The 66,535-nt window shown below is 38.5% G+C and overlaps 5 protein-coding genes across 6 annotated transcripts in view; 4 read left to right on the plus strand and 1 right to left on the minus strand.

Moving 5' to 3' along the window:
• The first annotated feature begins 4,584 nt into the window (after positions 1-4,584).
• aimp2 (aminoacyl tRNA synthetase complex interacting multifunctional protein 2) lies at positions 4,585-10,406 on the plus strand. Of its 2 annotated transcripts, none has more exons than XM_015019342.1 (4): positions 4,585-4,846; positions 6,563-6,781; positions 7,015-7,249; positions 9,607-10,406. In XM_015019342.1, the coding sequence occupies exons 1-4, from the start codon at positions 4,721-4,723 to the stop codon at positions 9,993-9,995; spliced, it is 969 nt and encodes a 322-aa protein (XP_014874828.1). In that variant the 5' UTR covers positions 4,585-4,720; the 3' UTR covers positions 9,996-10,406. The 2 variants fall into 2 exon arrangements, with proteins under 2 accessions (XP_014874828.1, XP_014874829.1); XM_015019343.1 differs by having other exon boundaries at positions 4,585-4,735.
• A 1,869-nt stretch (positions 10,407-12,275) lies between these two features.
• LOC106937704 (uncharacterized) lies at positions 12,276-15,104 on the minus strand. The gene is made up of 2 exons (XM_015019341.1): positions 14,691-15,104; positions 12,276-14,407 (listed from the first exon to the last, which is right to left on the minus strand). The coding sequence occupies exons 1-2, from the start codon at positions 14,880-14,882 to the stop codon at positions 12,695-12,697; spliced, it is 1,905 nt and encodes a 634-aa protein (XP_014874827.1). The 5' UTR covers positions 14,883-15,104; the 3' UTR covers positions 12,276-12,694.
• A 1,950-nt stretch (positions 15,105-17,054) lies between these two features.
• LOC106937703 (voltage-dependent calcium channel gamma-4 subunit-like) lies at positions 17,055-36,418 on the plus strand. The gene is made up of 4 exons (XM_015019340.1): positions 17,055-17,862; positions 30,758-30,841; positions 33,484-33,624; positions 33,927-36,418. Exons 1-4 carry the CDS (start codon positions 17,652-17,654, stop codon positions 34,451-34,453), a joined length of 963 nt encoding a protein of 320 aa, XP_014874826.1. The 5' UTR covers positions 17,055-17,651; the 3' UTR covers positions 34,454-36,418.
• A 4,397-nt stretch (positions 36,419-40,815) lies between these two features.
• LOC106937701 (voltage-dependent calcium channel gamma-1 subunit-like) lies at positions 40,816-52,430 on the plus strand. Its single transcript, XM_015019338.1, has 4 exons — positions 40,816-41,577; positions 49,354-49,428; positions 51,074-51,211; positions 51,379-52,430. The coding sequence occupies exons 1-4, from the start codon at positions 41,337-41,339 to the stop codon at positions 51,609-51,611; spliced, it is 687 nt and encodes a 228-aa protein (XP_014874824.1). The 5' UTR covers positions 40,816-41,336; the 3' UTR covers positions 51,612-52,430.
• Positions 52,431-60,304: 7,874 nt separating this feature from the next.
• The window catches only part of LOC106937702 (phosphoglycerate kinase 1-like), a 20,653-nt gene continuing 14,422 nt past the window's right edge, over positions 60,305-66,535 (plus strand). Inside the window, exon 1 of the mRNA XM_015019339.1 lies at positions 60,305-60,332. Coding sequence (XP_014874825.1) covers positions 60,305-60,332 — 28 coding nt within the window. The remainder of the gene's footprint in view (positions 60,333-66,535) is intronic.

Below are 66,535 nucleotides of genomic sequence, written 5' to 3' on the forward strand. Positions count from 1 at the left end.
TTCTAGCCACATAAAAATGCAGACAAAAAAAGAAAAGTTTTAGAATAAAAAAAAAAAAAAAAAAAAAAAAAAAATCCACAGAACCATTCAATGAATTAGAATAATATTAAAAAGTGATTATATAGATTAACTGCACAGATGGATGTTGGAAAGCTCTTATTTCTGTTAGTTATGACGACTTTACTGTGTACAGGTAATAAAAACATAACATTTAAAATTAGAGTTTTTACATCAAACCAATAAATAATAAAAAAAACCCAGAAATGTGGCTCAATAAAACATATGTTTAATACCTGCTTTTAAACATTATTTTCAAAAGACACTTTTAGTCTGAGAAGAGGGCCTCATCCAAACACATATCCTATTTTATTGAACATATATGTATGTATAATTGCAAAGAAGAGGCCTTTTGCAATTCTTTTCATAAAAATAACTTCATATCAAATGGGAAAATAAATACATATTAAATTAAAACTATAAATATTTATAAAACCAGCCCACAAGAATCTCAAGACACATTAGAAAATCAACTCATTTTTTTTCCCTGTAAATAAAAAAACTAAACAAAATTTCCAAGCCAAGCAAATATTCTTAGACTGCATTGCATTTGTTACACACAGAAAACAGCAACAATGTAAAACTTCTGTTTATCGACAGTTACAGATTATTCAGATTATGAGCAAGACTAAACTTGTGTGTGAATGCTTGCGAAATTGTTATCATTTTGCCAATGTAATTTTAAACAACTGATCTGTATGGGGAACATGTAATGTGAAATATCTGTTCTTTGACAACTGTATATTTTCTTTCAAGATGTAAAACATATTTTAATCCTCACTAAAAATATTTTCATTTGTTTGGGAATTTACTTTGAAATGTGCAAAATAAAACGTTTTGTAGTCAACCTTGTAAGGCAGTATAGTACCAATTCAGTTAATGTAATGTAATGTAATAATAATAATAATAATAATAATAATAATAATAATAATAATAATAATAATAATAATAATAATAATAATAATAATAAAAAAGATTTCTCTCCTTTTGCAAAGTGTTCTTGTGTTTTCATTCATGTAAATTTGCAAAATGCTGTTAATAGTTGCATTTTAATTATACTTTACACAAATCTTAACATTTAAGCTATGTTTAATTGAGCTAAATAAAGATGTCATGTGATTGTTAATAATGTAAAGTGCATTTAGCTGGAATTAGGCCTTTGGGACTGACACAAATGCCTACCCTGCTGGTTTGTGTGGTGCCTTAATAATTGATTACCTTGTTTCATTGTCACTAAAAACTCATATCAAGAAAGGAGTGTCCAGCTCATCTTACTGATTGAGTCTGCCTGAAACTTTAATCCACATCCCATCTTCAGCAGATAACAAGCGGGTGTGCTCATGCAAAACTTGGGAGGCCAAAACATGTGGAGGCTCACACACATTTTCTCTCATTCCCACTCTTTTGGAGCACCCAACTATCGGAGACATTGCTACTTGACATTGTGTACGCAAAGGATCGTTGTGAAAGATTTAACTGCCATCATAGGACATTTGAATGGGCTTTGCAAGCTTACCGTAAGAACTCTATCTATAATGCAGAGGGTGACAGCTCTGCTACCGTTCGTACACAAGCTGAGCCTCTATGATGTATGTGTGTAGATTTCCTTCATTATTTATGGATGACAACCTACAAACATATTAGTGGCCATTCTTGACACACACAGGACATTCGTGGAAGGTGATTTCTTGAAAGGCGTTATTGTTCTTCGTAGAAGCAAGTGATCGGTTGTCTGATGTAATTCAAGGAGTCTCTGTTTCTCAGACTGCTGCACGTTTGCAACATGAACTTTTAAGACACACCCTGCTTTAAGCCCTGTGCAGTTGTTACATGTGCTGACGCATCCTCAGACTCGGTAATGGTTGTCATGAAGCAGGAGACCGGTATTTTGCAAAACTTTTCCAAATGAGAAGGCGCAAATAGGACAAGGTGGCAATCGTCTTCCAGGATAACGTTGCTGTGCCTTATTTACTGTATGAAGGCAATTTGTCTGGTTGGAGAGGTTTGCTCATGGTTTACTTGTGGATGCTGTAGTCATAAATATTATTTTGCCCAAATCTTCCTATCATTAAAAAGTGTCAGTATGTAAATATGGAGCTTAGCTTAAAACAATTTGACATCATCTTCAAGAAGTGCAGACTGCAATGAGATTTTGTCATTTTATATACACTCAACACTTAATAAAGGATTTTTATAGATTTGTCAGCTGCACATCAATGATATAAATCTTCAAAACTCCCACATCACAAAGATGCTTTGTTGCACTGAAATGTGCACTGTGAAATCTATGCTAATACACCGCCATGTGCAGGAATGGATGTTCCTGCTGAAATCTAGACTCACAAGACTAAGTAAGAGTTTAAAATTGGTGATCCTGTACACATTTTAGCATTAGAGATGACATTCTGGATGCTTTGGTTGTAACAAGTTGTTATCTGCTGCTTTTCTGTAACATTAAACGTATTCTACTCTGACAATAAAAAGGATTTTTCATCTCTAACTGCCTCTTTCTCTTTCTGGGGCCATTTTCTGTAAAATCAAAGACATGGAGGTGCATAAAAATGCCAGTAGATTAGGAGTTCCTAAAATATTGAAATCATTATATCTTGCCCAAGCAACTTGTCAAAGTCACAAAGTCAAAATTCACTTCAGCAAATTATCTCCATTACATCTATACATCTAAATGCATTGACCGGCTGCCATGTTATGAGCTAGTTAGTTACCCACTGAACAGGTATTTGTGATACAGTGTCTATTGAGTGTAAGGTAAGGTAATTTTATTTATATAGCACATTTTCAGCAACTAGGCAATTCAAAGTGCTTTACATGAATTAAAAGGAAATACAAACAAATAACAAACCAAAGGAAAGCGCAAAAGAAGAAAGAGAATCTAATGTTGTTCTAGAGTATTGAAACTAAGTGCTCCTGTTCAGGGTCGTATTCATTTAGTTTAAAACTGAAGAGTTTGCATGGAGCTTAATATTTAACTTAGACTGATTACATAATTTTTAAATTTCACGTTGGTTGTTACAGTAACTCAATCTGGAAGCAGCTTTTTCATCACATACATTTTACTCTGTAAAGTTATTACTTTGATAGCTAATTTTCACTTTCACTTGAATAAGATATGTTACGTTGAAGTAGCTCTACTCTCACTTGAGTAAAATTTTGGGAATTTTGACTTTTATCCTTTTTTTGTATGAAATCCTAATTTAGGAGATTAGTGTTTTGATCTAAATGCTCACTCTGTCTCATTATGTTTTTAGGACAGAAAAATCACCCACTGTTTTAAATATAATGTCAACTAATGCAAAATATAGAAATGACGATATAAAATCTGCATTTGGCAGGATTCAGCTCACATTGTGAATAATGCACATATCATCAAAATCATTGTATTTTGAAAAAAAAGAGCAGTATCAATCATGGAATAACATAAAGAAAACTATGAATCACACAGAAATATTAAACTATTTTTTGTTATTTGTTTCATGTTTGAAAGTAGCTGTATTTAGGAATTATTTTGTAATCTCATGTACTGCTGCTGGCGTGCGGAAATAATCTGAACGATTAAATGGCGCCCTCTTGTGTTTGGACAACCTAAGTCATGATTCAGTTAAACAGATTTTGAATTTTTTGACTCCTCTACCTATGGACTGAAGAAAGAACAATCAGAATGTAACCAAATGATATACGTGGTTTATAGTAAAGTAAGGTTTTTGTATACAGCCTTGTCATTATGCTGAGTCCTGCTGTTGCATTAGGACTGCAAGTAAATATGCAGTATACCATAAATTTTGCTAGTGGAACTGATGTGCACTGTTCAAGAATATAATTTGTATCTCCTTTATGTATTGGTTTCAAATGCTTTAAGTTGTAAAAAGAATAAAAATAAATTTGGAAATATTTCTTGATTTGTTATCGTGTTAATATGTTATTGATTTGTATGTTGTTATTTAATTCTTTCAAAAAAAAAATACCAGAATTTACATAGTATTATAATTTGTCTGATTGCATCAGGTATTACAATCAGTTGCTCCTCAAGCAGCCCTTTTACCAGAAACTAACTTCAGTTTTTTTTTAAGATTATTTTTTTACTTGAAAATCTTTTGTAAAGGTTCTCTTTCTTGAGGACGAGCATTTCCTATCTCTTATTGGTTCATCTCATTCATCTCAATGTTTTTTTTTTCTTCTGAAAATAACATGTAGACTCCTGAATGACTGAGTAAAGATGCATCTAATCAAATTCTGACTTCATCAAACTACCAACATATAAAAAATAAAAAGACAAATAGATTGGGAAATATCCACATGAAAACACGAATTCTATTTTTTTTTTTTTTTGCATGTTTAGAGATTGCAAGAAGTACTTTAGAAGTAAAACCAATGAAAAATAAATTGTATTACTTTTAAATTAAAATTGTATACTGTTACATGAAAATTCAAATTAAACTTACAAAATAATTTATATTTAATAAAGAATAAAACAATTTTTAATTTGTTTTAATTTTTTCCTGCCGGATGTGACGACACCGTGGCCTCTCTTTCCGGTGCAGGCGTGTTAGCAGCACTCGCTGCCTGTCAACATCACACCTCTTCCGAGGGTTTTTTGTGTTTTGTGTTTTAAGTGTTTGTCCCTGGCACTGGTCCGAGGTGCTCCGCCATGTCCATGTACCAGGTAAAGCCCGTCTCTCCGGACATAAAGATTGATTTGCCCACCTGCATGTACAAGTTACCAAATATCCACACGAGGCAAGAGAACAGCTGCAGCTCGGACCATGCGCTTCAGGTAACCGCTTACTGGTTTGATTTCAGTCAGGATTTTTAGAGCTATCAAGCCTCAATTATAACATTGTGCCTTTTTCCCCCCTTGTTATGTTTTGGTATACGTTCCTCCCAGCTTGTTTATTTTTTAGCCAAGTTAGCTTCCTGTGCTTCCATGACTGTGAAAATGTCAAATGTGGCTGATGCAACCAGTGCTCTATGTAGTCATGAGATTATGGAAGTATTATATTATCAAAAGCTAAATGAATGACTTTAGTGACTAAAGATTATACAAAAATCTATCTTTTAGGTCAACTTCATGTGTGGTTTTTAGAAAATGAATGAAAATGAAAAAAAGTCACCAACTAGATTTAACTTGGCCCACTAAGAAATAATCACTTTCTTCAAAAGGGATACGAGCTGCTGATGAAAAATGTATTACTGTGTCAAAAAGATGAGATTTTTCACAGATTTTCTTTGTTGCATGACTAAGATAACTGCTGGTTGAAATTTTTTCTGCTCAATAATACATCTCTCAATAGATGTTTGCTGTGATCATGGTTATGATCAGCGTTTACTTAAATAATTGTTGAAATAGGATCAGAAAAAGAAAAAAAAATCAACACTGCAATGTTTTATGGTGAACGTAAGAATGCCAAAATTATACAGCTCTTTAGCTTCTGAGACATCGCTTGCAACTTTAACATTTGTTCACATAATTTAGCAATGTGAACTACATAATATCTTTAATAAAAATATATAAAAACATATCTAAATGAATGCCTTTAGTGACTAAAACCAACAATCCATTATTAAAGACAAACAGCAGATATCATTTCTGATCTTTGGCACACTGTATTTAATTTACTGTTGGTTCAGTTGAACAGGTTTAGTCACAAGATGCATTTCTTAAGGTAGAACAGCTGATTTGCAGAATACTCTGACAGAACAAGGTTCTCTGTTTACTGTTTTTTTTTTTCCTGACTTGATGGCGAAAGAATTTTCCAAGACTACACTGTTGAACTTTTACTACTCAGATCTTTTGACATTGTTTTTCAGATTGTTTTCGAAACATTACCTCCCTGCTATGCTTGTTCTAATCACAGCTTTATGTAAATGTCAATTTTTTTTTTTTTTTCCTTAAGGAGAACACATTTTTTGATGCAACAGTGTGTTAAATAAAACACTTTTCATTGATTAATTTTATTTTCACCGAAATGGCGGACAAGCATCTCTTTTTCGTGAAGCTGTTGCCGCTCCTCTGATGGAAGAGATCAAGATGGAGGCAAAGCTTCCTGTAAATACTGCTGTGTAGTCCCTGTTTATCAGCGTTGCTCTGCGGAGCAGTTTACCCAACTTACCGTCGTCAGCAAAACCTTCTCGGTGCTCCTTTGCAGTAATATCCAAGTGTTTCTTTTCCTTTCTGTCCAGCAAGTGTGTAGCATCTAAAGCTTCCCCTTAATTGCTATTTAATGATATTTCCTATAATGGGAACTCTAATATGGAAATGTGTTATTTATTTATATACATATTCCAAAAAATTAGGCCCTTATGAAATCATAAAGTATCTAGACCAGGTAATTAGCAAGGCATGCAAAACTTCAGCAAAGTTTTTTTCTTATTTTTTTAATGGTTATGTATTTAGGGATTTGTTGTTCTTGTTGGTCGTCATGTTAACGTATTGGTTAAATGCAGTCACTTCAGCTTTGCAAAGCTAAACTACGTCTTTCTGTCTTTCCAGAATGGCGACGTGGACCCGGCAGTCAGGGCTCTGGAGGTGCGTCAGGATGAGATCATGAGGAAGCTGTACGAGCTGAAAGCGGCGGTCGAAGGCCTCGCCAAGACTGTGACGACCCCAGATGCAGATCTGGACGTGACGGTCAGCAGCAGCCTCTCCTCACAGAGCTCCAGCTGCGACATCTTCAAAGCAACTAAAAACCTGGATGCACTGCTGGGGAAGGTAGAGAAGTGATGCGTGTTGTAGCATGTACGGCTAACTGGGCCATTAGGGCTTTTAGATTTTGGAGAAATCGTAAGACTCTACTAACCAGCTGCCCCTATCTGTATCGATAGCAGTCTTGGTAGATTAGAGGATTTGGACAGACGCTTTCCCATTTGTGGCTGCTGTAATGGTTTAACTGTAATAGAGAAATCGACTTAATACTCACGACACATTTTCCTTCGCCCGTTTAGGACCTGGGCGCTCTCCGGGACATCGTCATAAATGCAAACCCTGCGCAGCCTCCCCTCACCCTGCTGGTTCTCCACAACCTGCTGTGTCAGCACTATCGGGTTCTCTCCACTGTCCACGTCCACTCTTCGGTCAGCAGCGTGCCGCCACAGCTCCTGTCCTGCCTGGGTCCCAAACACGCAGACAGTTACGCTCGCCATATGTTCCAGCTGGGCTTCACCCTCATATGGAAGAACGGTAAGGGGGCACTGACACAGGTGCGTTGTAGTTATGTTCTGCCAGGTTCAGACTACTAGATTATGGTTTTATTTGGGTAGAGAGCAAGACTGCACAAGATGAATTGGAATACGATTTCTCAATGCTATGACAGGAATATCTGTCAAAATTAGCTTCCGTTTTTTTCTGACCTTCCTCTAAAAGTAAACAACAGGTGCAGGAAGGGAACGCTGTGAAAGTCTACCCAACCTGCAAAATACATTTTTGGCATGTCGAATTTGCATGCACAACATTTGCATGGTATTGCAATTTTACACTTATTGATATTACAGTAATGACTGCAGCGTATTGTGCAGGTCTTGTAGAGGTACACTGTTTAGAGATTTTGTGAAGCCCAGACCTGTAAATATCTTTTTTATTTTTATTTTTTTTCCATTTTCTTCTTTGATGATCCTGGCCTATTATCACTCAAAATCTGTTTGTGCTAGTGTTAACGGACTGGAAAAAGCTTCTCACAGACCAGCCAGCAATACAATTTAGTTCCTTATCGTCCTTGTTGAAGACACTCACAAGCCCCTGACTTATTATTTTTTGTCATCTACAGTTCTCTTGCACAAAAGTGTGTTTTTTTTTTATTTATTTTTTTTTTTTTATGTGGTTACACCATCATCCGCGTAGCTCTTTGAGATTTAATCTGTTTTGTTTACATGTGTTTACACTCCTGAGGCTGTAATATTGTTGCACATAGGAAACGGCTTTCTGGATCCACGGCTTTATTCACTCTCCTCTATTCTTGCTGTATGTTTGTTGGCTGTAGTATTCTTTTCATTTCTTGTTTCTTATTAGCCGCTACTGCTCCTGACATCTCAAGTCAACGACCGGCTCCTTCATTAGAGTTAGCATGCCAGATATTTGGTCAGAGACTGGAACTTGTCATATCCAAGTTTGATTGTCCAAATTTGATGAATGGTGAATTCTAATTTATCATGCAACTACAAGTTTTTTTTTTGTTTTTTTGCAATGTGAAGAGTGTTTACAGTCCCCTGCAAAACATTCAGGGGGTATTAACCCTTTGAACTTCACGTTTTGTCACAACCACAAATTTCAGTGTATTTTACTGTTTTGTGATGTCATTGGGTAATAACATCATAAAGACCAAGAAAACATCAGAAAAACAAAGCAAAGTGGAAGCAGGGATAAAGTTGTGAATATTTTTCCCTGTTGCCAGTTTACCCTTTGTGATGGAAAATGGATTTTGGACCTCACATCTCATGAAACTAAGTTGGCAGTAAAATATGTAGTTCAAATATCAGGGCAGAAAATGTCCTAAGTAAAAGTAAACAAAAAAAGAAACCCCAAAAAAACAGTGTATATGATTTTAAATTCTGCATTAATGCATCATACTGTTCCGAAATCTGTCTATTAAGCCTGTGTGGTTCATCTCTGCTGAACCACACAGGCTTAATACACATCTGTGCTGTTTAATTTGGATGTGATTTCATGTGAACGCATGCGGGCAGATTGCTGCTCAGCTTGTCTGATGTTATAAAACTTAATTACCGTACTATTTACCAGGTCAAAGTAATTACAAGAAACAATAAGACGTGAGCTTTCAAGTAGGTGTTCAGCTGCTTTGTGGAGTGATTAGGAGGTGGAACTTTATTTGGTCGATGGCTGTAATTATCAGGAACAAAACTATGTGGAAAGCAGTAGAATGAGGAAAACATCAGAATATTTTATGTTGTTTCTTAGCTGTAAGTGTTGACATGATGCTGTCATCAAAAGTTAAAAAGGGGAATAGATTTGTTACTTACAGATACATTTTAAATGTGGCATTCTGGTGACTGGATTGATTGTGGTTAAGTCAAATTTGATTTTTTTCAGTTGAACTATGAAATAAAACTAGGAGGCGTGTTGTCTTCAGTTGTCCAGCAGACTCTCGTTCTCCATTTGAAGGGTTAAGAAGCCGTGAATCCTTACTAAAGAAGCTGGATATTCATAAGGCTTTGTTGAGGGATATTACCAAAAAGTTGAATGGAAGGAAAAAGTGTGGTCATGAAAAGGCATCTTGAGCAACCTGAGATTGCCTTCATGCCTCCCGGCACTGAAGCTGTTGTTCATGCGACATGTGAACGTACATTTCCACCAGAAAACACTTTATTTGATTTTCAAATTTTCTTTGAAACTGAATTTTAGTTAGTTAGTTAGCTCTCATCAAAATTAATAGACACTTGTAATTTATCGTTCTGTTTTGAATGTACATGAACATCTCTTTTTTTCCAGTTAAATTAGTGAAATTAATGACCTTCTTGGTGATGATTGGATTCATTGAAAAGTGCCTGTGTGCTTCTTTCTTTTTCCTCCTTGCTTGTTCGCAGTTCCCAAACTGGAAATGAAGTTCAGCGTCCGCAACATGTGTCCCATTGAGGGCGAGGCCAACGTAGCGCGCTTCCTCTTCAAGCTACTCGCTCCCTACCCCAGCGACCCCGCTGTGGCCACGCTGGTGGACAGCTGGGTGGACACGGCCTTCTACCAGCTGGCAGACGGCAGCGCCAAGGAGCGGGCCGCTGTCCTGAGGGCCCTCGGCTCCGCTCTGGGTCGTGGCCCCTGGCTCTGCGGGACGGAGTTCTCCCTGGCCGACATCGCCTGCTACTGCTGTTTGTCGCAGAACGGCTCAACGTCCGCCACCGCCGCTAACGTTCAACGCTGGATCAAGTCCTGCGAGAACCTGGGCCACTTTGGTCCTGCCAAGCTCCTCCTGAAGTGACCAGGGCTTTTCTAGGACCACATGCAACATGACAGAGGGGCATTAGAATAAAAAAATGATCTCAGCTATGTCTTGAACTCCTTCTAATTCTTCCCCACCCTATTCTAGTGTACTGACAAACTCGGTGAGTATGGTCATGTTAAAGTATTTATTTCTGCCATGCTGCTTTTATTAAACGGGGGGGGAGCATGAGAGGATTACATAGACAAGCACTTGGTAAATTAAGTTTAAGTACTGAGGGAGGTAATAAACACACTGACTACACACCCTCCTCCAACTTTGTGCCTAACATGATCCTGTTCTAAACATGTGTTAATGTGTGGGGTGTGACTACGTCTTTTCACAAGTAATACTTTATACTATTTGTTTTCTTAAAACATTAAAAGACTTAAATTTGGATCAAACTTGAAACTTGGCTTTGCTTTGTCTTTTTGTTCCCTTTATTTAACTTCTTTAGAAAACAACATGATCTTTTCTGTAGTTCACATCTTTGCCCAAAAGGAGCAGAAATATAGGTTGACTTAAGTATGCTTCCAAATATACTTTATCACTTAATACCTTTATGTACTTCATGAAAATATGCTGCTGAACGGTGACCAAGGAATGAAGTGAAAGGTAAGGAAATACTGAGCAATGTTTGTTCCACCAAACCATCGGATCTCCCAACAGTTGCAGGGCAATCTCAATAAATTAATATATCAAAAAGTTATTCTATTTCAGTGATTCGATAACGTGAAACTCCTATATTTAGTGCTATGCTGAATGTGCACACAATACTTAGTTGGGACTCTCTTTGCAAAAATCAACCTGTGGCTCTGCTGAAGTGTTGAAACTACAGGTTGACTTAATGTGTCCTTTGGCTTGGCACATATATTTATTTTGGCCTAACAATCTGGTATCTTGACAAACTACTGATTCCAAATGGGGTTTAGGTCAGTTCTGCTTGTTGGCCAATCAAACACATACCATGATCATGAAACCAGATACTGCATTTATTGGCAGTGTCGGTGGACGCTAACTGCTGGAAAATAAAACCAGCATCTACCTGTGGTAAGTGGATTTCCAAATTAAATGTAAAATGCTTGTTAATCTAGAAATTTGGACCACAGAGCCACATTCCCATCCTTTTTCCTCTTTAGACCCGGTTCTTCTGTCCGGTCTCTGGTTTGGGAGTAGCTTGGCAAATTATATTTCGTATGCAAAAATGGCAGCTAAAACAAATTTTCATGTTGAAACAGCACAAAGGTACAGATGGAGAGGCCTCTACCTTGAAAAAACCAAACATTTTTAAACTCATCACTAACTTGTACTGTGGCAGTTTTGGATTTTCTGCATAACTCCTGTTACTTATTCAGTTTACTTTTTATCATCTGATGTGTGCAGTAAAATCCTGCCTCACTGTCAGATGTGGAGTTTCTTCAGCAGTCCATGCCTATGTCTGTATAGTCCTCTTTAGGCAAACTTGCAGGGACTTCTCTTGAATTTGCATACCTTAACATTGATACATGCAATAACACTGAAAGAAACAACCTAATCCTATGATTTCTCATTCTCTCTGTGGATGGTTTTGGATCCTCCCCAGAGTTTTGTTTTTGACAGCTTCGGTCCGTGCAGAGCCTGCGCAGAAATGTGTTTGTATTCTCTGACAGGCTCCTGTTGGTCTCCAGGCAGCTGTCTGACAAGACGAAAGCTCTTAGCTGACATCTGGGCACATGGCATGGAATACGCTTGAGACGCTGCAGCAATGGAGTTTTGCTATTTGTGAATATCTTGCTTATAAATACAGGCATCTATGAACACCAATCAGTGCGCGCTGATGAAGCCAAAGCTGCATACAAATACAGTTCTTTACAGAAACTTTCACCATGGATATGAATGTCATGTTAAATTGGAGGTCTATTTTTTCCAACACAATTTTAACTTTGACTTTAGACATGAAGCCGTACAAATATTCAATTCAATGTGTCTCATTAACTCGCCTCTCTTCTGCAGTCTTTGGCCATCTACAAGTGTTTAGGTCGATTCTGGCTGAATAATTGATCAGTATTGGCTGAATTAGTAGAGTTCATTTAAAATGGCTAATTTCTTGGTGGAAATGCACAAATTCTTAATCCAGCCTTGTGTATGAATCTATGCTTATGTAGAGAGAGAAAAAGAGCGAGAAAGAGTGAGTTAAAACTGTAAAACTGACTGAAACTGTAAGTTAGCAGGCTTCATTGCTAATTGCCTTCTTGTTAGTTCAAATGGGGCAAAAAAAAAAAAAACAGAGACACATACAAACATGTTTTGTTTGCCTTTTTATATACGATATAAAACATAGAGAACAAGATGCATTCGTACTTAACAGCTGTAGAAAAAAGTAGCCCAACCAAAAGACAAAATCCTCAGTTTAGCTTCTTGGGCTTTTCTAAAATCAAAAAAACAGCACAAAAGGAAGATGCTTTTTGTCAGCTCATTCTTTCTGAATGTCAGTGGTAATGATTGTCAATCAGATATTTTCTTTTCATTAGGCCATTATGGAGGAGCAGAAGTATGCTTCACTAATAAAAAACATGGAGAGGAGGAAAATGCAAAAAACACATCAAGGCTAAAGAGCCTGAAATGAGACGTTTTGTTATTTTCAGTCATGATTTAGCACATTATGGTTTGATTCCACACAATTTGAAAGGTTGGGACCAAAAAAAAACAAACAAAACAAGTCATTCTGTTAACAAAGGACACACGCTGCTGTTGTATCTTAAAAGCTGAATGCGTTCGAAGTAGTCGTCTGTTAGAAAGTTTCTCTGCGAGGTCATGAGGTTGCCCTTCTGGCTGAAGAGGCGCTGGACGGGGGCCGACGAAGGCAGGGTGGTGTTGTATTTGAGAAAAAGCTGCTTCACTCTGGGGAAATCCTGCAGACACTCGAGGCTCTTCCCTGTTCCCTCGACGTACTTGCGGATCTCCTCCGTCACCCCTCGCTGCTGGTTCTGAGTGGAGGTCTTCGCCGACCCGTAGCTGAAGAAGTCGTCCTCGGATTTTATCGTGGACAGGTTGCGGCTGGTGTTGGCCTCGGGCACGTCGCGGGGCTCCATCTGGGAAGCCTCGGTGGCCAGCAGGGAGCACATCTCCTCCCTCTCGGAGGCCGCCATCCACCACAGGCGGAATTGAGGGGTCGTTGCCGTGGCGATCTTTGCCTCATTGTTGGAGAAAAACTCCTGGAATCGAACGTCGATCGCCACGGCAATGCTGTTGATGACGTCGCCAAAGTAGCTGGCTGCGTCCTTCTGCTCGTTTAGCTTGTTCTTCAAGCTCAGGATGGTTGGGATGACGAGACCGAGGTAGCACTTCTGCTCTGCTTGGAAGAGTTCGAGCGCAAATGCGAGAGGGTGGAACACAGTCACGTATTCCTTGAGGAAGGCCATTTCCTCCGGCTGCAGGCGGGTGACCTCCAGACGGGCACAGAGCTCCGTCAGCTCCCGCTCACTGAGGGAGATGATCTTCTGCACGGCACAGTACTCCACGTTCCAGCGGATAACGGCTGGGACGACCAGCGCCATCTTTCTAATCTCCTCTGCCACTTCCATTCCGACCTGGACATGGTGGCACTTGTTCCATATGGAGAACACCTTGGTCATGGAGCTGTAGTGAAGCTGACACATGGGCCCCTCCGAGATGGCCTGCCAAAAGTCCTCAGTGATGATCTGCTCCAGGGCGTGAGACGCGCATCGCTGCACCGGGGGCAGGAACAAGAGCATGTCCTGCTCTCGCTCGCCCTCCAGTATGGTTCTCACGTTCTCGAAGAACCCAAAGTCGTCATCCCTTTCCTGACTGTCCGACACGAACTCTCTGAAGACGCTGGCAAAAGGGCTGGCGTTGTCGGTGACGGTGGTCTGGACCTTATTTTCAATGTTGTACGCCACATGGGTGTCGTGTATCCGCCCAGCGATGGAGTCGTATGAGATCGTGTCCTGCAGCCGCGGGAACCCCAGAGCGGCAGACTTTCTCTCGAGTGACTCCGGATCGATCCAGTGGCACGTAATGCCAAAGAAGCTCCTGTCGTTGGCCGTCCAGATGTCCGCTGTGGTGCAGACGTACTGGATGCTGCTGAGCTTGACTAGCAGCTCCTCTCGCATTCTGGTGAGGCCTTGGTCCACTTTGGTAAACAGGGTCACCCTGTCCATGACCTTTAGCCCCTCCGTCAAACCTGTGATCAGCCTCTGGAAACCAGGCTGCTCCAGCACGTAGAAAGACTGACAATCCTCCACAATGAAGCTGAAGATGAGATCATCAATCTTGGACTGGGTCAGGCATTTCGAGATGATCTCTGCTTTGAGTTTTTTCAGCTGGCAGTGTCTGCTTTCCTCGCCGTTGTACTCCTCCTTCTTTCTCCCTCTCTTTGCATCAGGCCTGGCTTCACAGCCCAGGTGTGTTCTCTGAAAAAAACAAAAACAAAAAAAAAACAAAGACGCGTTTCAGGGCGGATGTAATATAACTTCATGCAACTTTAGAAACTTGTGCAATACAAAAAAAACCAACAAAAAAACAACAAAACTATCGAACAAGCAGATGCCTTCTTTTCTTGGAGGAGTCTGCAGCGCCATGATTGGACCATGTGTAACGTTATTAATTAGCTGTTCATTCATTTACTCGGTTTTAAAACCTGAACGCAAACTGAGCTGCAGATCTTCACATTCACGCTGCGTTCATCTAACTTACGTCTAAATGCTTCTTTAGGTTTGACGTGGAGGTTTTCGACGTGGACAGCAGGTTGACCCTCGGCAGGCACAGATTACATTGGACGATGATATTTTTCCCCTGATCAGCCTTGTACGTGAAATGGTGGCGATAACGCCAAGTGTTAATGGCCGATTTAGTCTCCCCGCAGACATCACGCTGCTCCACATCCATTTCAGTCGCAATGTCTGCCGCTAAAGACGAGCTAAAACACACAAAAAGTATCGTAATCCGATTTAGTAATCTTGATTACACGTAAAGTAACGCTGGCTGTGAAGAAATCCTCATGAAAAAGGGGGCAGGCCTTTGTTTCCATGTTGCTCAGCAAGTGGAGAAGGAGAGGACACCTACGTCATCTTCCTGTTCGCGAGCGCTTTCAGAACAATGCTGAAGTGGGTTAAGTGCGCATGCGCCTCAAAAAAAGGGACCCGTAGTTGTTACGTCATAGTCAATATCTGTTATTTTGAGGTGCACCTTTTTTTTTCCACTCCCTCGTTATTTTTCGGAGCTACCTGGTGCCACCATTAGGCGGTGGAAGGTAAAATATTACAGCGTTTGAACAAACAAATACATAATCTATAATAAATAGATATTTGAGGCAAGTTTGGTAATTGGAGAGAAAAATTGTAATTTGTTTTCAATTTTGTTCTAAAAACACATGTCACATTTGTAACTACATATTGTGCACAATTTGAAACTAAAACCTATATGTTCTTACCTTTTTGAAAAAGATGCCTTAGTTAGTCTAACTTTAGTTAACTTTAATTTAAAAAAAATGATTTTAAAGATAAATATCTTCTGAATAATCTGCTCATTTCTATGCACTCGGTGCCTGGTTGGTCCTTCTTTTTCTTCAATTGTTTCATCAATATAGTGAGATGTAGAATATCTGCCTGTGTCACTGCTGAGATGTAACAATGTTGCTTTGACTGCTGCCTTTAGTTCATCTGCATTGTTGAGTCTGGTGTCTTCTTCCTCTTAACAATACCCCATGGTCAGGCCACTTTGCTGGCCAACCAAGTGGAGTAGCACCATGGTCACTGAAGCTGCTCTCAGATATTTAGGTAGATGTGTACTTTGCATATCAGAAAACACAGAGGACCAACACCAGAAGACGACATGGAACACCAAATCATCACTGGCTGTAAAAACTTCACGCTGGACTTCAAGCAGTATGGATTCTGTGCTTCTTCACTCTTCATCTGAACTCTGTGACACCGATTTCCAAATGAAATACAAACTTTAATCACATCTGAAATAAGAAATTTGACCTACTGAGCATGCAGTTCAGTTTCTTCTCTCCTTCTCCCAGGTAAGACAATTGTGACGTTGTCCCAGAATCAGCATTCGTCTGTGAGTCAGTCCACTCCTTGTGAAGATCCTTCAAACCACTGAATAGATTTTGCTTGACATGTGTTAAGTCAGCAGTCTTTCCCATAACTTTGTTGCAGTGAGAGACCATTTAGAGGCTCAGGAAATCTTGGCAGGTGTTTTCAGCTAAATAGCTGACACAGTGTGACACCATTAGTATATTCAACTTTCTGACAATATTCTAATCATCAGAGACACTTAATTATTTGTCTTCGTCATCTCTAAGATGAAATATTTGTGACTGTGCCACAAACCATGTGGATACAGTAAAGCTGTGAAAACAAAATCTGAATCCAGTCAATACACAAAATATTGTCAACACTACCAACCAGTCTGAACCCACTACATGGTAAAACATGGTGGAGGCAGCATCATGCTGTGGACATTTTCTTCAGCATTGACAGTGTTGAGGGTCAACAGGAAAACCCTGCAGATAATCTGTTAGAAGCTGCAAAATATAGTAACTCTTAGACCAATAATTGAATGGTTCAGATTAAAGTATTTACATGTGTAGGAATGGCCCAGTCCAGTCCAGATGTAAATCAACATCTAAAGATACTATCCATCCAATCTGACTCAGGTAGAGGTTATAGGAAGAGAACAATGGGAAACAATATCAGTTTCTAGATGTGCATTTTCTCTAGATTAGAAAAAAAATGGAATCAGTTTGTGATTTAAATCCCACGATACGATAGATTGGAGGTTCCTGATTCTAATTTGACAAAATGTCGAGAGGTTTGTTGTGCATGGATACTTATGGAATATTTGTAGCCTTCAACTTTTGCTTCCTAATGAACCCGGTGAACCCCGATGATTCCTGTTCAGTACAGGAACACCGGCTGAACATCTAATTGGTTCGAGACAGTCTGTTCTGTTGTTGGGCTGTTGTGCACCACAGGGATCGTTGTGTCACGGGATGCCATTCTCTCCTCCCTGTGACAGCGGTAACTCCGAGTTTGGTAATATTCATGACATGTGAGTTCATTGCGGAACGTGGAGACGTCTCACGTGCCACTGGCTTTGTTTGGATATTTACATTTCCTCATAGAATCGGCAACATTTTTAATTGGGCACAGGCTGTGACAGTAAATTTAAATGCAGAACCGAGTTCTCATTTTACTCATTTAATCGCACGTCTCCTTCATTGGTTAGATTTGATGAGGGTGGGGTCTCACTAAAGAGTCTTTTGACGTCGCGCTCGTTCAGTTGGGTTTTTAACAGAGACGCAGTCTGTGTTGGAGCAGAAAAAAAGTGCTCTAAGACCATGACTGAGGAGAAGAAAACAATCTAATCAAGTGCTGATGAGGTTGGAAGTGTTTTGATGTTGCTGTCAATCTCTCCTCTGTGCTTCAAATGGGGCTTCACTAGTGGACACCACCAGTGTCCTTTCTGCAAGCTGAACGTCAGCTGAGCATTACGAACAGTGGCTCACCCACTCAGGACTGTGGATAATCTGTTGTATTGGTCTCTTTCACTTTTAAACACAAGTATGACCAGAAGACCCTCGCCCTGACGCGCCCTGGTGCGTGCATGCTGCTGGACCAGGGGGTGTGCGGACTAGTATGAAGCGCCATGGGTTTGTGCGACCGCGGGGTTCAAACGCTCCTGGCCACGGCAGGGGCTTTCGCCGCCTTCAGCCTGATGACCATCGCTATTGGCACGGACTACTGGCTCTATTCACGGGCATACATCTGTAATGGCACCAACGCCACCACAGACGAGATCAAAACTAAGAAAGGCGATCTCACCCACTCAGGACTGTGGAGAATCTGTTGTATTGAAGGTAAGCTCCCCTCAAACTTTAATAGATCTGTACTTTTTCTCCAGTCAACAGGATTTTTTTTTTCTGTCATATAAGAAATAGTTTTTGTTTTAGGGTTGCTTTTTTTTTTTTCTTTCCCGGTGCGCACAAAGGACGCGCTCCTTTTACGCACGTCAAATGCCTCTTAATAGGGATAACTCCACAGCTGAACAACCTTATAACTGTGGAAAAAAACTTTTAAGGGATTTATGCAAGATGTTAGAGATGCACAGGGGGAAGAATAGGCATTTTAGGCTGAACAAGACTGAGTATACCTGTGCGCCAACTGTTACACCGCATGAATCCCACACATGAATCCTTACGAAAGAATGCCGTGCCAAGCCTGCGCGTCTGAGCCCATTCACTCTCGCTGCCAGGAAATGTGCGCGCTATTAGTCTACTTTCATTCATGTCTTTATTGTATTCAATGCTGCGTTGCTTGGCAACATCTATGAAATCGCTATGGAAACATGCCCGATGACTTAAAAATAGATGACTCTGAGTTCACGTCATGTCCGAACAAAAAGAGCAAAAACTAATAGATTTATTGAAAAAATAAAGATAAAAAATTGAGATGGAACATCCGATAAACATTTGATTCTCTTAGGGTTTCGCTTCCCTTTTCTGGGGGAAATATAACGGATTGGTGTTCCGGAGGTGCGCTGGCAGTGACGTCTTTCCCCAGAAGCAGACAGACTCTCATTGACCAATCTTTCTTCCGACCACCCCTTGACTTCTTGCCTCAGCTATCAATGAGAGAATCGCTGTGACTGGATGGATTTGTTCGCGACACAGACGTTTGTCATGAGGCAGAAATTTGTAGGAATTGTATTAAGTAAGCAGGCAGGAAGAAAGTGGAATTTTCTTTTTACTCGGTTTTCGATTCTTATGACTATTCCCTCAAAATGAAGATATATAAACGCCATATAATTTGTTATAAATGTTATATTTTGAAGGAAGTTGTTAGTTTAAATATTGCTTTTTCAAAAATTCTGCTTGCTCATAAACGCAGATCAGTGAAATATGTACAGGAGGTGGAGTCAGTCCTAAACACAACATATGCTCCAGACAAAGGCGCACTATTCGGCAGTAACAATTAAATACATCCATTCTTTATAGAATATTTGTGATTGTGAATTTCTCTTTCCTTTCTTTTGCATCTTGCTGACATTAGATAAGCATGATCGGCGGATGTGATTGCATTGCAGTGTCATAGGTAGGATTGCTGTACAAATAAAGGGAAAACGAGATTGCCCCCTCGTTGCATAGTTTATTGAACTAATGTCACGACATATTGGAATCCTTTAGGAAACAGGCAGGACGACCAGGATGAATATAAAGAGATGAAGGAAGGACAGAGAGAAAGGAAGGAAACGAGGGAAAGAGACAAAGTAGCAGTACTTACATTTCATAATCTAATAATGATGACGATCATGATGATATGAGATATACATTATAACAAACAAGATCGAAATAACTAAATGCGCTTACTGTACAAACAGCCCCACAAGCAGAAATGATGTGTCTGCATGTGTTTGCATGTAAGCTTGCTCATAAATTTGGGTAAAAGTTGTCTGTAATTAAACTGTAGGTAGAGTCAATTGGCGTTGGGAATGGAAGCACCATGTAAAATCAAGGAACATGGTCATGGATGCAAACAAAACCCACAGCAATGAGGGGCAGGTCCTGACCCAATAGGCAGCAGAGACCACAGAAATGGGTCAAGACTGACCAGATCCCCAAAGGTTAATGTTACCCTCCCTACTCACCCAGAACTTCCACACAATGAAATCACCTAACCAAACACAGATTCTTGTTTCTAATAAGGCCATAGCATCACAACCAGGGCAACCACCTGTGGTAACACCCATATGTACCCCCTAGATTTCCACGATATGAAATTCACTCACCATCTGTGAACAAGACCTAGGTGGTCTCAAACCACTTTGCTTGACAGAATCGAGTTAAGTGACACCCGGAGCAATCTCCCTGCTGCCCCAGTCCAAAAGAGTAAAAGGGATTCCCCAACAACACAGGGACATCATCAGATGAACGACCATATCCACCCTGCCCGTAATCGTGGGCCAGATGAATAAAGCAACCGAGCTAGATGGTTGTAATTTTGTTGTAGAGAACTGTCTGAATGACTAATCCAATCGAGATGGGGGCAGGTGTATTCCAGGTCCATTTGCCCCGGCTGCTCGGATACACCGAGCTCCTGAGGATGCCCCTCTCCTCCCCCCCGCACTGGGTAATTAAAACTGAGGAGCAGGGCAGGGCCATAGAATATGGAATATGCTACCAATCAAAGTAATCTGATATGTTTTGGTGTTTGCTCCAAGTAGTGTATTTTTATTTAGGACTGAATACTGTTGTACTGCCAGTGGAAAGTCTCTCGGTGTTGGAACAGTGGCTTTTTTCCCTTTGTTATTTCCAAGTCTCACTTTTCCCCCTGTTTCATCCCAGCCCACACAGAGAGAGAGAGAGACACACAGTCATTGTCAAGCCATGAAACTCTGCCGCGCTTGTCCTGTGGTGAAGGTGGACGGATGCGACGAACATCCTGGTCTGTTGTGATAAGATAGTTTCACTTCTGTGTCTTTTGCCAAAAACTCCGAGCGGCTGCGAAGTGGCTCAGTTGTCATGGAGACTCATAAGTGTAGAGGAAAAGACAAGCGATGAAGACTCCCCCACCACCGCTACGACCACCACCACCACCACCAACACACACAACCCTGCAGTCATAATGACAAACAGTTATTGAGGGTTTCACAGCTACCGGGTGAAACATCGGCCTGTTTTACAGAACATTTTAAGACATCAACACGTCTCTCGGTGACAACGCATTGTCAGAAGACATGCAGCAGCTGTTCAGCACCACTCAGCCTTTATTCCTTTCCAATAAACAAATAGCTGCGCTTACAGGGCACCATGCTCTCATACCTCGCCTCTTTTTCAAGTTAAATCAGAAAAACATGGTCTCTCCAGTATGAGGTCAGCACTCCATTCATATGCAGTTCACAGATTAAATACAGTGAGGCTAGCACCCAGAAACTTCACCCAGTGTAAAAATATGAATGAACCAATTTGACTGTCTAATTAGCTGCATCGTATTTAAAGCAAACGCCTCAGCTGGCGATGGATTGCTGTGAGCCATGAGGCAGCTGTTTTTCTCGGGGGGCTTTTGGTGGATATGTACGTCTTTGAGAGAAGGCACTCAATTATATTCGATTGTGTCGGGGGCAGGAGGAGGTTGAAGGTCACTTTGCCGTTTCACCATGTTCCACGTATCTGTAATTAAAGTGTAGCTATCAAAAAGTAACGTGTGTGTGTGTGTGGGGGGGGTGTGTGGGTGTCTAATTAGCCAGCAGGCATTAACTTCCACCTTGGTCTCTTCATCCTCACGTCCTCTGATGTGCTTCTTCTTTCTTCATCTCCACAAAGGTTCAACTTCTACATTCTAATAATCATTTCCTGCTTCGCCACTTTCTTTTGTGTTTCCAGCTTTCTGAAGCCACCGGAGCTAGAAGAGAAAATGAAAATGCTTTTCAAAATTTGTCTTTCAAATAAATGTTAAGCAAACTTTTAATTATTAGGCCTTTCAACATGCAAAGTAATGCCCAAGTTTGATTGGGTGTTAGACAGTGCAACTTGAGACTTTGGTACTTTATTTATGTTATTACTTAACATAATATATATATATATATTGAACCAAAGTTAAGTAAATACAGCTTATTGTTTTCTGTCTTAGAGATTAAGTTAAAATGTTGTCACTGTGACTGGGGTAAATATTTTAAAATGTAAACCACAATCAACACTTTAAGTGAGGAAATGACTAGATTTCAAATGTTCAAAAGTTTCAGTTATTTATTTATTCAAATAACAATTCTTTCAATTCTTTCTTTTTCTGTCCTTCATAAAGCTGCTTTTTTTTAATGCGAGCTGCTCAGTCCACACTACATCCACATACTGTGTAAAGTGAAAATTAGAGTTACTGTGATTTAAAATCCTGAAAACAAAGCTTTGCATTTGATACGTTGCATGTAAGCACGTATAAATACATCCGTTACATTTTTCAACCTGCTTTTAAACAGAGATTTGGAGGTCACAGATTTTTATTTTTATTTTTCAATGACGTCACATGTCTCCCCTTCGTTTAACTCCAATGCTGCGGATTAACTGAAGCTATGATGTCACTAGGTGGGCTATTAAACCGATGCTGGATTGGTCAATCTTTTCCATAAACCAAATTGACACTTCTATAACCCAGCCCTACATTGCTTTCTATTTGAAACCAAAAAATACTGTCTTTTCAGAAATTATGCTTTAAATGTGCAATATAAATGTCTAACTAAAGTTCCAAAGTTGCTTGTGATTTTGACATTTGGACCTTAGGAAGTGCAGTGTTAATTAGTGAACCCAAGAGAAACTAGATCATTTCTTTTGTTATTTATTAACACGGTTGGGGCAGATCTTTCACCCTGTTTTCCTCCTTGTGAGACATAAACAAAAAGCTGAGGATGACCTTATGTCTTCCTAAATCCTAAGAGTGGTTTTATTAGTTTTTTTATGTTTTGTAGGAGGAAAAACTGAGTCAAAGCAGCCAATTTTTCTTCTGTGTAATTTATTGTGTTTCCCATGCACTAATTGAATTAAATTTGGGTTTTTTATTGCCTTAAACCCATTGCAAATATATAATTCAGATGCAAATATCAGCACAGCAAAGTTAAGATTTTTGATTTTTAAGATGATTTGAAACCCAGAGCAATCTTTGCTATTCAATCAGGATAAATGCAAATCATCCATAAAACATTTCAAACAAGTGCAAAATCCCTAAAAAACAAGAATTAAACAAAATAAAAGCAGCTGGAAATGACTAATCAGACAACATAGAACATCCAATTAAGTAGGAAAATCCTGACATACATACAAATACTTACACGGCTCCAAGTAATTTTCTCATAAATATATATAACACTGAGAATCAATTGCTTGTGTGCATTTTTAACTGACTGTGCATAACAGAACTCACAACAGCTTACATGTGGCGTAAAATCTCAGTTTTCTCCCAACAACTTGGATACACATGCACAGTCGAACTCAAGCTGTGTTTGAAGAAATTGCAGCCTGGTGACAATTTAATTAACCGACTGTCAGTCATATCAACGCTGAATCACTGATGTCTTTGCCAAAATTGCTTTTCTCTCATCCTCACTTGGACTGAATGACAGAGAGAAGAAGAAGAAAATATTGGAGCAGTTTGTTTGCTGCACCGGTTTTCCCCGCTTCCACAACAAATTAATTCATGTGTTGGTGAATCATTGAAAGTTGTGGGAACATGCCTGCTTTGGACATTAAGCCCTTTAGCTTTGCAAAGACTTAATCATTTAACTTATTGTAAAGCTTTGAGTGCTCTCATCTCTGCTGGAGGTCCAGGAGTAATAGGGATTAAAGTAGAACTGCAGCTGAAACTCTGCTTGTGTTTGTTATTAAGCCGTGTAGAAGTAATACATGTTCATCACCGACTAAAGGCTTCTGGTAATGCACAATATAAATGTCAATTTTGATTGGTTTGGTCATTAATCTATCTGCAAAGCCACTGAAGTGTTGAAATGAGGAAGTCAAAGCATCGAGCTTAATGCCGTTACCGGACTCCAAGAAACCCTGTAGTCAACCAGTCATCTACCTTGAGGATTATTTAGAGTCAATTTGTTCTTGGCAATTTTGTAGAAGGAACTGATCCACAGCAGGTCAGGACAAGACATCTATTTATCAGCTACTGTTCAAAGAAAGCAATGAGGAGAGGAGTCCTATAAACAATCTACCATAAGCCTAAAGGATACGCGGAAATCCCACACCACGTCTCATAAAGTGTATGCAAATATTATATTAATGTGGTCTTGCAATGCTTCCAAACAATCAATTATTTCTGTAACAATGGTCTCTAGTAGAAAACGATTTGAGGCAATATGTTTAAAGCAAGCTGTATTTGATAAACTGTTTTTCATGATCTCTTTACTTGAAAATTACAGTGGCTGACAAAGAAAATGTCATGTAAAAAAAACACAAAAAACATTTGCCTTTTTAGGTGGGAAAGTTTTTTTGAAAGCGATGACAGAGTTCAGATTTTCACAGGAGCAGAGCTGTCCTTCTGGACTGTGTGTGGGATTAATTACAAACTATTTGCTCAAAACTTCTATTAGGCCCACTGCAATTATTTGTGAGGATATCTACCCTGTGTATCTCTTGTTATTAACAGGATACTTTATTTGTAGGAGAAACTGTATTTTGAATGTTTTGTCTCTAGCAAGTCACAATTTCTATGTTGTGGAGCTGTTAATTAAAAATGTAATAGAAAATTAAAATAAAGGAAATGGAATCAGATCAAGACATGTAGTTTTTACCATCTTTCATTCATTCTTGGATCAAATTTTGTCGACAAGTTCTCTAAATACAATTAAATAAGTGCGTGGTTAATTTACATTTCTTCCAACCTGAGAGTCTAATTACTGCTGCAAGAAGGATGTGGTTGCATTGTCACAAAATGTGAAAATATTGAAAGGGTGTGAATTCTTTTGCAGTGCACTTCATATATAAAACAGGCTGTTTTTAAAGCGTAGCCTAAAGTGAGTACAATCTGAATTCTCCTTTTATTTTTCTAACTTTAAATCACGACAGAATGATTAACACCCTAATTACACATGAGATCCAGGCGGTTGATTAGAGAGAGCCAGAAAATGTCTTTGTAGTATCACCTTTCAAAAGCTTTTCAGCCCATGCAGTAATGCCTCTCAGCCATAAGACTATGCACACATGCTCTTATGTGCCTTTGGACATTCACTAGACAGTAAAGCAACAAAGATAACATCAGATATGGTAAATATAATGAACACTGTTGTCTACAAAGTAACATTCTTTATCCAAGATTTAAAGTTGCAGTGAACGTCTTGGTAGAAAACAACAACAGATTTCCTAAACGAATTCTCAAACGTGTGATCCTGCATGCGTTGCATGCTAACCATCGCTCCTCAATCTGATTCATCAATCCTCTCCCTCAAGGACGGAGACGATACCACAGGAGACATTCAGTTGTCGTCCTTTAGCCCAAGATCCATTGTCCTGTGTGTCTACATATGTTCTTACATACGAGACCATTTTTCTTAAGTGCACCTAACATCACTTAGTGAAATAACCATGAAGATCTTAAATCTTGAAATGAATCACAGTTGTAACATGTAAAACTGGAGCTCAGGAAATGTCTCAGTGTGATACTTAGCTGTGTGCTAATGCTATGCTAGTTAGCTTCTTCACTGCCAGAACATGGAAGATACGATGAAGAAAAATCGTATTTTCTTTGTCCTCGTGTGTGTGTGTGTGCATATTTGATTCCCTTTGTGTATAAAAAGTTTGGTAACTTCTTGTTGAGTTAACCTCTTGGTGGATCTGATTACTCTTTGTTTTCCAAGTCCACCCAAAGCTGATGTGTTCTGGAAACTGAGGGAATGTTTTTCAGATCTGTCCCTCTAACATAATTGAAACAGAGACACAACTGTTCTGCTGTAGGAAGAAATAAGTTAGTGAATATTTCTTGAAGACTTGCAATGTATTATTGGAAGGCAGATGTTGGCTGGAACCTTTAAAGCATTCTGCTATGTCCCGATGATATCTGTCTCCTTAAGAACTTCAAATGCATGCATTGTTTTAAGAGGGGGAAGGTAGTGAGCACAACTCCAATGTAACAAAAGAGGAAATGGGTGCCTGGTTCTTAACAACTACAAAAAATATGAATAACCAGCACCCCAAAAATATTCAAAGGGCAAAAACAGGACATGTTTCAGCAACATGCTCTCATCAGCTGGTTACAGATCTCTGACAAACTTTAAAAGACATAGTGAGGAATTTGTGTTGAACTATTTTCTTTGACTTTTGTGATTTTATGTAATCATATGAGCTTAAATTTTATAGAATGTTGTTATTGTTGTCTGCTTGTCACTGATTAAGCTCGTTTATCACAGATGTCTCTTTTTTTGGGACTGATTGTGTGTTTAGTTTACTTTGCCCTGACCTTTGAATATTTTGGAGTGCTGCTCATCTGGTTATTTCATAGTAGTAGGTCGTACTGATTTTACCAAGGCATTTAAAGTGTGTGTGAGAGTGGGTCACTGTATTCACACCACGATGCACAGATGTACCCCAGGTCCAAACTGTTAGCTGTGACCCCAGACATATTGAAGCAGGTCATTAGAAACAAAGAAATGTACAGAGGTAGGTTTGAGCACCCTCATCTATCAATATGCTTATAACAATTTTCCCTTAAGCATGTGTTTGCAAATGGTTGAACTTTCTTTCTTTTTTTTAAAATAATAGCTCTTTGCTTTTCTCCTGTGGTCTGCTGCTCTATTACTGCCACAGCAATTGTACACTTAAATCCACACGTGTGCCTACAAGTGGACATTCTTGTTTGTTGTCTCCCACATTTGTGTTGACAGTTCTGTTTAGAGGTGATGTTCGTGGAAATGCTATCGCTTATTTAATGGGTATCAGAATACAATGAAAATGTCAAAAAGCATCCTTGGAGGCTATTTATGTAAATGAGCTTATTAAAGACTCACAGTGGTTGCTATGGAGGAGAGAAGGAGATGCTCAGTATGGGGCTCCTAAACTGCAGTCAGAGCCAGAGAACCCATTATTTCTTTTGATACGTTAAGCGTGCATAATTAATTTCCAGTTTGTTACTCTTGCACTTTTCCCTTCCCAAAGCAGACTTTTTATTTGCTGGTTAGCTTATAAATATTTCCTGTGTCGCCCTTTGACCCTGATTGCATAATAGCTTTTATTGTGATTGCATTCTCCCTCACTCTCACTCTCACTCTCTCTCTTGCTAATTTGCGTCGCTTGAATGCTCACAGAAACCCTATTTACCGTGGATTCCAATACATATAAATATTTTTTGTTGTTTTGTTTTCTGTGTTTTTGCTATTTCATTGCCTCCCATTCTCTTTTGTTAAAGCACATGATGAATAATTTCAAAAACGTTTCCCTGTCTACATATTATCTCTGGGGATTTATCATAGATAGTTCACAAAAAATGTCAGAAGCACCATTTGATTCAGTTTCTGTGTTCAGTCTTCTTTGCATGGAGTTTGTTGACATTCCACATGTACACTTGACATTATATGCTCACTTTATGTTACACAACTTGTGATTTTATCAGGCCATATATAACTTACAAAATTTTGGAAGCTCCTGAATATTTTCTTTGGAAGAAAATAATTCTGTCTCTGAGCCATCAATTAGGACATAGGAAGACGATTTTTATCAGAACAGGAACCAAACCAGTTCTTGTGGGAAATCCCTGCAGGTCCTTTAGTGCAGCTGAAGGAAGTACCTGACCAGTTCGATTTTCACCTTTTCATCAACAAATTCAACTCATTTTTATTGTCCACTTCCTTTTGTCTCATATTTTTTCCAATGCTTTGCTTTTTTAAAAACCCTTCTTCTGACTGACACCTTTGACCAATGAGATCATTTTGATCATTTGTAACATATTTGAAAACAGTGACTTCAGTTGAATGATACAAATGTGGAAAGTCAAGGACAGTTGAAATGTATTTAAGTTTAATTAGCTTCTCTATAACTCATGGCAGGTGTATGCAAAAGAAGTTTGATATCGATTCAGAAGGTGCAAAGTATTAAAAAACATGTTTAAAATTTTGCAATGGGGTTTTTTTTTTTTTTTTTTTTTTTTTTTTTTTTTTTTTGCACAACAAAATCCTGACATTTTATCATGGATGTTTACACTTTTGAGAGTCACTGTGTTCTCCTGACATCACACAAGCACATAGAGACAAAATAAACTTACACTTTAAAGAGATAGAGTGTATCAAAGATGCACAGATTGTCTTACCAATATTAATGCAATGCGATTTTTAAAATCCAATCTATAAATAGCAACAATATATTAATAGAATACACTGAATAACAATTGAATTAAAAAATTACACAGAATAAAATGGAACATTGTAGAGTGTACTATTTTGAATAGGTGAGTTTTGAATGTAGATGTGATCAGAAGGAGATTCAGATGTCCAGTGGGAGTGAAATCCAAAGTCAGGGAATTTAGCGGCTGAAAGCTCTGCTCCCCCTGGTGTCAAGGCAGGCACAGAGCACAATGAGGTGGATGAAGGATGACGCCCTGAGGGAGCAGGAGGAAGTAGTATTGTGCAGAAGAACTGGAAAATAATGATGGGTGAGTCTGTGGATGGCCTTATATGTTTGCAGGAGGATTTTGAATTCCACTATGAGTTCATCTGCAAGCTAGTGCAATGGCTGTAGAACTGGGGTGATGTGTTAAAGCCGTATTAGTGGTGGTGATGCATGTGACTAAAATCTAGATGATGTGGAGGATTATGGAGGGATTTGTGAGGGGGACCAAAGAAGAGAGCATTACTCGGCAGGAGAGGCGATGAGGTAACGGACAACGACAGAGGCTGTACAGGAGTTGAGGGAGGGACATTCAAAATTAATGCTTTGAAGATGAAAGTAAGCAGACTGGGTAATATTATTATTATCCACACTTTTGGAAGAAGTCAGATCTGGCCCACATCAGATTTCTTTGGGTCAGATTTCTGAATGTGGTCCTGATGCTGACATAGCAAAAGTTGCTCTAACATCCTGAAGTTCTGAATGAAGTGGGTCTGTGCAACATCCCTGTCCCACCACTAAAAAGATTAAAAGTAATGTGAACGATCATACAAGAAATTCGGATTTCAGATAAAATCAGAATTGAACATCAAGCTCTGCCAGGTGCAAAGCCACTTCACATGCTATTGGCAAGTAATGGAGCCAAACCAGGAGTCCAGAAGCATTGTTCACACTCCTTGGTGCTGATTGGCTGAACTCATAAGAGTGGGTGGAGTCAGTTGTTGGAACTGGTCAGGAAAAAAAAGCGTGATAAACATAGTAACAGGCTTAGTAGTAACATCTTGTCTTCTCTGCTGTAAACAATTTGTAAAATCACTTTTAAGTTTTATTGTGCTGAGAGGACAAAGCGACACATGTGAACTATTTCTGCTACACACCCTGTGGCATGATTTGGTGTTTGCACAGCAATTATCAGCACAAGAGAGGTGTTTGTGTTTTAGTTTTTTGTTAGCTGTCCACATGAGCAAGATGTTTTTTTGTTTTTGTTTTTTTTTTTACTAAAGTCTCACATTGTGGTTTAAAATTAGTACAGAGCCCCTTTTTTTCCACCAGTGACTAGACACAGAAACTTGTGCTACATTTCCGCCCACTCATTTGACACTAATTAATTTGATGTCCCTTATTAGGCAGCAGACCTAGTTAATGAAAGCCATTGTGCCCTTAAAAGCTGTGCCACAGACAATCACAGTTCTGCGGTTTACCTTCAGACACCTGTAAAATTGAGCTGACAGGTATCTGTTGAAACTGCAGTAAATGAAGGCTGGCATTTATGTGGTAGGACAGCTTTCATCCGCGGTCTCAGGTAAAGCACAAAAGATGAAAAGGGGATTGTTCTTTGATTTGGGAAAGTCTTTGTTAGATACAATAATTAAACTAAGAAAAGCTTTCTGGAAGCTCAGCTGATTCACTATTGAATAAACCCTCATCCTGAATGGCAACGGCATCATTATATATTTAAGTGCAGGGAAACATGAGCACAAAAGACAGGGTTTTTATACGGGTAGATTTAATAGGCTTTAATTACACCACAGAGTCGAAAAACAACAATTGTTTGCACTAATACATAAGTAATGTGTGAAATAGCCTGAGATGTTCTTGAGAATCTGCTTGGTGACATCAGCTAATTTATAGTTTTAATGTTTTTGATTTCTAAAACTGTATGATTTATAATGAATCGGTCTTTGTCACCTTGTGGTAAAATAAATGCAGCCCATATGTTTGCGACACCTTGAAATGTCTGCAGATACTAAAAGTTTAACCCTAGCTCTAACACATGTACAATAATAAACTAACCGAGAAAGGGTTTCAAAACAAAACAGACACAAAAGATAAGAAGACAGAAGATTCTATGGCTTAGCTGATAAAAAAACAAAGCTGTATGTATATACATGATTTGCAAATATGGAAGAGCATCCTATGTTAGCATTAGTAAGCGTGTAACACCCCTCATTTTCACATATTTGGCTAATTTTCTATGGCCTACAGCCTATGGCATATCAGCGATGGATTATCTTCAAACCTTAATTCCTCTTTGTTTTGCACACACAGCACAGATGTGCAACAAAGGCACATCCAGAGTGGCTTCAAAGTGTTGCGGTAAAAGGGTCACTGATCGCGTTCAATTGCCAGGCTTTGGCAGAAGAAGTGTTGTTTGTTAAAGTAGCACATTCCAACATACATGCTTGTTTTTCCACACACATATACAGCTATACACACACACACACACTTACAGATGCCAGTTTAGATCTCTATCTGGCCTTGGTACTTAGGGGCTTCATTTGTGTCAACATATAATACAGAAAGAGATGCACAAGAAAATGTAGGATACACAAGCGTGTTGAATTTTAAAAAGCTCAAACTTGTTTTTTGTGTTTTTGTGTGTGTGTGTGTGTCCTTGTGCAAGAGAAAAGACTTATAGTTGACCATTTTCAATGTGTATCTGTTACAAATACTTCAATGCTTGTGTGTAAAGGAACTTCTGACTCTAGTGGGCACATTTTATCCAAATACTAGTTGATACCCAAATACAATGAATTCTGAATCCAGTGGTGACCACATTTTTTTTTTTTTACTTCCCTTCTGAAGATGCAAAATAAGCATTTATCCTTTTCAGCAGTACCAGAATATACCAGTCAGTGTTATGTAGACTCATTCTGATTCTTTTGTGCTGCAGGCATCAATCAAGGCAGCTGCTACTGGATCAACCACCTTACTGATGACGACGACTACGACACGGACCGCTCTGAATATCTGCTGCGTAAGTGTTGCCCACTCAGCCTATTTATCAGGCGTTATTGACTCTGTCCATCCTTTAAAGGCAAATATTATACACACATGTCTGTATTATTCTAGTATTTGATTTTAGAGGCGGACCACAAGAGGATGATAATTCATAGGATGTGATATGTTTTTTGTCATGTTTATTAAGAGGCTTTCTGATCTTAATGAAATTAAACTAAAGAAAATCAAAGACAGCTTGGAAATATTAAACCATGTGAGGCAGTAACAATGGTAAAATTTCCCCCAAAATAATACTTAAATTAAAATTGATTGCAACAGTTATCCTTATTTTACAATTGCTACCTCTGAAAAAGAAGAAAACCTTTCCTTTGAGGTAAAATAGTGACAGATGACAGAATCCTCTGTCATGATTCAAATTTCACTTTTACATTCATGTGCTTCCATATGGATTCTGTCAACAGGTGATTAGATTATAATATTTAGGAATTACCTAAAGGTTGCAGATAATATACATTTTTGTGTTTACTTTCTTCCATTGCTCACCTCAACTTTCACACACAAACCAGGCAGGCCAGGCATCCTCAGTCGGTCAGGTCTTTCAGCTGGCTGCCAAATCAGCAGCTGTGAAAACAAGTCCTCCAAAATAACATGTTGTCTGTTGTCTTTTGCATATAATTAGTGGTTATCATTATCTCCATTTAAATCCGCCCTCCCCCTCCCAAAAAAAGCTCCAGTGCAGCACATGGAACCAAACGAGAACATTTTCTGTAACAAGACAAACGGCTGAAGATTATTCAATTATTTCACCTTTTTGTTGCTAAGAAGTAAAATAATAGGTAAATCTTTAGAAGGAAACATCAAACAGAGTTTGTTTTTGGTTGTGTCTCAATTAGCACCAGCAAGTCTTGCTTACACGCTATAATACAATTTGTATTCAACCGTTAAGTCTAACATCAAGATCTCTTTTCGCCTGGTTCTTTGTCCAAGCTCAAAGACAGCCTTCTTGTTTAGTAACTGAATTAGTTACTTTAAAAGACGGTCCGTCAGCGAACAAATCCTTTAAATAAAAAGTTGGTTCAGAGTGGGGAAAAGTGTTGAATCTCATCACTCTCGATATCGATTTTTTGCGAAAAGACAAACAAACAAACAAAAAAAAACTTGTTATTTAAAAGAAATTTCACATTGATGTCACAGTATCTTGTCAGGACTTTTTAAAGTTTATAGTTAAAATAATCACGGTGTCAGTCACAAAATGCTATAATCAGTTTCCAAATGATGTACACTCTGCTGTTGTTTATTATAATTATTAATTATTGGGTATTATTTGTGGTTTAATTAAAAGATAATGCTGGTCAGAGAGAGAACCATCACTCAAACTCTAATTATGCTATTTAAAATCAGAGGATGGAAATCTCAGACATGACTCTTTACTGGATTATAGATTTGACGAAAAAGCTAAACCAAGAACTAACCATCAAGAACGTAATGAAGACAAAAAAAAAACCTTGTAAACACATTATCTCATGCATTTATAAAATATGAAGAGTAGCGTCCTATTATTTTATCTTATAGCTTTGTATTGGAGGGTTTGTCGCATGGAGACATTATTCATATGCATTAAACACTCAGTTTGTAAAGGATCTTATTTTTAATGAAAGGAGAAACAGTATCTAACTAAATACAAAGAAAGACAAGAGAACTTAACAGATTTTGGACTCGGTCCAGGTTATGTCCATTAGCCAAACTAAATGAAAGAAGGGCTCAGTAAAAGGCTACACAGCTGAATAAAGCCCATCCAACCTTGTATGTGAAAAATGGTGATTCATTTTTTTGTTGGTGGTAATTGTCATTGAGCACTCTTATTGCAACCCACAGCTGATTAGCCAAGCTTTGTCACAACAAGGATTCAGAAAATAAATGATAATGGGAGTTCTCTGGAAGTGGGAGTGAGACAGAGTGGGATTGAATTGATGAGACTTTTAAAGTTACAGAATGATTTTATTTTTTCTTTATCTTCAAAAACTGTTCTGCTGCATATAATACTGTATTTAGCAAAAGAGGAGAAAATACTCAAGAATTCGTCATTATGTCAACTTTTCACATTCCGAGGAAAAAAAAATGTTTCATTATTTTATATGAACAAAAGTGTCTGTAGGTATTTTTCTGTATGTCTTCACCAGATTTATACACGCAGAGATTTTGCCTTTTCTACTTTGCAAAACTGCTTCAGATCTTTCAGACTGGATAGAAAGAGCTTGTGAACTGTTAGCTTAGAGTCTTGCCACAAATGGCTTTCTTCTTGCCTCTCGTCCTCATATGTGGACACTGCACCAAACATTTGTGCTGGCAGATTGTCCCACCTGTCTTGTGGATCTCTGCAGCTCCTCCGCAGTAACCACTGGTGTCTCGGCTGCGTCTCTGATTAATACTGTCTTTTCCTGACCTCCTGGTACGTGCGAGGGGCTTTGTCTTGGTAGGTTTGCAGTTGTGCTCAATTTTTGATTAAATCAGACACATATGAACTGTATGGACTGGGTTTCTGATGCTAATATATTGCGAGACACTGTAATGTAGGTATAAACCAAAAACGCTACCTAATGATTTAATTGAATTCTGATTTATTCTGGAGCGATTTCCACCTCTTCTGCCTCTCTACAGGTGTTGTTCGGGCCTTCAGTGTGTTCCCCATCCTCAGCACCACCCTGCTGATGCTTGGCGGGTTGTGTGTCGGTGTGGGGCGAGCGTACAACAAGACAAATAATGTACTCCTCAGTGCAGGCATTCTTTTTGTAGCCGCAGGTAAGCTGAATGACACACACATGCACACTGCCAGCCTTGCTCTCAAAGAGCTTCAATCATCTGGGCTGGAATATTAAAGTTTCTTCCTTTAATAGTGATGTGGCACTAATAGACTCATGCGGTACTTAAAGACAGCCACACATCTCAGTCATGTGCAATGATCATAAATGTCATTTAGAGTACCTGAAGTGATGAAAATCCTGCATTTACTGGTTGATAAATAAAAAGTTTCATCTTTGCTGGTAGAAAAGTTCAGGTGATTTTCATGCCAAGAAGTAGTTATCCTTCTTTCCTTTCACCAGGCCTAAGCAATATCATCGGTATCATTGTCTACATCTCAAGCAACACTGGGGATCCAGGTGACAAGCGGGACGACGACAAGAAGTACACCTACTCCTATGGCTGGTCCTTCTACTTCGACGCTCTCTCCTTCATTGTGGCTGAAACTGTCGCCGTCCTCGTCATCAACATCTACATCGAGAAGAACAAGGAGATCCGCTGGAAGGCGCGGCGCGAATTCATCCGCTCGCTGTCCTCCTCTTCGCCATACTCTAGGATACCCAGCTTCCGCTACCGCCGGAGGACGTCTCGCGCCAGTTCGCACTCTACGGAGGCCTCTAGGGAGAACTCGCCTGTAGGTGGCATGAAGGGGGCAACGTCTTCCAGCGGGCCCTTGGATGAGCTGTCCATGTATGCCCTCGCGAGGGACAGCGTAACTGAGAACACATACAGCCCCGAGCACGAGGGAAGTGCCGAATTCCTGCAGGTTCATAACTGTTTCCCAAACGATTTAAAGGATGGAGTAAATCGCAGAACCACGCCAGTGTGAGTGCGAGGATCGTAGGGTCAAGGTTGACCTGAACGACGGTGTAAAATCAGCAGTCTGATGTACTGGAGCAGCTCAACCTGTGAAAAAAAAAGTCTCTCAGTTTTCTGAAAGGACCACAAGTAGAGAGGAGCACAGTGAGAAGGAGAGCAGACGAGCCAATTAACAAAACGGGGAGAAAATCACTTGCTTTTAGAAGTTCACTGAAGCAGCACAGAGTTACCAAGGTCTGCGCTTTAGCCAATTCAGTTTTTATTTTTGAACTGTTCAAACATGAACAGTTCAAAAGTCTGCTAACACATTCAATGTTTACGAAAGTATTCCCACACCTTTTAGCTAAACTTGAGAATGAAACCTTGAGGTTTGTAATTCAGATGTATTATTCTAACAACATGGTGCTAAACGAAACATATTCTTCATTGTTCCATTTGTATGTGGCGTTATCTCTAGTTTCTCGTTGTATTCCACGTTAGGCTCTAAATACAGCCTTGAAAGAGAGTCGGTGTCTTTACAAAATTATATCCTTACTAAACTGTGATGTACTGAATGTTTAGTATTTAGGCTAATTTTATCTCTGTATTGTTTGTTCTTTAATCCCTGACCTCTCTAAAGTTCGACAGAAAACGGAGCAAAAATTTTTTCACTCATGCAAGCGGTCGTACTTACATAAGAGCCTACCTCCTCAAATGGAGGAATGTATTTTAAAACAAAAGACAAAAAAGCTCTAGAGAAGCCTGAGCTTAACAAACACACACACATACACACACACGCAACAAAAGTCAGGACGTCTTTTGGCTCCAAACAAAGCCTTGGCGTCAAGTTTTTAGAGATAACGATTAGAACCAAGCAGAGATTTCTTGTGTGTCTGTCAAAGCTTGAACGTCTGGCAGGCTTGCCACTCCACTGCCAAACAAAGATCCTGCACAGAAGCCAAGGGAGCCGTGTGGAACTGTATCTCCCAAGGATTTATCCCCATCTACGAGGTCTGTGCTGCGCTGCAGATTCCTGACTGCTCTCTGTGTTAGTTCTCTCAGGAAATACAGCAAAGTTGTGGCAGGTTGAATCCTTTGAGGTCTGCAAGAAGCCGGACCAGTGACAAAGACAAAACCTTGAGAAGAATAAGTTAAGAAACGTAAAAATGCCATGAAATTCTTCAGTAAATACTGTGAGTGTTGTCTGAGCACGCTGCGCTCAGTTGACCAGAGAAAAGTGTTAGTGGAGACAATACTTCATACTATGAAGAGCACATGTAAAAAGAAAAAAAAAAAGCCATCAGTGTAGGTCTTTCACTTTTATATATCAGTCTGAAAAAGTCGATGTTTGTAATGTAAAGCTGTAAATAAAAGTATAATAATAAAAAAAAAACATACATGCCAATGTGAAAAGAGAATTCAAAGCATTATTTAATGAAAGATTGTCTCAATAATCAAACTCTGACCAGTCGGGAAATGATCATGTGATTCAACTTACCTTTTTTATATTCAGCTAAGACTAGTATTTCTGTTATGAGTCGGTGATTCTATTAAGTATTTCGTTTTGTGAGGTGAAGTACAGTGAGTATGTTTAGGAAAAGAAACTATATTTCTATTCCATGTATGAGCGGCAGCTGTATTTTACTGTATGTGCTTACACTAATTTATGACTCACTATATAATAAAGCACCTTCTCTATTGTCATTGTTAAGCTTTTCAAATTTGGATCATTAGGAGGGAAGGTAAAGAACCGGTTGAGCTGCACAGAATAAAAACAGTGAAGAATCCGAGGCTCCCATCGTTTTACTGAGGAGTTCTGTTATACACTTTGTTCAGAACCAAACTTATCTCTTATGTAAAGGTAATTCAGTGCCTTTTTATGATCTGCTGTATTTCCCACTTTCAATGTTCTTACAAAAAGAAGAAAAAAAATATTTTTAACTCATGTATTACCCCCGGCATACTGTACCTGAATAAACAAACAAAATCAGGGTCATTGTTGCCCTTCGTGGTGGTGATTTCTTCATAAAAAAATCAGAGCCGTTTAGTGTGAACAGTCATCGCAATTCATACGGGCCATATGGAGCAAAACAGATTCCAACATTTAAACTTAGCCGTACATTTATTGAGTTTACGCCAGGGAGTTTCCTTTTTTTATTTTTACAGCTAGACAGATTTGGTTTCCCACATAAACTTTGGTCAACTGGCTGCTTTCTCAGCTGCTGACCAGTGGAAACATGACTGCCTCCTGCTTCAAATCACAATGTCTTTTTCACCATCATAGTTGTTATAAAAAAAACTGGATAAAGTGACAGTTTAAATCATGCTACAGCTGGTGTGTAAACTGGCATTCTGACATTTTGTTGTTCTTTACATGAAAGAAATTAGCCACAACTGATCATTTATTGGCTGGTAGAAAACAAAAAACAAATCAGCTGTTAATTCTTCAAATCAAGACATCAATAGACAGGAATAGGCATGGGGAACTTAGGATTGCAGGAATTTAGGTGGGAGGAGCTGAATCGTACATGACTGCTTGAAAACCTACTCACCACCTGATCAAACACTCGAGGTATTAAAAATGTATGAACCCAACCTCTTGATGAACGCTTTTCTGTTTTTGTGTTGCAGCTGTTACTAATCATCTCAGGGCTGCTCGTCTTGTCACCGAACACCTCTGATTGCTGTGCTTTGTTCAGATGTCGGTGGCTGACCTTTCCCTTCTCTGCTGCTCAAGATTAAATCGCCGCCGTCTCCATTCAAGCCACAACCCTCTGGCTGGAGTCTTTGCATTGTTTGTGCTTCTCTAGTGGCAGACCTCTTTGAACAGAGAAGCTGCCACTTTCAATGTCTGAAAGTTCAAATATTTAGTTTTAATCTTACTGTATATTTTATTTACACCTGGAAAAAAAAGTGATTCACTTGAATTTTTTTTTTTAAATAACCCTTTTACACCTATTTAACTAATTATATTGGGCTAACATAACTTGAGTAAGACACTTCTCATCAAAATTTACCAGTTTCTAACATCCGTTTGAGGAACGTTTGCTTTACGCTAGGAAATGTTTCTCGGATTTACAATCTGTTTACAGTCTTAATGGGATCAAAATTCTCACTTTTACCCAGGATGTTCCATATTTTCTATTTCAGCCAGTCTGATAGATGTCCTGTGATATTTCAGTTTTTCTCATGTTGAAAGCATCCTCTGAAACAAAAAAAATTCACAGTGATTTATTTTTTTTTTTTAATGGTGAGGTGGCCAGACCCTGCTTACAGCAAAGCATTCCCACACCATGACACTTCCACCTTCATGCTTCACAGCTGGAATGCTGAATTTGCTCTATGCCTCTTTTCTGTTTAAACCGGTTTTCCTATTTAAACAGGTCAAATGCTGAGTAGCAATTTTCTAAATTTGGATTTCATGAAAACGATCTTTCATCCAGTTTTGTTGTTTATTCAGGATTCCCCCTGAATTTCTCAGTACGGTTAGACTTATCTTAAACATTGATATTACCAAATATGCTAGGGGGAAAAAAAACAAACATACAAGCTCTCATACTGTGTTCTAGCTTTGCACATCACTCTATGTTGTGCCTCATGTCAAAATTATAAAACGGCTCCACAAAATGAGAGGGATCATGCTGGTGATATTTCATTTTCATCAACAACTGGTAATCCAACTTGGGAAATCATCCTCTGATATAAACATCCAATATTGCAGCACAATCACGGAGCTACATCATCCCCTTGTAATCTCCACCTAATTGAATTGTTTTGGGTCTCTGCTCATTAACTCACAATTCACCATCCCACATCACCTCAGCCTCGTTTAAATGGACAGATGAAGCGTTTAAATGCACAGAACAAGCAGATGAGGATGCACTGTAACCGATCCTGTTGTTCTACACGCAGAGACTGACACGACCCTCATAGAAATGGCCTTGAGGCACGGATAGTCTAATTTAGCTGGAGCAACGTTGCCTGTCATTAACGAATGAACGCAGTTGGGTCCCTCTGAAGGCTGTGCAATCTAGTCAACTTCGGGTAAATTTAGCCACCAATTAAGGTTGTGTTTTATGGTGGAATAAAGATTGTGACAGGCAAGCTGGCAGCCACAATTAAAGAATATCTCTTTAAATCCATCTTTACTCCCGCAGAAGAAATGAAGCACGTCCGCGGTTGCAGACATCTGAAACAAAAAAACAAAAAAACAAAAAAAAGAAAGCGTTCAGTTGATGATTCAGATATTCCTTCCTTGTCAGGTGTTGTTCTGTCTTTTTCCTACCAGTCGACTGACACTAGGTGATCTCTTGGGTATGATACACTGCGCTGTGGGTGGTGTGTCACTGCTGTTATCCCCATCCTTCGTCTGTTGCTTAGAGACAGCTGTGAGGCGTTTGGTCTCTGTGCAGCCACAGAGGACACCGTGAACAAATAACAGGTCGGGGGGTCAGCCAGGAAGATGGGGAAAAAAAACAAAAGACGTTATTATTACACACCTAGAGATGAGTGGAGCCTGTCATTGGAAGAGGGACACCTTTACTGCAAATGCAATCAGGTTGTGATAATAAACACGGGTTTTTGCCATCATCTCTCAGACTTTGACACTCTTGGATGTCCTTCGCCAAGCATTTTCTTTTTGCCCACATTATATTGTTTTCTGACAAACCTGATATGTCAAGCCAACTGCTTTGTTTCTTTGCAGATCTCCTAATTGTGCACACATGAATATGTTTTAAAAAGAAGGCAAAAGTAGCTTTATTTATATGGCACATTTTCAGCAACAAGGCAATACAAAGTGCAATACAAAATAATAAACCAAAAGAAAGAAGAAAAAGCTAATAATGTTGATCCAAAGTAAATAAACTAGATACTCCTAATCAGGGTTGCTAAATAAGTATAAGTAAGTATCCTCTGGACTTCTGGGTTACTAAGTATTCTCTGGACTTTCTATGTATGCTCTAAATTTGTAAAAGTAATGAGTACTCCACAGTTTCTAAGTAATAATAAAAACTAAATGTTCCTGTTCTTGAAGAATTTTTTCTGGGATCCAAGTTTGTTCTAATTCCTTTTCTGGGTTGCAATAATAGGAGTCTCTCTGCATCTAAATAGTGAGTACTCTACAGTTTCTAAAATATAAGCTAACGAGTAACTAATATACTAGAACATAATGAGAGAAATACACAAATGGTGCACTTTTATCCAAAATAAAACCACAAACTTATAAATCTCTGATGCCTTCACAGCTGGATTTACAAATTTGTCTCTGTTTGCCTATTGAAGTAATTCAAATTAATTTGGTAAATGTAAATGTCCTTCACTTGAATAGCACTTTTTCAAGTCCAGAGGACCCCAAAACACTTCACACTACATTCAGTCATTCACACACACACATTCACAGGCTGATGATGGCAAGCTACTGAACAGTAGCCACATCTGCCCTGGAGCAGATTGACCGAGCTACTGCAGGAATAAAAGGTGCTGAAATGAATACAAACCTCACTACTCCGATTTTTATTTGTAAAAAAAAATGAAAACTATGCATCAGTTTTGTCTTTTTGTCATTTTTGTTACATCGGTCCATTACATATAAACCCAGTAACAATAGATTGTAGTTGCAACATTGCAAATGGTAGAAACATTTGCGAGGCACTGTGATCCTGGATTGTATTTTGTGTCCCCTTGACTTTATGTTTAGTTTTAAATATCCCAAAGTTTAAAGTATAAACCCCCACGAGCTGTGTGAGTGGTGTCAGAGCTGAAAATGGGCCAGAGTCCCGTCTAAAGTGGGGCACAGTGGTTTATAAAAAGCTTGTCCACTTACGCAGGGAGTTTTATGGGCAAGACGTCGATTGTGCAATTCATATCTATCAGATTTGAACGGGTTACATATGTTAATAAAGCCCCTGCTGACCGGTAATAATAGAGAGCTCAACAGCATGTAAGATTTCAGCCTTTCAAATGACTTGTGGTTTTAAGTATGTACGTTAAATTAATACACGCTGAGAACTCGGCATAAATATGTGTAATGCATTCTCTCAACAATGTCAACAGCATGAATATTCTACAGGTTTGAAGTAAAAGCCCCTTTTTCGTCACAAAAATCTGGATCAGCTGCCAGGATCAGGTGAAGCCCTTGTTTCAAACCTTGATGGCTGATTGGCTGAGGAAGTAGACCAGCCATTTCCAGACGCCAACTAATAAAGGAAATCTTTCCCCCGAGGAGTCCCACGGCGCATGGCACCTTAGACAATTGAATGAGATTGGACTGAATAAGAAAAAGAGGGAGATGCGACAGAGCATGTTCCAGATAAATGATGGATTGATAAGTGTTTGGAAGAGTGATGAAATATTAAAGTCTGGTGTCAGAGCATGACAATTGTTCCCATCTGATGGCCTTTGATGTTGTAAGAATTGCAGGGGGGGAAGAAAAATCTGAATCAACAAATTGTATTAAAACTTTAAATCAATGAGCTCAGTCTTGCTCTAACACTGGTCCTAATTGCTTTGCTCCAAAATATTGATGTAGGGAGCACAGAGACATCCAGGCACACCTTGCTCATTCACTAAGTGAATGGCCTTAGTTTACCAAAGGCGAGCAGGGAGGGAGAGGAGGAGAGAGGCAGAAACTGGGGCACTGTTATCTGGCCTCTTTTCACCAACCACAAGGCACAAGGCAGAGAACGAAAAAGACAGACCCTTGAAGAGCAGGAGCGACAACAGAGGACATCGGCGGTGTGGTGAAGGCGGCAAAACATCTGGAGACAATGTCCGATGTCAAGAACTGAAAATATAGAGGACCAGGAGCAACTTCCGCGGCAGTTTGTCCAGTCACTCGCCCAGCTGACACAAACCGGTGGCAAGCACGGACGCGCACACCCACGGCTCGGCGCGCGCCAACTCGAAGCTGCAACATGTTCGAGGAGCAGGTGACAAAGGTCAAGATCACGTCTGTGGTGATTGTCGTCGGCATGTCTGCGATGCTGGCGGCAGTGGTGACAGACCACTGGGCCGTCCTGAGTCCCAGGGTGGAGAAGCTCAACGCCACATGTGAGGCGGCCCACTTTGGCCTCTGGAGGCTTTGCAAGAAGACCATCTTCATGGTGAAGGAAGACCCTCAGGGCAAAGGATGTGGCCCCATCAGCTTACCTGGAGGTATGGGGGCATTCTAATTTTTATTCAGTAAAATCAGTAAAACCTGATCAATGATTATCTTTTAGTCCTTATGGTTAAGGTTCACGTCAAGAAGCTGAGTTCAGACGTAAGGTCTGTGGTGTTGCTAGGATAATAATAAAAAAAAAAACCCTAAAGGATTATCTCAGAGGACATTAAAGAGTTATTTGAGTTATAATCTATCAGCTTCCACATTCAGCGTTGTTATAAACTCTTTTGTTTTCTGTGGATCTGTTCCTGCTTCTGTTGTCTTCCTCTCTTGTGCCAGCACATATGTGGCCATGTGTGCAGACGTTCACAAGGACATAAACATGGATGGGTATTTCAACCAAACACTTCACAACTCACTGTGCCCAGAAACTCTGTGAACCGTCTTTGTCTTCCACAAAGAAAGTCACTGAACAGACAGCTGATTTGGTACAACGAGGATACGTTCACACGGTGAAAGAAAGCGCAAATCTCTCCTGTTTGTCATAAAACTATATGGGTCGTTGAATCATTTATCATGGCGTAGTCTTGACTCTCTTTGGGCTGAAATGTAAGATCTCAACTCCCTTACCTTATCTTGACCGATAATATTTCGACAGATTCTTTAGAGGCTTTGATCAAATCAGATGTGAATCTTGCACGAAAATAGCGTTTATTACTGTTGTGGTTAAAACACAGATGGAAAATGTTAACTAAAACTGTTTTTTCTTGTCAAATATAAAGTCAACTCTTTTACACAATTGGATGGTATTCCAAGCTGCAAGTCATAAAAAAAAGAAAAAAAAAAAGAAAAGTCAAAACATTGCAGCTTGTGTCTTTAAAGGTTTTAAATTACCTGCATAGCTTTAATTACGAGGACTCTCTTTGTGCAGAGCAAGCCCCTGGGTGAAACCACGTCTCCTGGCCCCTGGCTGTGCATGCGTGCCTTGCAGCCTAACTGTGAGATTTCACTCTGACTCTGTCATTGACTTTGCCTCTGGCTCCTCCAGCACCTCAGGATCAGTGCAGGCCTTAATGAAGTGTGGCTTTCCACCCCAGCTCATGAGTTAGAATACACCTGGGAGACTCGGGAGGAATGAAAGAAATTGAGAGAAGAGAGCAGGAGGGTGTACGTGGGCAGGGATACCTCTGTTGAGCGTGAGACACCGAGCACTTTTGGAACAAGAGAGAGAGTGAGAGAGAGAGAGAGAGAGAGAGAGAGAGAGAGGTGGTGGAGGGGTGTGGAGGGGTCTTCCAGGGAAGTGAGACGGTGGTGTACTTTTTTATTTTTTTTTTTCAAGAACATGTTGAGAGATCAGATAATACTGTACCCTCGACAGAAAGCCAGACTGACACACTTTCATCTTTTGCTCTGGACAAGTCCGTCACCTGTTGGATGTTAAGACACAGAAAATGTAACTGACAGACTCATAAGTCCAGTTTGACATATTAATCACTATAAAGCAGCCTCCAGATTTATTGAACCACCTGGTAAAAATGTGTAAAGAGCTTCAAATAAATTCAGCCTCGGGTTTCTCTTTCAACATGTAACACTTTTGAAGAATACAGAAAGGGGGTTGTCGACCAATATCTGTTTTCACAATCTCTCTAGATTGTCCTGAGTCCTTTCCTGTACTCTGTTCTCATCAGCTTACCCTCCAGAGTTTCAGTGGGATTCAGGTAACGATGGGTATGATGACCATTAAAGACAGATTTTGTGTCCTGTGAATAATTTCTGAATTTAGGTGACCATATATTCAGGATCATTGAACTGCTCAAGGACTTAAACATGACCTGTTTGCCATCCGATAATGTTGTGGTATTACTATGGGAGTGCTATGTGCTCTAACACTCCCAGAGCTAAGAAAGTTCTCAGTTCTTCGAAAGAGAAACAAAACTCACGTCACCGGAGATCTTCCATCATACATTACTGTGGAAATGTGGCGCATTTCCACATATTCATAATTTGTTTATTGCCAAACTCATCTGGAGTGTTTGATCAAATTAACTCACAGGGGTCTACAGTAAAGACTAAAATGTAAAAATACATTTTAAAATTTACCAATAGTCAACGTAAAGACATTAAAACAGGAGTGGTGTGCTGTCTGTTTCACATGCTGGTTAGAAGCCTTGCAGCAGCACTCTGAATGGACTGGAGAAGGTCAAGATCTTTCTTATTCAAACAGATGAAAGGACGGTTACAGCAGTCAAGACGAGATGAAATAAAAGCATGAATAATCATGTGTAATTCAGCTTTTGACACCAGAGTTTGAAATGAGAAATGTTCCTCAGCTAAAAAAAAAAAAAAAAAGAAAGAACAAATAGATTTTCTCATTAATCCTTGAGAATGTCACTCCAAGGACATGGCGGAAAATATATTGATAAAAAAGTCCATATGCAGTCCTAAAGTCCAGATTGTGGAGATGAAACTGACCAGTCACAAGACACGGTATGCATTGTTATATTGTTTGAAGCGGTATTTCCTCATGGTCATGCTTCATTCAAAAAAAACCCACATACATAAAATGGATGAATAATTGTTTAACCTCATGCTGCTGCTTCTTGTTTTCTTTTCTTTGAAACATGGTAACAGTATAAAAGTAGAATCTGCATTTCTTCTGTGAGATTCAAACAACCTGAAATAGGCAGAAGTGATTAGACAGACGCATCCTAACAGACTGAAATGTCACGCTCTCTGGTTTTGGTTTATTTCTGGTTCTCGTTTTCTCGTTTTTTTCCGTTGTTCGTAATTGCTTTCTCTGTCCTGATTATTTTCACTTTTACCATTGGGTAAGTAGTCTGTGTCCTCTGCTCACAATTTATCAGGTTGTTTATGCTGGTTTGGTCATGCACAGTTACTCCAGTGCACCACAAATGCAGGGCTTTAGAGAATGTAGAGCTTTTTTAAAAGAACATCAACACTTGCATTTGTATCGTTCAAGTTGTAGCAGAATAAATACTTTTCTCATTGGGATTTAGATGAGTAAGAATGGCTTCTTGTCTTTCTGTCTCTGAGTAATTTTTGCATCAAGGTTAAATGTTTTGCTTAAGGCTTATCGGTTTTCGACTTAATGCTTATACTTCCTTGTGGGGCAGGTTCCAGTCAGTCACTCTGCTGTTGCTTTGTCTCACTAAATCACCATGCAGCACTGTCACAGTTTCCCCATTGCAAGGGGATGATTTGAAGTAGTATGTTTTTACTTTAAGAAACTTTCAAGATTTTCTGAAGCTATTTTGTATTACCTTCAATTTCCACTGCATATTAAAGGTGAATACAGATTAGGTAGGTTGAAATGTTATCACCAGGAAGGTAGTACTTTTGATTTTACCCTAAACAGTAACCATTTTGGATTGTAAATCAATAAACTACGATCTCCATCCAGAGTTAAACTCCTCTTCTTCTACCAACTTCTCGCAGTCTTCCGCTTGCAATCGCCCGAGGTGAAAAATGGGGAAAAAAATCCCACTGTCAAAGTAATATTTTGAAAGAGAATCCTGCATTTAGTTTCATGTTAATCTGCTTGAGCTGAGCTTTTTTTCCCCCCACTTCAGTAAGTATCAAGCCGTTGTCTTTTATTTAATGTTGTTAGAGGGTCCATTTTGCCATCTAGTTCAATATGCTACAGTCTACTTATGGGAATCAGTCGGCAATCCGTTTATTCCCATGAGAAAATCTGTGGCCTCCCTTATGCTTGTTTAACCTTTTATTCCACTTTCCTTCATCTCAAACATCCTTTGAGTGTCGCTTAAAAGCCGCTCGCTTTTTTTTTTATTGCATATTTTAGAGAGATTGAGTAGGGAGAAAAAAATTAATGAACAAAGTGCTCACTTGCCCAAGTGGAAATGTTTTGCAGGCGTGCTGGTTAAAATGTGAATCACACTGATGGGCAAATGCTGGTGAAAACTGACACAAAAACTGCAAGTTCAGTTCTTATTTGTTACATTCAGTACATTGGATTATGTAAGACAAACTTTAAAGCAGTGCAGTCTGCTTTTATGCAATTTTTGTTAAACAGATTTAAAGCCAGTTGCTTAGTTTATCTGCTTCTCAGTTTACTGTGCTGACTGCACGCAAAGCACAGCGTTGTCCCTGACCAATATGTGCTCTGAGAGATTTCATCCTTCATGAATCATGGACCCAAACAACACACACGCAGCAGTGATTAGACTTAATAATGCAAATTAACATTTTCCTAAAAGACAAGGAGGTTGGTTGCAAAGAGGACAGCACACAAACACTCATTTCTATCTACTCTGCTGTTGATAAGCGGTTGTGTATCAAGAGCAGCTAAACTGTGAACCCAAACGGCTTTCAAAATTAGCTTCCCAGAAATGACGCATGACAGCTGGAGTGTTGTAAAAATCAAACAAACCCTTTATGGAGCACACCGCGCAGCACGGCTGGGAAATAAAGAGGACAAATGGACCTTTTGGGTGCATGTGCATGTTCACATGCATACATGCTCAAAGAGGCAACAGAGACAGGTTTATTATCGAATATGTTCCAGAGCTTCAAGGTGGACATGCATTAACGCTTCCCAGTCCTTCTGCGGAAAGAAAGTATCCCCAGAGCGCATCTTTACAGAAAAAACATCTTCCACTTTCTGCTTTTCATTTTCAGAAGCCAAGCACTTTGATGATATCCAGAATTTATACTCAAAAGCACAAATATCCCCTTGAGCCTTTTCACCTTCTCTCCGCTCAATTATTTCCCTCTCTCTTGTGTGTCGGCTTCCTGCTTTGAGTGGAAAGCCAAACAAGGCTGCAGTAAAGGCGTTGGCCTCCGCCTGTCGCAGCATGGAGCACTTACAGACACAAAATTTGAATAAGCACTCTCAAAATGTAAAAGACCCAGAATAGACGGAACAAAACGTGCTCACGATGATGACAATGAAACCTTTGACTGTCGTCATGAAAGGTCAGCATGCTGAGGCAGCCGGGGATTCTGCCGCGTTGTTCTGTCCCGGTTATCGGAGCTCCTGGTGGAATAGCTGTTCAAATATCACAGTGCATGTTTTTCACACTGACCCTGAACTAGTTGGTCATTCTGTGAAAGAACCTCAACACAAACCGTGAGCAAAAGCCCTCAAAACAAAGACTTACTTATACGTACGTAGGCACCGGATGGCTGACTGAATTTCAAACAAAAACGGAAAAAATGTGAGATGTTGCGAAACAGAGTGAGTCTGGAGCTGGTAAACCAGAGGCGCCACATCAAAGAGAGAAGGAGACAGTTAAAATGGAAAGAGGTGAAACTAAAATGACAGGCAACACTTCGCTCTAATCATCCTCCCCCTGGAACTAAATCTTCCCATTAGCAAGACTGCAAGGTCGATGATACGCACCCAGATGTTCTCCTTCTAGGTAAATGTGCCTTTTCTGTTTTTTTTTTTTTTTTTTTAATTGACCAGACAGTCAGTTTACAGGAGGAAAAAGAAACAAGAAGAATCAAACTAATGAAAACTGATCTAACTGCAGCACCTTGCAAAAGTATTTATACACCTTAAGTTTTTTACTTTTTCTCACATTAAAACAAAAAGAATAGTAATGCAATATGTTAAAATTTTGAGTGATAGGCTTACAGGAAGTAGGACAAAATTGTGAAGTGGCAAAAAACATAAGAGTTTGCTTCTAATTTTTTAAATAAAATCTGCAAGGGTGACACAGGTTTACTTTAACCTTTACTGGAATTTGTGTGTGGCAGTGTAAGATGCAATAGCTACTTTTGCTTTCAGTTAATTTTATTTTATTTTATTTTATTTTATTTTATTTTATTTAGGTTTATTTGATAAAGACAAATAGACAAACTGAACAGAACAGCAGTCCCATGTTTGCATCACCAAAAAGAACCAAAGCAAAAGCAACACTCAGGTTTTTAAATAAGTAAAAATGAATTTTAGCACTAAGATTCTATTGATTAAGATTTAATATATTTTGAGTGATAATAACCTATATGTGACAAATCACCTGGTAAGGATTGATGCTACCACAGCAGTAAGGCCACAAAATTTTGAATCTTAAACCTGATTTTAAGTTAAAGTTAAAGCAGATCTCTGCAGCTGCAGACAGAAATGTGACTTTATTTCCACCTGCTTTCCCAGTCTTAATCAATCTTGATGAAGAAGAAAAAAAACTTCATTGTTTAAAGCTCCTCTGAACTATTATTCTTATCTCATCTTTGTGTATTAGGCAGAAAACTGTTTTCATAAAGACTGGAGAAAACAATATAGCTCAACCCGAACACATATTAGCGGAGATTAGCTTGGCCCCAGAGGTGCAGGCAGCAAATGAGAAAAGACGAAATGAAAATAATATATTTGCACGTCTCAGCTGCACTGTGACCCTGCCTCCACTTTTCTGGAGTTCCTGCGTGGCCACACGTACATTTTTCCATGCACAAGCAGCACAGGCATATGCATCCAAAGCTCTCTTCATATATGCCTTTACATGTGTAAACAGACAGAACTAGCCAAGACCTGCAGCAGCCTGTTGCTAGGTTACCCCTTTTAGTGATTCCTTCTCATCCTGGTTAACAAACAGCTCCTCTGTTGCCTCGTGGACACGCACACACTGTGCACAGACACCAACACACAAACAGAGAAGGGACAGAGAAGGGACCTGCCTGTTTTATGAGTTTAATCTCACCGAGAAATGATAGCAGGTGTAGAACAGAGGGAACGCTTGCTTGGCCTTTAGGTCGTTGTCAACCTTTCGTCTCCTCCCAGATGCCTTTAAAAAGACGGCTCATAGATGGAGGAGCAGAAAATAACCGATCTAACGGAGAAACCTGTGGGAAATATCAAACTATTGTGGGGCAAAATACTAGTGGCTCAGCAAGTAAAATGCAACACATTCACAGTTGCACTTCATGAAGAAATGTGTGAATTTGAATCCAAGTAACATGGATGACAGAAAATATTAGCTTTTCTTTCAAAATAAAATTGATTACAAGTTATAGAAATGCTGCTGAGATTTGGAAGGGATGTCAAACATACAATGGATAGGCAGTCAATCAAGATCTACATTACTTGCATAAATTATTATTGTTTTATTTATAAATGTAGAAATTTGAAAGATATATTAAGGGATTTTAAGCCAAAAGTGTCTTTTTCCAAAAAAGACTAATGTAAATGTGTCTTTGTTCTGAATATTGACTTTGCTATTTAAAGATGTCTTCACAATTACAACAAAACTATGTTTGGATGCAGTATGCTGTGGTTGCAAAATACTTTAAAATGTACACAGGAAGGAACAAAGGAAGAAAAAATGTGCTGTCAGTTACAATGAAAGATATTCTCATCCTCACATGAGCCTATTGGTCACTTGTTGAATTTCTCCACAGGTTTTCATCTGATGATCTCAAAAGCGAATATTCTGTGGATAAATCCATTAACTGGGCATTGCGTTGAGGAAGTTACCTTTAAGACAGAAGTCTTAATCTCCTTCAATGATCCAGATTTGGATGAATAAAACGTTTAACTCAACGTGTCCTTTATAAAAACCCAAAAAGCCTTTTTGACAGTGTTCACTGAGAAACACCAGTTAAGCATTTTTCAGTAAAATAGACACTCAGTGTTTTAATGGTACTTGGCAAAAAATATTCACCCCTTAGTCTTCTGTGTCCTAATAATGTCAGTGTAATTTTATACTTATTCACGAGGTTCATTGAAAGTTTATAACACAGAACAATGGCTGGTAATGCAAAGGGATGCAATCTGTTTTCTGCCTTTAGTCCCTCATATCTCTTTCTGTCTGCTTGCTCCCCCCTCCTCACTGTCTTTTACTCTTCAGCAAAAAACTGCTCCTACTTCAAACACTTCACATCGGGAGAAGAAGCTGAGGTTTTTGAAGTGAAGACCCAAAAAGGTGGGTGGATCTTCAGTAACTCACCACACTGTCTATGTTTTAAAACCAACAGAAACATCTAATAATGTAAGAGAGAAAAAGAGAGGATAGTAAAGGCAGGGAGATATTGGACATATGATCAACATGACAGCGACTCTTTATGCCACTTTTAGGGTTCTAAGAAAAACAAGATGGGAATTTGGAGCAAATTACTTTTTACACACTTGTAATGGCAAACTTGTTTATATGCAATTCTTCCTGATTTATTGGGTTTTATCTCATCGCGTTTGAGTGAAAGAAACAGCAGCATCCTGACAAATGTTTTCAATTAAAGACCACACTTGTAAACATACCATCATCAACTTCTATTATATAATTAGGCTTGTATGGCAGAAATGTTCTTATTTTTAGCAACGGTGTAAAATGATGAGAGTAATATTTTAATAATGTAAAAACTAATTTGCTTCTAATGGCACAGCAAAGGAAGTTTTATTTCTTTCCACTGAAGAGAGGCAAAAAAAAAAAAATCCAATAAAAATAAAAATAAAAAATTAAATAAAATATAGAGCAAAGAAATCTGACGTGTTGTCATGTGCACATGAATTTGCACAGAAATGCTCTAAGGAACGAGAGCTTGGTGCTGCAAACCTTCTGTCTCCTATTTGTAGTCCAAAAAGGATGAAATATTAATATCCAACAGCAACAAAGCTCTGAGCAAGAGTTAATCATCCGACGGATCAATTCCCAGTTTGCTTTTAGTTACTCATACTTTGAAAGGATAAACTGAAATGGTGGAAAAATATTTCCTAGTTTTTAAGGTATAATTGGAAATGTTGTGAATTGACACATTTCAGTTGACATTTACATATAAAAAACATAAATACAACATTTTTAAAAGTACACCTGAAAACTTGATCAAAAGTGAGTGTGAAATCTCAGATGTGGAAAATGCTAAACACACGTTTTGCATATGGGGAACACGGCTTTGCTACATCTCGATCATTTAATATGCGAAACGTATAGATTCAACTTAAATTGGATCTGCAGAGGCAAAAAATATGCATGTTGCTTTAATGTTACCTAAATAAAGTTAAGACAGACAGGTCAGAAATTCTGCACACAAACAAAACTTCTTAAATGTGCTGAAGAGCCTAAATGTGAGGAATCCTTCCGCCAGATGTGTTTGAACAGTTGGGACTGTGAGGTGAAATGGGATCGTTTCTATCTCAGCTGGAGTGTTACAGAGAAGCAAAAAGCAGATTATCTTTATCTGAGAAGAAAAGAGAGAGAGAGAAGGCGGGAAGAAAGAGACATGTCCTAATCATCTTGTTAAAAGCCTGCAGCATCTTGTCTGTCATGCAAATGGTTTTAGTAACGGTTTGGATTAATGTCTGTTTTTTTGTTGTTTGTTTTTTTTAAAGTGGGGCTAATTTAAAGGCTAATTATCCGGTTCATAACTCAGCTCAGTGCTACGTTGAAACAGTTATTATCTTACACAGTCCCAGTTTTTAATCTCCACACTGATCCGATCATCTCATCCAGTTTTTTTCAACCTTTTTGTCTTTGGTAGATTTTTCTTTCTTTCTTTTTTTTTTTTCTTTTTTAATGTTTCCTTGTTGGCTCCTCTGGTTTCTAAATCTTAAATTTGTTTCCTTTCCCTCCTAAGAGTACAATATCTCAGCTGCAGCCATCGCTATCTTCAGTCTGTTCTTCATGATTCTGGGCACTCTGTGTGTGATCTTTTCTTTCGGAAAAGGGCGAGACTACCTGCTCCGACCTGCCGGGATGTTCTTTGCCTTCGCGGGTCAGATGTGATCGTGTTATTTTTCATCTTATTTCTGAGTTTGAAATATATGTGATTTGTCGACACAGTGCTGATTTTTATAGACCTTTTTTTTTTCCTTTAAAGCTAATGCGTCTTTTTGTTGGATGAATTGAACAAATGGAGTTCTTTCCTGTTTTCGCATGCAGGCCTTTGCATTATCATCTCCGTCGAAGTGATGCGACAGTCTGTCAAGCGAATGATCGATAGCGATGAGACCATCTGGATTGAATACTATTACTCCTGGTCCTTTACCTGTGCCTGCGCCTCCTTCACCCTCCTCATCCTCAGTGGAGCTTCCCTTCTTCTTATCTCAATGCCCCACATGCCTCGTAACCCCTGGGAATCCTGCATGGACGCTGAGCCAGACACCTTGGATTAGCCATGGATGGTTTTGCAGGAATCAAATTGTAAACAGAGATTTAAAAAAATGATGGTTGTGTGTCTTTCAATCCTTTAATTATGTATAGCTCAAGTAAAAGACATTAAGTTTATTTAGAATGAGAATTAACTTTTTTTAATCTCTTCTTTTTTTGTCTCTTTTTCAAATATTCCAAAATTTAATTTGAATTTAAATTCAGAGTTTTCATCAACATTTATAGACTACCATTTTGACAGTGCTTTGCAAAAGTCTTCTTACCCGGTGATCTGTTTGATATCTTGTTTAAAATTCACAATTTGAGTGTATTTTTAGGGGGATTCTGTGCGACAACACCAACACAATGTAGCCGTTCTTTGAACTGTTAGATTTTGGCTATCGTTTGAAATATACTGCAAATCACCTTGAACTCACCATGTCGAGCATGAAACATGGTGGCGTCAGCATCATGCTGTGGGAACGTTTTTTTTTCTTCTGCAAGAACCAACAGCTCCTCAGACTGAACAATGAATGGATTTCTGAAGTTATTTTGTGTCAGTCATTTGCATAAAATCACCCCAGAACACTTGAAGTGTCTGGATGAGTTAATGCAGAAACGACCACAGAATGCGAGTACTTTTGTAAGGCACTGCAGTTTCGACATAGGCATTTTCACCAAACCATTCCAAAATTACACCCTTAAGCTTCAGTTAAGGCTGTAAATGCTATAGCTACGACATGTAGAGTAGGAAAATTAAACTGCTTTGTTCGTCCTTCAGCTGTAAACGACGCTTCGGTTCACCTGCAAATAATACTGTCGCCGTTAGATAAAGACCTCGTTTAGACAAACTCCTTTTATCCAGTTGTTTCACGTGTTGTTAGTCACCTGTGCCTAATGTGTTTCCATGAGTCGGTGTGGCCCAGCAGACATTCAGCTAATGCAGGTGCAATGAAATTAAAGACCCATAAAGGATGCCATTTCATAGAGAAAAAAAATAATAAAAAATCCATTTTACCGCTGTAATCAGAACAAACCTGTTATCATAGTTATCACAGTGTGACATCATTACATGGACTATGAAAAACAAAACAATTGAAGCACACTGTGCATGTCTCTTCTGCTCGTAGCAGATCTAATAAATCTATCTTAACAAATAGATTTATTAGAGTTAAAGTAGATCTCTAAGTGTTAATGTTATCTAGTAACAATTTGAGTGGCTACAAAACAAAAACATGTGTTTTATCAGACGTCTCATGACAGCAGGCCTACAGTGATATTATTCATGTATAATTTGTATTATCATTTTTACACGATATTAATATTTGTCTTTTTCACAAGAATCAATTAAAATGTTTAAATCCCCCAAACGTTTGTATTTTCTCTTGAGGTTTTTGTTTCTTCTGTCACTTTAACTTCTGAGCTCAATCAGAAAATTATGAGGGCATAAATAATTACGGAGTGATAACAAACCCAAAACCCAGCACAGAATTTAGTTTTTTATTTCACTTTTATTTTTTCTTGGCATTTCAGGTAAACCATATAGAGAGGCAGCAAGTGAAATTTCTTCATGTAACTCTTCCCGCAGATTGGACTAACAATGCACTTCGCAAGTTAAAATACATCCATATAATAATAACCTACAAAACATATGAGAAAAACGCAGAGAAATTAGTTGGAAATTAGAAATGTCTAAGTACAAAAATACACCTTGAGCTTCAAGTGGTTGAAGACATTATGGAAGAACATTGCACCATTTCAACGCCACAGATTGACAGAATCTTTAAATTTTGTACAATCAGACCTACCAGGACATGCGAGTGAAGGAAATCGGACTGACATAAAGGAGCCAGACGTGGGTAAAGACAACTGATAGATGGACGCACACTTGCTCCCAGTCAGTTTCAAGCATCCAGTATAAAGCTGTCATGTTAAGGCACCTGGTGATGGTGGTTTCACTGAGTACGATGCAGTCTTTCAAAATGAGATGCACTTGAAGTGTTTTCCGTATCCAATCCAAAGTCCTGTTTATTCTTTATCCAATGCAATTGGAAACACTTCGTTTCTGTTACTTAATAATCTGAAATCTAACTGAATTAAGAGAGACATATTTTTCCAAATGCTCCACAGAATTTGAGTTCAGCAAGTCAAGGCCTCTTGGGAGCTGATGTGATGTGACAGATGAATATAGGCTGTTAAATAATTCATTACACCTTTACTGTAGTTCACTGACTCCTGCACACTTGCTTATGCTTCCTATGGTACACTTTTAAATCCTGGAACTTTGTCGGTATTTTGTTTTATGACATTTTCTGAAATATTACACCTGCTTTCATAGCATTAAAAAAAAATCAGGTTTGTGCATTTTTTAAAGCTCGGTTGTTTTTTTTTTTGTTTTTTTGGCAGCGTCAAGTTAACACCTGGAAGGTGTCAGAACTGTGATTTCTGCACCTGGCTTCACTGCATATGTTTTACAGTTTTTTTTGTTTTTTTTCCATGGTGAAAGAAGTTGGATTGGGTATTATTTCACTGAGTTTGTTTTGGTGAGGCTTAGGGAACCAAAGGTGCAACATTAACATAGAAAAGCATATTTGAAGGTTTGCACTTGCAATGGCTTTGATAGTGGAGGAATTAGAGGTGTTGCACAGCAGCAGAGGAGAGTGTGCAAAAGAAAATTTTCCACCTTGGCACAAATATAATTTTGCATTCCAAAGGAAAATATGATCCACAACTTAATGACCTTTTCTTAGAAAAGGCATCAACTTCCCAGCAGGTACTTTCAATCTTTGCATACCTGTTTAATTTGATTTATCATCTTACTTAACTTTATTTTAATTAAAACATAAGAATCTCTTTAGCTGAAATATCATGACCCATGATGCCACAGTCTATTTTTGTTCTTCTGTTGTTCAGGGTGCAGAAGAACGTCGGCATATGATTTCCCATAAGCCAGAACTGAAACTGGCAGCAAAGTACACTAATATTGAAAGTTTATTATTTCTGAACAGCTAAATATTTGCATCCTGTTTCACCTCGGTTTAGGGTAGAGTAATGCAGTCTTCCACCTTCACTGCAGCTTCCAGCCAGCTTGCTGAAAGAAGACTACTATACATCGCACTTACTTAGATTAAAAGTAGCACCAATGTACTGTCCCAGGTGTGGACAGGTTGCTTTTTTTTAGGTAAATCCATTACATTTTCTTTGTGTTTGGGTGCATGTTAAGTAATATCACTAACGCTCGTCTATGTGGATGGTTTTATTCTGAACTGAGAAAGCAGCATCTTTATTTGGACTAAAAATAACTCAAAATTATTTGTTTTGTTTTGTTTTGTTTGTTTGTTTTCTAATGTCAGCAGGAATGGCTGGACATTATTAGATCATTAAAAAAAGAAAAGCTAAACAGCCAAACAACAACTGTTAAATGAAAATGGAAAATATGTGCATGTGTTTTTGTGTGTATTTTTAATTTATTTTTCTTTTTTTGTTCCCTCTTCCATCATCATCTTACTTGCTTTGATGGATAAACATTATTATTGACTCACAGACCTATTTATAGGTACATTTAGTAAGTACCTGCCTGGAAGGGCTTTTCCTTTCAGAGCTGCCTCAGTTATTTGTGGCATTTATTCAACAGGGTGTTAGAAACCTTCCTCAGATATTTTTGTCCGTTATCGACGTCAAAGCATCAAGCAGTAGCCGGCGATCTGTTGGCTGGAATCCCAAACTTATATTATTGGACTGAAACCTGGTTCACCATGGAGGCCACAGTGCACGCATCATCATGTTCAAGAAGCCAATTTGAGATGATTTGAGCTTTGTTACGTGCTGCATTATCATTCTTAAAGTAGCCATCCGAAGATAAGAGCACTGTAATCATAAATGGACTGGCATGGCAACAATATGTTGACTGTTTGACTTGCTTATGAATTTGTTTCAAGTGTCACAGGATAAATGGCCAAAAAGCCTAAAGAAACTAAAACCGAGGTAAACCAGTTACTGGATGAAGTAGAACCAGCAGTATGCATGCATAAAGAGGAACATTTAACATGGATTTAGAAAACTGAAGAGGGTATTGTCAGGAAGGATTTAGCTTCAGGTTTTAGAGGAGAGGTAACATCAAAATGTAAATGTATTCACCAATGTGTTGTTTTGTAACCAGCCTCCTCAACAGTTCGTCAGAACTATTATCTGCCTTCCTGTGAATCTGCATTGCATCCCTTGACCTGTGTGACAGAACTTTTCTTTTCCTGCTTTTGGCATAATTTTTAAAAAAGGACTAAGCATTAATATGCAAGCAAAACAATAATTACTGGAGAGAAGTTATTCATATTATCATCAGTATGTTGTAAACAGAAGATTAATATTGTGTGCAGCGAATGTTTTGCTTTTTAATCTCTTTTTTCCCTGCTTTTCCAACATCAACATAGATAAAGCTGTGAACCCAGGACCCTGTTTGTTGCAAACCATGACATCAGCACCTGGTGCTGCTCTGCACTGGATATATGTCCTTCTGGAATATAGTTGACAGGACACCACACTGCGGATTTAGGTTTTCATGAGTTTTCTATGAGTTTTTAAGGTCAGTAAAGAGGACAAGAACAAATACTGCTGGTGCTGCTGGTAAAGATTTTGCTGTGCACATTTTCACAAACTGGATATTGAATTCCATTGCAGTTCGGAAAAAAAAAAAAACAGACCATAAAAAGTATGTACTTATCTAAAAAAAAAATGTAAAGTGTCTTATTGAGATCTCTATGTTGGTTTCCCAAAAATCCCACTAAAATGTTGCTAAAATGTGGACAATTTCAAGGGTTATGAACACTTTCCAAATATTCAGAAAGGTTTGAAATGTTAGGCATAGAGCTACAGATTAGATTAAATTAAATTAAATTAAATTAATTAAATTAAATTAAATTAACCATTACTTAATTTAAAATAACTTATTAAGTGACTTATTAAAGTTACTGTATAAAGATAAAGGAGGGTGTAGATCACATAAATGTTGTGCTTAACATTTATATATGTTATGACGTCAACAAAATACACATGCAATAAAGCTACAGTGCAAATATTACAAGAACAGTACAATTTCTTAAAATGGATTCAAATTCAATGACATGCGCAAGGATAAAATAATTTGTTTTGGTTTGTTTACCTTTCTACCATTTTGCTGATGAGGGATGTCTGCAGGAGTCATCCTGGCTCCTTGAGTCACTGCGAGGAAGAAAAAGCTGTCGGTCCCTTTCTGAAAACTGAAAAGACTGAGCAGAGGGATGGACAGCGAACAAGGGATTGAGAGGGATTGAGAGCTACAAGCTGTCAAAAAAAGGTAGACAGTGACCTAACATTTTTATCTTGTGAAAAAAATGTCACAAGATAATTCTTGATCTACAACCTTCAGGATGTAGAGAGTGATCATGTCTAACAGGGAATGGGACTTCTTCATATTCCTCTAAAGTTTCTCTAAGAGTTTTTCAGAATTAATGAAAGATAAATATAAGTTAGCTCAAGATCAAGAAGGACATTCAACTGGAACAAAAATCTATTATCAATCAAACGTACAAAAAAATGATTTATTAAGCAAGACTCAGAACAAACAACTCTGCTTTAATTCTACCTCAAGACAGACATCTCATGATGATGCCTCAAGTATAAAATCTTATTATCTGCATTGATCAGAAAGCATTTAGCCGTCTTTCAGAAGGGGTTTTATCATTTTGTTTTCTTTTCGACGTCAATTCAAGACAGGAAACAAAGAAGGGCAGTGAATTCAGCCTTTCCTAACCACCTGAACCCGTCAGCTCTCAGAACCAAAACTGCACCAGAGCAGAGTGGCATCAACTCTGCTGACCGTCTTTCTCACCTTGCAATCTATGCTTGTGTTTAAAAAAAAAAAAAAACCACGTTAAATGAATATAAATGTGAGAAAATGAAGAAGTGTGGTATCTTTAAAGTGTGGTGGATGCTTTTAATCATCTCCCACTGTGAAAAGTGCATCTCTGCTGGAGATCAATGGGGTGGAGTCCACAGTGTTCTGCTGGGTCAAGTGGAGGTTACTTTTCATTAAAGTCACAGGCCGTGTTTAGTTTTTCTTCAATAATAAATGATCGTCTGACTCAATACTCCATGAGTGATCCTAACGGGTTAAGTAGAGTTGATGTTTAAGTTTCATCTTCAACTTAAACAATCCGACATCCACAGGTAAGTAAACAGTTATACAATAGTTCAATAGGACTATTTCTATGCACAGTCAGGCCAATGCCTCTCTTACAGAACCGACTAAACGTCTGCTAATGTAGACGTTTATCTCTCAGCTGAGCTGTCAAGAAAATTTGAGCCCAGACAGATTTACTTTTCTTTTCAGCCAGAAAGCCACTCTAAAGCTTAAAGGTTGTTTGTTCTGGCACATATTGTTGGATTTGCAGTTAGCTTAGTCGTTAAGAGAAACTTTCCTAGAGAAGTGGTGCTAAAAACGCATTTAAGGCTGGATGGGGGAAAGTTGGGATCTTACACAAAAATAGCCAAATAAGATAGAAACAATATTTATCACAGTCAAATCCAAAAGGGTGAAAAGTAACTTAGTAGGACGATGTTTACTGGTGGACTCCTTACTAAAAACTGGACAGCTCAATTGGAGAGATAATCTTGAGGAGAACGAGCCGTCACTAGGCGTTCATCAGCCAATCAGAAGAAGATCTGGAATAACGTGAGAGATTATTTCACATCAGACAGTCAACTTAAAAAAATCACTGGCTAATAGAAAATCAAAAATGTGAACAATTTATTACTCTTTAAATAGTAAAGATACTGATTTTCTCGTTTTATGTTATTTGGACTGAGTGAAAAACTTCATCAAGGAGCACTCACTTTATCAAATAAGAATAAAACATTGAATTTTAGTGTCACAACATAAAAGCTAAAACTAGTCAGGCTACATTTTGCCTACATACTGAGAACATTCTTTTATTTTTTTTCAGAGCACACTTAATTAATAAAAGTGTCAGTGTCCAACGCTGTGCGCCCCCACATTGAGCTGTGAGTCACATCTGTTAAATACAAAATTATGACAAATGTTTAGGTGTCTGCTCACGATTGGACTTCTCATACCTACTGAAAACAGGGTCTGGGCTCAGAGGATGTGTCATGTTGCACCTAGTCTAATAAACAGACAGCAGTTTCTACAGTGCCAGAGAGTAATAAATCATTACTGTTTAAACTTTACCTTTAATAACATAAAGTTACCTAATTTTTAAAGTGCAATCAGTAATACTTTTATAACAAATTTATATCAGTAATGATTTCTTGGTTAATGTCAAGTTGTCATAACAAAGAAATTTTGAATAATGTCAACTTTGTATTAAAAGTGTCATAATTTACCGAATGACGTTTTATGACAACAGTCATAAATATTCATGAAGGCTTATTCATGTTCATGACAGGTGTTTATGACAGTGTCATGACAGTCTTATTCACCCACCTTCAAATAAAGTGTTACCCATTTTTCTCTTGAATAGTCTGTGCAGGAAACGTCAAGAAAACCCTGAGGTCTCATAAGGCCACCTCCCATATAACCTAGATCTCATAACAGCAGGAATAAAAAAAAAAGTCAAATAAAAAAATATTTAAAAGAGACAAACAAAATCAAATAGATTTTTAATTTTTTTTTAATGATTTCCACCACTGGATTGAAGAGTTGGTGGTAGATTATTCCAAAGAGAAAGTCCTCTATATTTAAATGTGCTATGATTAGTTAATTTCTGCATAATGGTAATTAGATGTTATTGAATCAGTGTGTACATCACAATAATTAATAAAAAAAAATGCGTCTAGTTGCAACAATGTGAATATTGTCTCTCTATTGCCTTTCGGTTCATACAGTAACCTGAACCTTTGACAGTCGTGTGAAGTCTGTTGGCATGTTTCAGACGTGGGACTCTCTTCCTGTTTGACAGCGCGCGAATGCACCCTTCAATCCAAAGATAAGACACATCAGTGTTTGCCAGGATAACTCCTTTGCTCTTCCCAGCTACAGACTCTTCACCTCAGACAGACAGTGACAGCAACTCTCAAGTCGGCCTCAAGTGCTACTTTTTCTTCAATTTTCTCTCTTTCTCCACTCTGCTTAAGTGTGACTGGATTTATTTTCCTTCGATCCAGCCTTTCGCTATTTCTGACTCACTGCCGCTTTCCATCCTGCCTCGTCATGTCATTTTTGCGTCTTTTTCTGCTGCCCACACTCTGCACTCTTTGCTTCAACTTTCATTCTTTCTTTTCTTCAACACAATTTACTTTTCCTTTCAGACTTCCTCCATCAGCACTGGTCTGTGTTCTCACATTTCACTCCTGAATTCCTCTAATGTTTCACCGTATTTAGTCAACATCAGTCTTGTTCTTTTCCCCCTCTTTCGTCTTCCCTCGTCCCGCTTTGATGCTATCCTCACCAGACAGTGACAGTGAGGCATTGGTTCACCTCCTCCTCTTTTTTTTTATCTGCTATTCCTCTCTTTCTGCGCCCCTCCCCTGCCCTCTACCACCTTTCCAGTCTCTATCTTTCTGCTCCAGTGAGCTCTCAAGCAGGCACTCTGCTGTCTAATGACTTGGATCGGTACTGACTGTCGAGAGGAGATAGAACTGTAATAAGGCAGTTCAGCTCGGCGCGAGAGTGCAAAGCACTACCCGGCTGTACTTACTATACACTGTAATCAGGCCAGGAAGCAGCATGGAGGAGGAGGAATTGATCAAGCATTGTATGTAGAGATGAAATGACCTGGGAGTTTATGTTTCCGAAATTATTCACATGTGTTAAAAAACAAAAAAAGGTGTGGTGTAAAGTTGAAACTAAATAAAAAAAAAATAAATCTGACATTTAAATCTACACATATTTAAAAGATTTTCTGCTAATGATTTTTTTTTCTTTATTTGTTTTATAGTTTTTATTCTATCACCTTACGTTAACATAAGTTGATTTAAGCTTTACTTAATATTTAAAATCAGTTTTTGATCATTCACAGATGTTTCATTGAATTTATTTAACTCAAGATTTAAATTTTGCTTCATTAATTTGAGACTATCCGCGGTCGTTCCGTTTTTCTTTTTAGTTTTCTAAAAGAAGGTGGTTTTATCACAAGGAAACATAAGGAAAATGTATCTCGTTTAGCTAATTGAACAAAAAAATATCAGGAAAAATGTATTTTCTAGCTAAGAGAACATCCAACTCCGTAACAGATCGTTTTAATTGTATCTGTGTACCAGTCTCTGACATTAGTTTGAGCAAAATTTGTGCCAAAAACACTAAACTAGTTTTTGATCATTGACCTACAGTCTTACTTACATTCTTTTAATTTGAAATGCTTTACTTTTACCTCGCCCTGTTAATTTCCCATGGATGAAGCACACCTGGTGTCGGGAGCATCCAATTGGGAGACAGCAAACTGACAAAAACAGCCAGTGGCAAAGAAAGAAATTCAAGGGGGAAAATGTTGAACATTTAGTTTTCACTCCTTTGGGACGTAGGTTGTTTAAAAGTCACAAACATTAACAAGAACAACAACAGATCAGCAGCACTGAGGAACAAACACTGTTGTGGCTGAAGGGAAGAGTAAATTAGACTAAGGACTCAAAGCAGTCTACTCCTGGAGTAATTATGTAAAGCCTGCCAATCAACAAATCATACGGCTGTACGAGCAATAATGAAAACCAACATTCTGCCATCAACTGTGAAACATCCCAATTGTGTCTAAAGAAATGTCTAATGTAGAAGAGACACTGCTTACCAAGAAGTGGCATTGATTTTCCAGACAAAACCTCCTGTGGTTTGGGACATGTGATGCTCCCCTGTTTGAATCCCACCATTTATCAACATCCTCAGGAAGACAGAAACACAATTTACTTTCATTAGATTTTAGTCGATGAAGTGATATGTTGCTGTTCAAAACACCAGTCACCCAGTGCATCTGAAAGCCAGGCATATTTTTTTTTTTTTTTTTTTTGTGGTTCTTGAAAATCATTTTTTTAATGAGTTCTCTGTGCAATCTGTTACCATCTTCTGTTTATATCAATTTCTTTTTAACTAATTTTCTTCTCTTCAAAAATGAACCAAACTTTTCTATTTCTTCTATTGGTTCACGCCACCAGCTTCAAAAGTATCTACTGAGACCCTCTTTTCTGTTCTTTTCCTTTGTTAATTGTTGGAGAACTAAAGAGAGTTGACCTCTCTGATCCTTCGTCCAGTTGAATGTGACTAACTTTAATTTAGAGTGGAAACACAGGGAGCCCATTCCTGTCCATGAATAAACGTAATTTGAATTCAGCTAGCTGAGGAAGAGTACAAACAGTAAAAGCAGCTTGACACAAAAAGACGAGACGACCCCCTAGAAAGTTAAATTAGTCCCTCATTTTTACTTTTTCTTCTTCTGTATAAGTGACACAGAACATTCCCTATACTTCTATCTAATTCTTTATGTCTCTTGAGAAATTGAATTTAAGTGGAAAGGTCTATTCCCATAACAGACATGTTCTTTTTTTATTTTCTTTTTTCTACTGAAGGGCAAACTGGGGTTACCTCTCAGGCTCCTTGACCCAGACAAGGCTATTTGGTCCTGGTTGTAGCGGATTGTGTCCTGAAAGCTGATAATTCTGTAGTAATTAATATGCTGCATGAACTACTGGTTGAAGACACACCTCGTCTTGTAAGATAGCTGTAAACCAGTTGCAGACAAACACAACTTCTTAGAAGAGTGCAAAAACCTTCTAATCGTTGAAATCTGGAATGATGGGCTGAACAGTGTTACTGCTGGCTTTCTCACAGCAAGAATGTCTTGAAATTTGCATGTTCTTCATGCGCTTGCATGAAGAACATGACCTAACAAGGTCATGTTTTGTAACTTGTGCAGTCGTCTGAAGAGATTACTATTTAATGATAACAAAAAATTCTGTCACAATGCAGATAAACAGGAGCACAAGGCAGAAAGAGAAAAATTGAGAATAAGTGAGGCGACAGGCACAGCCATGGAGAAGCACTTCCAGACGTGTGCACATTGTGCATGTGTGTCAGGACAGCCCTCAGTACGCACAAGTACCAAACAAATACTGCGTTAGTTTAAACTTGAAAGCCCACAAATGCTAAGAAGTGAAAGCAAAATAAAGAGGTTAACCAGTTATCACTTATGGGAACATTAAGGTTTCTCCTTCATCGTGATGGAGGATGGGAGGATGGACCAAACCAAAGTTTAATGCCAACATCTTCATGGAATCAAGCTGAATATAAACATTAGCGATGCAGAAAAATCAGTTAAAGTGGAAATCAAGCTGCGTGTGGCTTTAAAACAGCCCAAGATTTTACATATAGATGACTTGTTGAAAGTGTTTCTTAGAACAAAGCTTGAATTACAAAATTTGTCAATAGTAGCCTTAGTTGTTGTCATTCATAGCCAATAGCAAATGTTGTCATTGGCTATACTAGTAATGACGTGCCGATTGGAATAAAAAGATAACAGCAGCAATTTTTAAGTTCAACTACAAAAATACAAAATCTTATGAAGTATTTTTGGGCTAATTCAAAGTGCAAATATCTTACTACACTTGAATTAAGACAAAACTAACTTACAAGTAACTTTTCACAGATAAGGGAATTTGTTTAAGTCGATAATTACTCAATGTTTGTGAAAAAGTTCTAGTTCAGCTGGCGGATTATTTCAATTATGACATGAAAAAAAAATCTTCTTAGTGAAATAATCTTTTATTTTCACTGGACCACTCCCACAAAGAACTTTTGGGCTGTTCTTCGAACCTTACACATCGCCGTCACTCTCCCATCTCCAGTTTAGTTTTTCATCTGCTTTTACTAAGACTATTTTGAGGAAACACAGACCGAAAGCACAGAAAGCAGTTGTTAAGAATAATGAGCACGGAGGCGTTTTTCAGTCCAGCCTTTGTGGGAAAATAGATTTGAGCTCTGCTATTATGGTTTTTTTTTTTTCATGTTATGTAAAAGAAGAACAGTGACAGGAAGAGGAGAAATGAATAGGTCTCAGAATGACAAAGTCGACACGGGAGATAATTATGACGACAAAACATTTTCAGAGTTTAGCAAACAGCAAAAATGTTCTAACTTAATTTTGTCCCTAGTTGTTATGTTACTAACCCTCCATAATTTCATAAATGTGAATTTTCATTGTACAAATAAATTTCTCCTTGATATAAAGAACTTGATCGGAGATGAGACCACAATGAGATTTTGTGAAAATATTATATTAAGCCATTAAAAAACTTTACAAAACATATTTTATCACAAGTTATTCGTACCTTAAGAGCCTTTTAGATTTTTTTTCTGGTGTATTTGGGTCTACCTGACTTGAGATTTGAATGTGAAAATAAAGAGTTATCGTTGTCTTTCAAATGTTGCTTCTTTTAAAAGCCCCTGCTAGTCAATAAAACCTACATAAAATACATACATTTGAAACTCAAATCCATCTAATGATTATTTTTCTGTTGACCAATCAGTCAATTTATTGAACATAAATAGAAAAAAAGTGAAGAGTCAGCTTCTGTTGTAAGTTTTTCCTATCTTCCTTTACACAAGTGTTATAGCAAACAATACTTATGTTCTGTTAGCATTTCTGCTTATGAAAAACGATCTGCTAAAGTTATGGCTGAGTGAAGTTGCTGTCCACAAACAAACAATCCTTTATAACGTAATTTCCTCCACGTCCAACCGCAAAACGATGTAACAAAAAGTAAAAACACACACACAAAAAAAAAATTAAATAAAGAAAAGAGGATTCATAAATGCCTTTTTGTTTTATTTGTATTATAATGAAGAAAATACCCGGCTTTGCACCCACTATTTATTTTTCTTCTACCAAAAATCAACAATAGCGACCATCCTGGCTCTGTACCACACATTCAGGTGCTCTGTAAGCTGCCACACAGCTAATTGTACCTTTGAATGACGCAGAATAACCATTTTCTCGCCTGCTTGGTAAAAGCTCTCATCTCTATCAAGCAGCCCTGTGACTCATTCAGAAACGTTGTGGGAGGAAAAGCACATAAGCACAGCCAAAGTTTTCTCGAGCTCACATTTGGTTTTTCCTCATTATACAAAATGCTCTTTGGTCAAAGCTTGATGATCACCATAGTGACCATCACATAGAAAGAGAGGCGGGGGGGGGAATGTGCTGTGTCAGGCACAGTGGTTTGCATTGATAGNTTTTTTTTATTAGTTATTTTTCCATTTTAATAAAGACAAACAAAAAAAAAGGAAACAAAAGAAACATTTTCCACACAACATTAACGTTACAATACACCAGCTCAAAACAAACAAACAAAAAATAAATAAATAATAATAATTAAATAATTAAAGTAATAAAATAAAGCAGCCACATTAATGCAATATATTATGTAAGGCTACGTGAAAAAATAGCAGAAATATCAAGACCAGTATACAATATAAAGGGATCCCAAATATTATGAAACATATCATCTCTATTATGTAATTTACTGGTTAAAAAGTCCAATGACACATATTCAAGGACAGTCCGTTGCCATTGTGTTATGGATGGGACCTTATCTGTTATCCAGTTCAAAAGGACACATTTTCTAGCGCAGAATGTAAGCATCCTGTACAGATGTTTTTCACAATTCTTCTTAAGGCTGTTGTTTGTCACTCCCAGTAACATATACATTGGATTACACTCAGTGCTAATGGAGAAGATCTTGTCCAACTCTTTCTTTATACTAAACCAGAATTGTTGAATTTTCCTACAGGACCAAAGACAGTGAGTCAGATTACCCACCTCTATTTTACATTTGGGGCAAAGCGGAGAAAGGTCTGGATTAATTTGATGACGCAGATGTGGAGATATATGGCCCCGATGTAAAATTTTAAGTTGAATAGCTTTAACCTTATTAGAAACACTTAAATATTTTGTGTTTTCCCAAGCCTCATCCCTTCATCCCAAGCCTCATTGCTGATCTCCATAGCTAGCTCTTTTTCCCATGTCTCCTTTAAGGTAGTCAATTTAGTAACCCCTAATTCTTTTAATAAGCTATAACAGGTCTTAATAGAACTTATAATTTTTGGTTTAAATAATTAATTTTCACAATCAGAGACATTTTGGTTGCTGAGAACTGTTGTGTTCTTCAAAATGTAGTCCCTCACCTGTAAATACCGAAAGAAATCATGTCTGTGAACATTATATTTGATAAATAACTGATCAAAGGACATCAAGTTTGGCCCGTCCATTAAATCAGAAAGAACAGATATGCCTTTTGTTGCCCATACTTGAAAGCCAGAGTCGTAAATCCCAGGTAAAAAAAGGGGATTATCACATAATGGGGTGAAAAGAGATGTTAGGCTAGACCTGCCCTCAAGCTTTTGAATTACTTGCCAAGCTTTAACAGTAGATAAGGTGAGAGGATTACTACAACACAATTTTAATTTTTTAAGTTTGTTAAGAAATAGTAAGTTTTTCAGAGGGATGCCAGACATGGAGCTCTCTATGTCAAGCCAGAGAGAAACTGGTTTCTGTATCCAATCAGCAGCTACTCGCATATGAACACTAAGCTGGTACTTTCTTATATCTGGGAGGTCGAGACCGCCTTCTGTGGATGGAAGACAGAGTGTAGAAATTTTTAGACGAGGTTTTCTCCCTGCCCATATAAAAGAACTAAACCAGCCATTTAAAGTTTTAATGGTCTTATGTGTAAAAAAGATTGGAACCATCTGTATTGGATATAATAACCTGGGTAGGACATTCATTTTCAGAAGAGCAACGCGGCCAAGCCAAGATAATGGTAAGGTCTTCCATCTCTCCAGGTCCAATCTAACGCGCTCAAACAAGGGGGTGAAATTACTTTTATACATTTGATCAAAAGCAGGTGTGATCTTGATCCCTAAATACACAAAACCCTCTGGAGACCACTTAAAGGGGAAAGAAGAGAGTGTCTGGGG

The sequence above is a fragment of the Poecilia latipinna genome, unplaced genomic scaffold (assembly GCF_001443285.1).
Source record: "Poecilia latipinna isolate Pla-1442-1.1 unplaced genomic scaffold, P_latipinna-1.0 Scaffold2415, whole genome shotgun sequence".
Lineage (NCBI taxonomy): Eukaryota > Metazoa > Chordata > Actinopteri > Cyprinodontiformes > Poeciliidae > Poecilia > Poecilia latipinna.

Bases quoted from the DNA above. Each gene is read 5' to 3' on its own strand.
- aimp2 (XM_015019342.1), top strand. From the start codon at position 4,721: ATGTCCATGTACCAGGTAAAGCCCGTCTCTCCGGACATAAAGATTGAT. The intron at 4,847-6,562 runs GTAACCGCTTAC...CTGTCTTTCCAG, and splicing joins GCTCGGACCATGCGCTTCAG to AATGGCGACGTGGACCCGGC. The intron at 6,782-7,014 runs GTAGAGAAGTGA...TCGCCCGTTTAG, and splicing joins TGGATGCACTGCTGGGGAAG to GACCTGGGCGCTCTCCGGGA.
- LOC106937704 (XM_015019341.1), bottom strand. From the start codon at position 14,882: ATGGATGTGGAGCAGCGTGATGTCTGCGGGGAGACTAAATCGGCCATT. The intron at 14,408-14,690 runs GTAAGTTAGATG...TGTTTTTTTCAG, and splicing joins ACCTAAAGAAGCATTTAGAC to AGAACACACCTGGGCTGTGA.
- LOC106937703 (XM_015019340.1), top strand. From the start codon at position 17,652: ATGGGTTTGTGCGACCGCGGGGTTCAAACGCTCCTGGCCACGGCAGGG. The intron at 17,863-30,757 runs GTAAGCTCCCCT...TTTGTGCTGCAG, and splicing joins GAGAATCTGTTGTATTGAAG to GCATCAATCAAGGCAGCTGC. The intron at 33,625-33,926 runs GTAAGCTGAATG...TCCTTTCACCAG, and splicing joins CATTCTTTTTGTAGCCGCAG to GCCTAAGCAATATCATCGGT.
- LOC106937701 (XM_015019338.1), top strand. From the start codon at position 41,337: ATGTTCGAGGAGCAGGTGACAAAGGTCAAGATCACGTCTGTGGTGATT. The intron at 49,429-51,073 runs GTGGGTGGATCT...TTCCCTCCTAAG, and splicing joins TGAAGTGAAGACCCAAAAAG to AGTACAATATCTCAGCTGCA. The intron at 51,212-51,378 runs GTCAGATGTGAT...TTTCGCATGCAG, and splicing joins GATGTTCTTTGCCTTCGCGG to GCCTTTGCATTATCATCTCC.